Source organism: Zingiber officinale, chromosome 9A, assembly GCF_018446385.1.
Source record: "Zingiber officinale cultivar Zhangliang chromosome 9A, Zo_v1.1, whole genome shotgun sequence".
In the NCBI taxonomy this organism is placed as follows: Eukaryota; Viridiplantae; Streptophyta; class Magnoliopsida; order Zingiberales; family Zingiberaceae; genus Zingiber; species Zingiber officinale.
In genome coordinates this window covers 101,678,583-101,750,671 of record NC_056002.1, presented here as the reverse complement: position 1 = coordinate 101,750,671, position 72,089 = coordinate 101,678,583, and the positions used below count along the sequence as shown (strand labels likewise).

Below are 72,089 nucleotides of genomic sequence, written 5' to 3'. Positions count from 1 at the left end.
CTCGGAAAACCTAGAGGTTCCACTGTACAAAATTTTGTACAAAGGTCTTAACCTTTTCCTACCTACCATGTGTTCTTTTAAATTAAATTTTGGATTGCCTGCGGAACTTAACACGTTTGATCCAAAACTTAATCTATTCGTTCTTTTAGGTTTTGACTTGGGTCTCCTGCGGAACTTAACACGTTCGACCCAAATTGTCTTAAGTTATTAATTTCATTAAATATTAATTTCCATAATTGGTTCCCAGTACTGACGTGGCGAGGCACACGACCTTCTTGGATATGGGAGCAACCACCACCGACTAGACAAAACCTTTTATGGAAAGCTAATATTTAATTTCCTAAAATAACTTTAGGTTAACCGAAAAGAACAATCAAATCACAAGGAAAAATAAAACAAAAGAACACAACATCGAAAAACATATTCGAAATACTAGAATCGTAAGCCTCTTGTATTTGGTATTATTTCCAAAAATAACTAGTATGATGCGGAAAGAAAAATTACTAGTTATACCTTTTAGAAAAACCTCTTGATCTTCTACCGTATTCCTCTTCTAACCTCGGACGTTGTGTGGGCAACGATCTTCCGAGATGAGAAACCACCAATGAACCTTCTTCTCCTCCTAGCTAGGTTCGGCCAACACAAAGAAAGCTTCACCAAGGATGAAAGAAAAACACCAACCAAGCTCCAAGAGATGCTAGCTTTCTCTCCTTCTTCTTCTTCTTCTCCAAGTAGTATCCGGCCACCACAAGAGCTCCAAGGGGAGAGAGAGAGGTTCGGCCACCACAAGAGGAAGAGAGGGAGAGGATGATGATGGCCGGCCACACCAAGGAACAAAAGAGGGAGAGAAATAATAGAGGTTGTTACCCATGAAGGCACCCCTACCCCTTCTTTTATATTCCTTGGCTTTGGCAAATAAGAAAATTTATTTATAATAAAATTTCCTTAACTTTCCTTGACAACAATTAATTAAGAAAAAATTAAATAAATTTTCCTAATTAATTGTATGTGGCCGGCCACCTCATGTAGAGCAAATAAGATAATTTTAATCAACCATTAAAACTTCCTTATTTGTCTTTGGAAATTTTAAAAAAATAAAATTTCCTTTTAAAATCCCTTCATGGTTGATAAAAAGAAATTTCTATAATTTTAATTTTCAACATGTGAATAATTTTTCAAAGAGAAAAAAATAAAATATCTTTCCACATAATAAAAATTAAAATTAAAATTCTTTTTAATTTAATGGGGGTCGGCTACCCATGAACCAAGGCTTGGCCGACCCTAGCTTGAACCATAAGCTAGCTTGGCCGACCCCTTCTCATGGGTATGAAGGTGGGTATAGGTGGGTATAGTACTCTATAAATAAGAGGCTACGATAGGGACCGAGAGGAGGAATTGGTTTTGGTCTCCCGATAAAATTAAGCATCCCGTGTTCGCCCCGAACACACAACTTAATTTTATCAATAATAATTCATTCCACTAGAGAACTATTATTGAACTACCGCACCAATCCCAAATTACATTTTTAGGCTCCTTCTTATTATGAGTGTGTTAGTCTCCCTGTGTTTAAGATATCAGATGTCCACTAATTAAGTGAGTTACTGACAACTCATTTAATTAATATCTTAGTCCAAGAGTAGTACCACTTAACCTTATCGTCATGTCGGACTAAGTCCACCTGCAGGGTTTAACATGACAATCCTTATGAGCTCCTCTTGGGGACATTATCAACCTAGTATCTCTAGGACACAGTTTTCTTCTATAATCAACAACACACACTATAAGTGATATCATTTCCCAACTTATCGGGTTTATTGATTCATCGAACTAAATCTCACCCATTGATAAATTAAAGAAATAAATATCAAATATATGTGCTTGTTATTATATTAGGATTAAGAGCACACACTTCCATAATAACTGAGGTAGTTGTTCCTTTATAAAGTCAGTATAAAAGAAACAACCTCAAATGGTCATACTCAATACACTCTAAGTGTACTAGTGTAATTATATATTCAAGATAAACTAATTCCTAATTACACTACGACCTTCCAATGGTTTGTTCCTTTCCATTTTGGTCGTGAGCTACTGTTTATAATTTATAAGGTACTGATAACATCATCTTCTATATGTGACACCACATACTATGTTATCTACAATATAAATTAATTGAACAACTACAAACAAATGTAGATAAATTGACCAAATGTGATTCTTTATTTAACATAAATGTTTACAAAAGCTTAGGCTTTCAGTATACACTCCAACATGGGGTACGTATCTCATCAACAATTCATAGTTTACCTCCGATCGGCACTTAACATTTGCCTGTTTATCTACAGTACTGGGTGGCGAGTGTGGCCATGTGCCAGCTGCTCACTTTTGTGGAGGATGAGCTGAAGAAACTCAAGATCTAGGGTGGCGCCTCTTCCTCCCAGGGGTCATCGGTTGCCGAGTTAAATGTCGATCTGGAGAAGGCCCAGAAGCTCCTTGAAGCCGAGCAGAAGAAGTCCGCCGATCAGGAAGCCCGGCTGGGCTAGCTCAAGGCGCAGGTGAAAACTTATGATAAAAAGATCGAGTTGGCCATGATAAGGAAGAAACTGTTGGACCCCGTGGGTATTTTGATGTGATCAACCAAATTAGTTAGGTCCTGCTTTGTTATTTGATCCCTGTGTCTAAGTGTGCAGGAACTTAGGAGTGCAGGAAGTCGAGCGGAAGACGCAGCTAGCGAAAAGGACGACACGGGAAGGGAGACGACAGGCTCGGTGCGTCCGAAGGACGAGAGAGCTGCGGAAGAGTACACCGATGGGCGAGAAGAACGTGCGTGACGTTCGAGGGGCGTAAAGCCGAGACGGAAGTCTGCTCGAGGAAAGGGCCGAGAATTGGGTTCGAATGAGCTCTATTCTGGTTAACCGCAATCACCCAAGCTATCGGAGCATCGGAAGCCAAAAGGAAGTCAAAAGGAGCTGGTAAGCTAGCTGGAGGCATCTTCAATGAAGTGTTGAAGGTGTCTCCATAGCTTGCACTGTCTGAGGTGCCTCAGACAGCTTGGAGGCACCTTAGACCCTGTCCGAGGCACCTCCAAGGCTGCTTGAGGCGCCTCAGACCCAGCTAAAGTTGCCATTTGGACTGGGATAAAGTTTTATCCGATCAAACTATTGGAGGCGCCTTGAACCCCTGTTGGAGGCGCCTTGGACTCTCGAGATAGAGTTTCCAGGAGCTATATAAAGGCCCCTGGAGCTAGAAAATGGAATCAATCAAACAATCAACTCTGTATTCATTTCTGGTAATAGTTTTGAGCTTTTAGTGTGTAAAAGGCTTTTCCGCCTTCAGAGAAGGAGATCTTTCAAAGCTTTTTCTACTACCTTGGATTAACAACCTTCTTGGTTGTAACCAAGTAAATTACTGAGTCTTTTTCTTTATTTCTGTTAGTTTACTTTATTACTATTGCACTGTTTGAGTTGAAAGAATCGAGGAGGGTATACTTTTATTTTGCAGGCAATTCACCCCCCTCTTGTCAGCCCCGCTGCACCTACAAGTGATATCAGAGCCCAACCGCCTCAGAAGGACCTTTGATCTAGGGGGAGCTTTGGAGTAAGTGTTTGTAATTTTTTTTTTTTTTTTGCTTACTTATGCTCCTATTTCTTGTTAGAAATTTTCATAATTACTGTTATGTTTTACTTAACTTTGAACTATGTTGTCATAATCAAAAAGGGGGAGATTGTTGGTGCGAGAAGCATCCGACGATCGAACCTATGTTTTGATTATGTCAAAGGGTTCAAAGTTAAGGTGTTTTGTTTACAAATATGTTGAATGAGCGTTGCAGGAAAAGTCCTAAGTGTACTTAAGCAAAAGTCCTAGCTACGGCTAGGCAAGTGGAAAACCCTAGGGGCAGTAACCATAGGTCATAGGGGGTGGTAAACCTATGCGGAAAGCATTGGCGGGTCGAGGTCTTCAGGCAAAAATCCTAGGGGCGGTAACCCTACGTTGAAATCCTAGTGTCGCGAACCGGGTGGAAGACTGGACGGGTCGTGGACTGGACGTCCAGCATGAAGACCAGAAGACTTAGCACCGAGCAAAAGTCCAGTAGGTCTGGAGGACCGAACTGGCAAAATGTAAACTCTCCTAAGTGGAGTAGGTAAGAGCGCGTTCCCCGAAAGAGGGAACAGTAGACGTCGGTTCGACTTAGGATTTCTGGTCAGAAATCCGAAGTCAAAACCTGTAACGCCCGAAAACTCTCAAATAAATTTTAGAAATATTCTATTTTTTTCTGGAATTTTAGAATATTTTTATGGAATTTTTGGAGTAGCAAAAGTAGCAAAATTAAATAAAAATGTAAAATAGCCTAAGCAGGAATTGAACCTGCGACCTATTAGACCCTACAATTTATAGCATGACTTTAGTAACCAGGTGGCCCCAACAGGGGTGTGCTGAAAGAAGAGGAGAGAAATTGTATTTATGATTTAGTTGGGTCGTATTAATCACTTAATATAAATAGGGAATTTAAGTGAGGGTTTATTATTTTTGGATCGGCAACTCTTCCTCACCCTCACCCTCAATCGCTGCCCTCTCCCTCTTCCTCACCCTCTCGGCACACCAAGTCCCAAGGGACCTAGGGTTTCATCCCTAGGGTAGTAGGAGCACCTTCCGGCGACGACTCTAGTATGAGGACGCTCATCTCCGCGAAAAGAATGCGTAGACATAAGAAGATCGTCGAGGAGATCTTCGTCTTCGAAAACCTAGTGATCAGAATTGTAAGAAACTTAGCGCAAGAAGTAAGTAACCCCTCATCTGCAGTATAAGTAGTTAATTGTATGTTTTTATGTTTTTAGTTCAACCATATGCAGATTTTTTGGCACGTAGGGTGTATTTGACCCTCCTCGCAAGTTTAGGGTTTATTTGAGCACCTCTAGATGAGTCAGACATGTTTCCCTCTCCAGTTTTGGGGTTTTAGACGCTGTCGGGTGCCTAGAGGTGGTCCCCCAATAGAGAGGAGAGATAGAGCACACCAAGTGTTCGAAAAAATGACTAGTACAGCTAAATGCTACAGTAGGCATTTTAATAGCTCAATTAAATGTCATAGAAGCATTTTAAATAGCATGCTTAGTCTTGCTTCAGTTTATATGGGACTACGGTCCATTGGGTGGGCTCCCATAGTTGTCCCTAGGTTTAGATAACCTAGTTCTAGGTTCAGATAACCTAGTAAGAGCAAGATAAAATAAATCAGCTTATGAATCAGTATTTTACTTTTATCAGTGGCACTGTACTGGACTCTTAGTTGTCCTTGGGTTGGGCTCCCATAGTCGTCTCTAGGTTTAGATAACCTAATAAACCCTATTAGATTCGGAACTAGCTACCTCGGGCCTAGTAAGAGTAAGATAAGATAAATGAACTTATGAATCAGTATTTTACTTTTATCAGTGACACTGTACTGGACTCTTAGTTGTCCTTGGGTTGGGCTCTCATAGTCGTCCCTAGGTTTAGATAACCTAATAAACCCTATTAGATTCGGGACTAGCTACCTCGGGTCTAGTTAGGGATGCGCGCATAGCAAGTACAGTCGTCGGACCCATCAACAGCATGATTATTATTTTTATCTATTATGAAAATAGTTTTAAAAACTTCACAAATCAGTTATGTGAATACAGTTTAGATTCAGCACTAACCTAGCATCATTTTAGCTCAGCTTATGTATCAGTTCAGTTTTTTTTCTTATTGATACAACAAGATAGTTCTATGATCAGTATTTGATTGCCATGACTCATATATCAGTATGCCATGTTTTAGCATTTTCAGCATGAATATCAGCATGTGTTTCAAATAGCATCTTTTAAAAGCATGATTTCATCGAATGCATGTTTTTGTGAAGTAGATGGTTCTTACTAAGCTCCCAAGCTTATAGTTTCCTTTTCTTTATACTACAGATAAAGGTAAAGGGAAGATGGATTAGCGGAGGCTGGAGGGCAATGTGTCAAGATGTGTGTGAGAAGGAACTTGGAATAAAGACTCTTGGGGACTAGCAAGTTTAAAGAATTAGAATTTCTTATTTTCTTATTATTCCGCACCTTTAGAATGTTAAATGTCACGAATTGTGAAAGTATGCACCATGTTATGCCTAGACTACTAGTTATTTTGATGTTAGTTAATAAACTATGAACAATGACAGTAATAACATGCCTAGGAATCTTATGATGCTTTTAAGTTGATACATGTGCATTGTATATGGATTAGTGGTGAAATGCAGTAGAAATCAGAACTCCAATCGATCAGTCGATCGATTGGGAAGTGATTTTTCGCGTACAGAGAGTTGATGAATCGATCAGCGGATCAATTAGCCATGGATCGATCAACCGATCGATCGGAAAGTAATTTCCGCGAACAGAGAGCTTCTGAATCGATCAGCTGATCGATTGGCCGAGGCTGGATCGATCAGCCGATCGATTCAGAAATGATTTCCGTGCTCAAAAGCACGTTGGATCGATCAGTGGATCGATTGAAGCCCTTTCAATCGATCGAGTCTCAGCTTCAATCGATTGGGAAGTTTGATTTCAACTGGAAACGTCTGATTTCAGCTCCTTGATCAAATGGGATGTTTGGGTGCTACTAGCGGCATGTTTAGTTTGTATAAATGCTTAGTTTTAGTATGAGTATTGATACAAAACTCATGGTTCCACTCACCTGCTTAGTAATTGCCCAAGCATTCTAAATTTGATAGAAACATATATTAAATAACTTAGAATGGTAGCTTAGAATGGTGTTCTATTGTATGATATAGCATGGAAAGTTTAGATTCCCTTCTTTAGCATATGTACAACAATAAAAGTGTATTTTGAACATAAATTCTAGTTTTAATAGCAATTAGCAGAGTTTTTAATTTAGTTCAGCCTTTTACACATTAAACATCAGTGGTAGCCACAGAATAGTTTAGCAATCGTAACCTCCGACCTTACAGTTTAGTTAGTAGAAGGCGGGGCGTTACAGAACCGGACAGTCCAGAGACTGTCAAATACTATTTTTATTATGTTTATTATGTGCTAACTTTGTGTTGCAGGGTATTTTGGGACTAATGTATCTTGCAGGCACTAAAACACAAAGTTTGCCTCGGATGAACAGTATCTGAGGCGCCTCCATGGAGCTTGGAGGCGCCTCAGGTACAAAGGAGTAGAGCTTGTGCGTGGCAGAGCTGGAGGCGCCTCGGACTGAGCTAGAGGCACCTTGGACCGCAGATTGGAGGCGCCTTGGACTAGTATGGAGGCGCCTTCAAGTGGACCAGAGGAGAAGTTTTTAGCGCTGATCCACGCGGCTGACTCACCAGCATGGAAGCGCCTTGGAAGGGGTTTGAGGTGCCTCCAGCAGGCTTTATAAGGGGTCTCGAATAGCAGCCTTAGAACAACAATTCTCAAGTGATCTTACTACAATGTGCTGCTAACGAGACGCTCCGACTAAGCTACGACAAGTCCCTGACAACCCGGAGCTTCATTTTTTCTAAATTCTGTTGTCAGTATAGCTTTATTATTTCAGTTTTGTAATACTTAATCTGTACGTTGCGATTTGATAGTGAATTGCCCAAAGTAAACGCTCAACGAGCGTGAGCCTTGGAGTAGGAGTCACTTAAGGCTTTGACCCAAGTAAAAATACTTGGGTCATTTTATGTGTTTGTCTTTAATTTATTCCGCTGCTTAACTCTCGTCAAGTTTTCCGATTACGAAACGCGTGAAAGCCACGAGCGCTATTCACCCCCCCCTCTAGCGCTTTCGATCCAACAAGTTTAACTTCGCCGCTCGACGATTTATTGTGTCATTTGGCACAGAGTTCAAAATTTGAATTCTTTATTTTTGCACTGCATACAAGGAGCATAGGGATATAAAAATAAATTGATTATTACATCGGCGCACCTCTCACCCGGCTCGGTAAAGCTGGAGATGGTTTGCGCTCTACGGTCGCTCTAGTCGTCGTCCGTCCTCATCCTCCAAGTAGTAGGGGCCTGACCGGAATTTCTCCACGACCTTGAAGGGTCCGGCCCAGGGGGCCTCCAGCTTGGTGACATAGCCGACCGGCTTTACTTTCTTCCATACCAGATCCCTGACCTGGAATGACTTCGAGATCACCCTCCGATTGTAGTTCTGCTTCATCCTTTGACGGTAGGCCATTAACCGGATGACGGCTTTAACACACGATTCATCTACCAAGTCCAGCTCCAGCAGCCTTCGCTCGACGTTATCTTCATCATAATGCTGTAGCCGATCAGACTCAACTCTGACTTCGACGGGGACTACTACTTCACCACCATACACCAGGTGGAAAGGAGTAGCTCCGGTTGCCTCCTTGGGTGTCGTGTGGATCTCCCATAGCATGCTGGGGAGTTCATCTACCCAACTTCCTCCAACGTGGTTGAGCCGAGCACGTAGGATTCTAAGAATTTCATGGTTGGCGACCTCCACTTGCCTGTTGCTCTGAGGGTAGGCCACTGAGGTGAAGGCTTGCTGAATGTCATATCTTTCGCACCATTCTTTGAGTCTCTGACCGTCAAACTATCTTCCGTTATCTGAGACGAGTCGACGAGGGATGCCGAACCGATAGATGATGATCTGTCAAATGAACTTCATGACCATCTGCTCGGTTATTCTTGCTAGTGGCTTGACTTCTACCCATTTGGAGAAATAATCCATTGCGACGAGCAGAAACTTCCGTTGACCTGTTGCCATGGGGAATGATCCAACAATGTCCATACCCCACTGGTCGAACGGGCAAGAGACTGTGGGCACCTTCATCTCCTCGGGCGGCCGGTGTGAGAGGCTATGATACTTTTGGCAGGACAAACAGGTGGCCACCGTCCAGAGGGCATCCTCCTGGAGGGTTCGCCAGAAGTATCCGACCAACAGGATCTCCCTCGCTAGTGAGCGACATTCCAAATGTCCTCCGTATGATCATTGATGTACCTCATGTAGTATGTAGTCGGCGTCTTCCGACCCAACGCATTTAAGTAGAGGCCTAGAGAAGACCTTCTTGTAGAGCCGATCCTCGATTAGGGTGAACCGACCAGCCCTTTTCCTTAACAAGCGAGCCTCCTCCCAATCCGACAGTGTAGCTCCCAACCGCAAAAACTCCGTCAATGTCGACCTCCAATCATTTGGGAAAGTAAGTGATAACCATGATTTTGGCTATATTATCTTGATTCATAATGCATGTTTTTAATGATATTTTCATAACTTAAAGTCATATTTACTCTACATTTCATAATTTCATTTTATCTTGGACTTAATTATAAATTGGCCTATTATCATGGTATTTGATGCTAATATTTGTTTATTATTTTGTAGACATCAAAAGGGTCATGGACCTGATCAGATCAGGCCACATTTGGGCTCAAATCAAGGGCTAATCAAGTCGATCAAGCCTTGGAGTGTTTTGGACCATCCATTGAAAATCAGAGAGATCTGAGCCATCCGTCTAGGATCTGGTTCATCCAAGCTACGAGGAAGCACATCACAGCCGTAGATGAAGATCCAAGGGTTTTGATCCAGATCTGAGTTCATCCAGTCGTTGATCAAGCCCAGAAACAATCTAGACCGTCCGATCAGATGTGAAGATGATTTAAATGTTGAGAAGCTACAGTGCACAGACAGGCTCGGCTTTGCGATTTCCTCCACTGTAGCTTCTTCTTCTTCGCGCGACGACCGCAGCTCCCATTCCTTAAACCAGATCCGAGAGCTTGATTTTTTCACCGACGACGATCATCAGCTGCCGGCGTTCATCGTCCGGTGATCATAGAGTGATCGAGGGAGGTTTCCAGATCGCGATTTGGGTTCTGCTTCATCACCGCATACCCGATCGAGGGAGGTTCCAGATAGGCGGTATTCGCTTCCACCAGAGCTTCAAGGGAGGTTTCTGGGAGCTACTGATCCCTTTCCGATCTTCATTCCGCAGCAAGGCTGTGTCGACTTGGTCATTCGATCCGGTTTGCAAATTCACAGAATCCTTGCTCTTTTCTTCGGATGGTGAGATTACCAGTTGGATGCGAGTTTTGAGGGAGGTTTCCAAGAGCTGTGATCATTCTCTAGTAATAGTTGGAGGTTAGAGATTTGTTGTTGAATGCTTGATGGGAGGTTCCGATGGCATTTTTGTTTTTACAGTAGAGTAGAGGGATTTGAGTTTCGGAATTTTGGTTGTGGAATGCTATAGATTAGGGTTTTGCTTTCTTTGTTTTTGTCTATGAATTATACTTGAACTTGCTCAGATTTTCAGATCTGATAGATAGATTGTACTTAATTCTTGTTTGCATTTCTTACTTTAGTTCTTGTTTGAGTTTTCTTTCAAATCCCATTTCTAATGGTCTCACTTGCAATCCTGAACTTGTGGAACTTTTGCAAACTGAATCTTGATTGTCTACTTAATTAGTTTGCAATATTGTTTTGTTTTAGAATTAGACGTTTAGATTACAACAAGGTTGCTTAGTTTTCAATTCAAGAATTTAAATGAACCTTATGTGGAGATTGTGATGAAGTTTAATATCAGAAGTTTAATATGAGTTATTGACTGTTTACCTCTGTTCGATATTATTTCATTTGAGCTTTTGATGTCTAATTGTTGAACTAAACTGTGATAATGAATTGGATGCAAATCCGGTTTCTAAAAGTAGTTGAGTTTGAGTTCAATTACTACTGTAATTGTAGTTGAAGAAATTGATTCATTGACATACACACACATTCAATTGGAACTACTTCTAGAATTCACACACTCACTAGTTATCCTTGGAGAAAAATATGACTTGGGACTCCTTACTACACGTATTTTCTTTAGTTAATTGAGTTCCAATCTTTATTAATTTGGAGCGCCTCGTGACATGTGAAAAAGGCCGACACCAAATTTTGGCGTCGTTACCGGGGAGCAACTAACTAGTAGTGTGTGTTTATTTTAGATTGTGCAATGAGCATTGATTGATTTTATTGTTTGTATCTTTCTTGATTTGATTGCTTATTCTTTTTGTATTTTCATGTTTGTTTGTTCTTGAATTATTAAGTGCTTTTACTGTTCATATTTTCATGTGTATGAAACTTTATGCTTTTGAGTCTTCTAATTTTGAGTTCTAGTGTTGTAGTGAAGAACAGGAGATTTCTTTAGCATGGATCCATATTTTCAGAATTTTGGAGGTGAAATGGAGAATCAATATTTTCAGCCTGAGTGTCAATATTACCCATACATGGATCAACAAAATATGTATGAATCATTTTTAAATGGTTTTAATACTAATTGGGTGGATAATTCATGTTTCAGGTATGAAAGTGCACAAGGACAATTTGTTGAGTCATATTCAGTCTACCAGAATTCATGAGTTTCAAGAAGTTTCAACATATTCTATGCCAAATTCTTTTCAACAAAACGATCCTTAGATGGATGAGTCAATATGGAAACTCAGGGAGATTATGCAACAAATGAGTGAGCATCAAGAGCAACAATTTTCAAGGATACAGAACATACAAATTCAGTTAGATCAAATTACATCATCCATCAATCCATTGCAAGCACGAAATTCCAGTGGAGAGATGAAAAGTAGCGATTTTGTCAGGCCTGACCCTACTTCTATCACTTCACATGATTTTTCTAGTAATTTTTGTGATAATGATGTAATTATGCAAATTTCTGATCCTAATGATTTTGTTGTTGAAGATGTTGATAGTGATTTAGTTCTGAACATGTTTTTGAAGATGATTTAAGTGTAGGGGAATTCTTACTGGAAGCATTACTTCAAGGATCACCAAAATATGAGGATGAAAGTGTAGGGACTTGTGCTATGGAGCCAAACACCCAAGGATCACCACATGAAGATGTACATTCACCAGAACAAGAACTTGAGCATTCATTTGATGAAGAAGAGGTAACAAATCCCACTCTAGGTACCTTTCAAGATGACAAGGTGAGTATTTCTTGTGATTTATCAGAAAAATTCAATAGAGGTACCGTTCATTGATTTCATTAGGTGTGATTCATTTCTTGATAAATTTTCTACTCACACTAATGTTCTCCTATTTTCTTTTCATCCCATATGTGTGTGGGAGGTGTTTTCTTTTATTGATGTTGTAGGAGAACATAAGCTTCCGGAGTGGGTACTTAAACTAAATCGACTCACCGATTTTGTCGTGATTTGGGTATCAAATAATTTCACCGAACTCCTTTCTACACTAATGCAGTATAGGATGACTCGGATCGTCTCTCTCAAGGAATGTAAACAGTAGGATGATAGTCTTAGGATCAATTATTGTTGGCTTGGGTTTTCTAGACAAATTGGGATTTAAGAAATGACTTATGAACAAATAAAAGAAATAAGAACCAAAATTTATGCTACATTTGCAAATTCAATTCATGGAAAGTAACAAGAAAAGAATCTACTAATCTAAACTACTGCATTGAAAGAAACAATAACCAAGAATAGCCTATTACAACCATTAAGCAAACCTAAATTGTTTAGACATCAAGGACAGTACTCTTAACCGAAGGTTTCAAAGCAATAGCAAGGAAATTTGAATCAACTATGCATTGATCAACTACAACAAAACAACAATTCAATCAAAGATAAGGAAACTAATCAAACTAGGAAACCCTAGCTTGGATCTGATGTGTATCGGAGGAAGAACTCGGCGTTGAAGACAAACAAAGTAACTCAGATGGAAATGGATCAAGATCAGAGAAAAGGTAGAATCAAACACTTTCGATAGTTCAGATGGGTGTGGAACTTCAGAAAAGGAAGATCGCCGGCCGGAAGACAAAAGAATCGGCTGAAACCACAGAATCCTTCACCTTTCTGCTTCTTCTTTCTCGCACGAAATCGCGGCAGTGGTTTGAGATCAGATGATCATGGCATCGCCAGCTGCTTGTGAAAGACTACCGGAGGAAGGGAAGTGCCCTTGACCTCGCTTGCTCGCCGGCGGTGGAGTGGATCGGAATCGCCGGAGAAGGACCGCGCTTCCTCTGTTTTTGACGCGAGGACTGTAGCTAATTCACCATCCCTGTAGCTTCTCATTTCCCACTTAAATCAAATCTCAGATCTGTGATGAACGGCTGTAGTTTCCTCAGATCGATCCAACGGTGGAAATTGCTCCAAATCTGTTCCAAATCTTCAGATCTCGATCAATGGTTGTGATCTACTACCTATTGGCTTGGATGGACCAGATTCTTCACAGATGTCTTAGATCTACTCCGATCTTGGATGAACGGTCCATATTGCTTTAGAACTTGATCTCTTCAATTAACCCTAGATTTGAATCCAAACTTGGTCTGATCTGATCAAGTCCATGACCCTTTTGATCCTACAAAACATATAACAAAATATTAGCATCAAATACCTCAAATATGATATAATTTGTAATTAAGTCCACAAATGAATGCAATTCATGAAATATGATATAAATGTGGAATTAACACATGAGAAGATCAAATGATATGCTTATATGAATCAAAATATCAATACAAAATGATGGTTATCAATCCCATATGTGTGTGGGAGGTGTTTTCTTTTATTGATGTTGTAGGAGAACATAAGCTTCCGGAGTGGGTACTTAAACTAAACCGACTCAAACCTCCAGAAAGAATTTTGAAAGGAAAAATGAGTAATAAGAAGAATTTAAGTGGAACCACAATTACTCCACTATCGGGGTGACTTCTTCTTTTGAATCTTCTTCAACCACCGGGAATTAAAGGGGAGTTGGTTCCAATTTCATTTTCTTTTGCATTTTAATTCATGCTTTGTTAATAAATTCTTTTTATGCATTTCTTTAGTTTCATACTTTACATTTTGTTAGTATATAGCATTTTCATTTTGAATAAAATTCTCCATAAATTTTTCTAGTGATACTTTTAAGATGGTAAAAGTCTCTTAAATTTGATCATCAATTTTAGGTCATGTGACATGATTGAATGCTTTTCTTACATGATATTGGTTAATATGGTGATGGAGTGAGGTCCACTTTAAGCCTATATTTCATTATTTTCTCTTGTGTGGCATGCACTCATAGCAAATGAAACTCTAGAACTTGTTTTGCTTCTTTTCAAAATCACAATAGCATATGTATGCATGAAATGAAGGATATTTGTCATTCTTGTTCCCTCATAATTTCCAATTTCTTTCCTCACAATTTTCTTTAAACATTCTCATCTAGCATTTTAATTCCTAATTCTCCTTGCTTGTCATATTTCTTTTATTTCGTTGAAAGTTTTGGATTAATTGCTTGATGAGTTAGCTTGACTAGATGAACAAAGAATTAAGTGTGGGGGAGAATTGTATATGCTTGAGATTCTTGAGTTTTCTTACTTCAAATGGTTTAGAAATTCTGAAGTTGAAAATTCAAGTTGATGGATGCATTACTTGAAATTAAAGGATGTTGGACAGTTTCAAAGGAAATAATTTTCCTGAAATGTAAATCTGAGTTCTGGACTTTGAAATTGAAATCCTGTTTTGGTACCAATTCTATAAGCTGCAGATTTCTAATAAATGAGAAAATCATATTGCTTGCTGGTCAGAATTTGAATCTGATTGTGCTATTGACAATTTTAGTTGAAGTACATCATAATTCCAATTCTGAATTTAGTGTGCTGTGCTTATGTGCCATTGCTGAAGGATTTCTCTGAATAGCACTTTTGTAGAGCTGAACTTGGTTCCTGGAATCAGAGATTTAAATCTGAAATTCTACCGAATGCAGAATGAATTAAATCTATGAAATGCAGAATAAGCAAGTGTTGTTAGCTTGAAATGGTATCACTGTGAGTTTAAATTCTGGAGTTTTAAGAAGACCATTTAAGCTATTACTTGGATTTAAATTTTGAAACTACATAGCTTCAATGCACTGCTAATAATCGAAGGTTGTTGTATATGTTGTTTTAAGCATATATATATAGAAAAACTGTTAGTGCCAAATCTCCATTTTGATTTTGATTAGTTACCATTCGATTATGAGTTCCAGTCAATTTAGAGTTAAATGAAAACTTTCCTTAAGCTTAAATTCTTCATGACCTAAGCTGAATTCACCTCAAATTCAGAAAACTGAAACTGCAATCTGTGAACTTTTGGCAAATTCAGAATTCTTTATAAAGATCCAGATTTGCATCTAGTTGTGCTATATTGTGTGAGAGTTTTGCAAATGAATAGAATTGAGATTCAGTCTTGATTAAGGTCAAGTGCAAAAGAGAATGTAAATTAAAAGTAATTAAAGCAAGTGGACTTATACTGAATTTTTGTACAACAGATTTTTTTAAAAGGCTGAGAAGAGTTATTGTGAAATACTAGTAGTAGCTGAATATGCACATTCAATGTTGAATTTGAATGTTACTGCTATGTAACAATTCAGAAGTCTCCAATTCAGGAATCATTCAAAGATGTGGGATGCTAGATGTTTGATACCAAGCTGCAAATTTGAAAGAAGTCACTGATTTATTGTTCAGTAACAAATGCAGTTGCTGGCTTTTACTCGGAATTTGAATATTGCAGCAAGTGTTCAGTAACAATACAGGAGATGTGTAAGTTTGTGCCAAACTTTGAGTTATACCTTGAATTTGATTCTTTATTGATTCAGTGCTAAATGAGAGCTTCTTCCAAACTTAACTCTACATGATTTAAGTTAGAATTACTTTAAAACAAGCAAATGGAATCTAATTTCAGAAACTAAAATGCAGAAATCAGGAGTTGGAATCTGATTTCAGAATCTGTTCGATGAAGCTGTGATTTGATGTATCAATTTGGTTTTTGGTGTGCCGAGTTCTATGGAAGACTTTGATGACTTTAAGACAAGTCAAAGATGTTAAATTCCAGAATCAGTTTTAATTTTGAATCTGGAAACCAGAATTGCAGAAGTCAATAGTTGCTGTTGGTAATATTCAATTCAAAGAACAAAATAAATTTAAGCTATTCTAGAATTCAAAAGTTGTTGTTGAGTTGTGAATTCTAGAATTAAAGATACAAAAAGCTATGGTTGTTGTGCTGATTTTAATGAGTTCATTAACCAACAGCAAAGTATCAAGTTAATACTGCTTTGTGCCAGAGTTAATTGCAGACTGTTGTAAGCAGAATTTTAAGCAACTGTTTGAGAGGGGCTAATTTTTGAAATTGACTTTCTGGAACTTAAAATTGCTTCTTTAGAAATTGTTTCTGAATTTTTCCTGCTTGAAGGGGGCAGGACAACATTTGCAAAGCTCACACCAAATTGTCACTACTGGTTTCAGATGCTGTTGCTGAAAAAAGTTTCAAAAAAATAGGGTAGTCAGTTTTCAGAACCAGAATACAATTCCAGAATCAGAAACATGGAAAAGAATAAGAGAAGAAGAAAAGAACCTGGAGAATTTAAAGTGGTTTGAAGAGTGCCTTAATGATATGTTGCATTATCCGAGACGACCAACATTTTAAGTGTGGGGAGGGAACTCTTCTTCATAAGTTGAGTTAAGATTATTTGAGCTTTCAAGTGATAAAATTGAAGAGTTAAAGCAGAATTGAAGTAAAAAAAAAATTGACAAATCAAAAAGAGAGTATCAAGATTTTTGGATAGTCATCAAATTGAAGGAGAGGTTAGCTTGATACTTTGATTTGGTAACGATAAATGGTATTCATCTCTTTTCACATCAAAATGGTCAACTCATCAAGTATATTCCTCCAATACTCTCATTCTCTAATTTTCTTCATTAATGCCTTTTCTTTTAACATTCATTTTAAATTACTCTTGTAGCTTTCAATTCTTGTTGATTAAATCCTTTTGATTCATGTATGCTATGTTTATGGTGGTGGAGAATTAGAAAATAAGCAAGCTTTTGGTAGTGAAATGTTGTGAGTTGCATTGAGTGAGCTCCACATATATGTAATTTTGAGTGTGAGGGCTAGAATAGGTAAATGCCTTGTGATATTGCAACTTGCTTAATTTTTCAATTGGATTGAAACTACCATACCTACTTATTATTATTTGGATTGTATTCATGATTGTTTGTGATCTTTAGATGGTCTTCGTTAAATTCTTTTTACTATCTTCTATGTATTGCTAGGGGAATTTGTGTGGAGATGATTTTTAGTTTTATTGACTTGAACGAGACGTCCAAGATTAAGTGTGGGGGATTTGATAACCATAATTTTAGCTATATTATCTTGATTCATAATGCATGTTTTTAATGATATTTTCATAGCTTAAAGTCATATTTACTCTATATTTCATAATTTCATTTTATCTTGGACTTAATTGCAAATTAGCCTATTATCATGGTATTTGATGCTAATATTTGTTTATTATATTGTAGGCATCAAAAGGGTCATGGATCCGATCAGGTCAGGCCACATTTGGGCTCAAATCAAGGGCTAATCAAGTCGATCAAGCCTTGGAGTGTTTTGGACTATCCATTGAAGATCAGAGAGATCTGAGCCATCGAACTAGGATATGGTCCATCCAAGCTACGAGGAAGCACATCACAGCCGTAGATGAAGATCCAAGGGTTTTGATTCAGATCTGAGTTCATCCAGCCGTTAATCAAGCCCAGAAAAAATCTGGACCGTTCGATCAGATGTGAGGATGATTTAAATGTTGAGAAACTACAGTGCACAGACGGGCTCGGCTTCGCGATTTCCTCCACTGTAGCTTTTCCTTCTTCGCACGACGATCGCAGCTCCCATTTCTTAAATCAGATCCGAGAGCTTGATTTCTTCACCGACGACGATCATCAGCTGCCGACGTTCATCTTCTGGTGATCAGAGAGTGATCGAGGGAGGTTTCCAGATTGCGATTTGGGTTCTACTTCATCGCCGCATACCCGATCGAGGGAGGTTCCAGATCGACGTTATTCACTTCCACCAGAGCTTCAAGGGAGGTTTCCCGGAGCTACTGATCCCTTTCCGATCTTCATTCCGCAGCAAGGCTGTGTCGACTTGGCCATTCGATCCAGTTTGCAAATTCACAGAATCCTTGCTCTTTTCTTTGGATGGTGAGGTTACCAGTTGGATGCGAGTTTTGAGGGCGGTTTCCAAGAGCTGTGATCATTCTCTGGTAATAGTTGGAGGTTAGAGATTTGTTGTTGAATGCTTGATGGGAGGCTCTGATGTCATTTTTGTTTTTACCACTACAAGAAAAAAACCTAACAACAACAGTTTTTCACCGTTGTCGTAGCCCATTTTGAACTGTTGTTAAAGGCCGTGTTGTTAAAAGGGATGCCCAAAGACAACAGTTTTTAACCGTTGTCTTTGCAGGCAAAGACAACATTTTTACAACAGTGAAAAACTGTTGTCTTTTCTTTCAAAGACAACATTTTTTCACCGTTGTCTTTGAACGTCTACCTTTAATAACAGGGTCTTCAACAACAGTTTTAAACTATCTACGACAACGGTGAAAAACCGTTGTCTTTTTGAGATAAAAAATAAAAAAAATTAATACACAATTTTCTAATATTATAAATCATTCAAAATACTAAATTTCAAAATAAAATTTAATATACAAATTTTTAACATTCAAAAATAATATCTATAACATTCTGAAAAAATTTCATAAGCAACCAACAAAATTTCATAAGCAACCAACAAAATGATAACACTATTAAAACAAAGGTAGAACAATATAACACGAGATTTTCTACTTAGATGTCGGTGAAGAGCATGGATTGCAGCTCCTAGTGCTCCTTAATTTGTTAAAGTCTTTCCATTTTTTTAGCTTGTCGGCATTCTTCCCAATACTCTTGAGGACACCTATTCGAATAAAGATATATATTACAAATTAGAAACTAAACAGTAAGCGTGATTCTAATTGCACTGCATAAATGTTACATAACCATAAAAACCATTTGATATAGTCATCTAACAGAAGTGCAAAAAACGTTATCTATGTAACATAAATGGTAACCTCTTGAAACAATAGTAGGAATGGCTACAGTAATTACCTGAAACAACATAAATCGTTAGTTTTGAAGGCAGAGTAGAGAGATGTCATGCAACTTTTAGAAATCAATGCAACATAATCTTAAAGAATAACATTATAGCAGGATAAAGATGCTAAAAAGAGCAGTAGATTGAAACTAAAAAAACCACCAGAGTCTTTAATATGTACAAAACACCTTTTAGCTTCATGTTGAATACAAAGTGAACATAATCGAGTGAATCGAGATGCAAATATTGCAAATGTAAGTTAGAAAAAAAATTAAGAAATGATAAAGTAACTGTAATTTAATCTAACTTACGATTTAATTCTAGATTTAGAGAAGTAAGAAGTGTAAGCTTTTCTAGATCACCATGTATAGAAACTGAAATATTAATAGGGTCATTACTTGTCAACACATGATGTTCCTAAGAGGAAGAAATGGACTTTAGAAATAAGACCAAAGAACAAATACATTAACTGCAAGCATAGAATATGCGTGGGTGATTACATCAAAGGTAGACTATAAACATTTTTAATTAAGAAAATGAGGAAGGAAATGAATGGAGGAAATGAATGAGATTTTCTACTTAGATGTCGATGAAGAGGCAGCACTGCAGATATTGCAATACAACAAAAAGTAAATTCTTTTTTCTCAAACTAGTAAAGGAAAATAAAAGGACTAATGATCTAAAGTGTGAAGGTCTAATATGAGATTTAATGTTCACAGATTGTAACAATAACTTCACCTTGCTTGGTAGCTGAGGAGGGAAAGGAGTATATGGTTTCTTCTCCTTAGCCTTTACTTTCCTTTGAACATTCTTCCTTGATAGTGATCTTCAAAATTATATTAATTGTCAAGATGCATGCTATAAAACTATTCAAACAATCACTTAGATAAAGTATACTGATATAATTTCAAGCATTCTCCTTTTCCTCATTCATTAGATCCTTTGACATCTCTTACCATTGATTGAAATTCTTTCCAGGTAAGGATGATGCGGTGAACGAGATAAATGATGTTTAGGAAATGCCAATGACCTTCAACTGTGCATATACCAAGTGAAAACAAAAGGCCAACACAATCTATAGCAATGGAAGGGTTTAATGGTTGGGTTTTATTTACTTACTATATTGTTCTCAGGCTCCCTCAAGTAGAATCCTTGGGCAAATAAAGGGAAGATGTTGCAACCTAATAGAATGTAGACCATCAATGCATGCATCCCTAGCCATTCCATGACCAAGGTTGGCTTCCTGTAGCCATAGATGTCAACCAGCACATAAACCCCAGTGAACATGACCCCAGCAATCCCAGCAGTGATGCAGGTATAACTTGGTGTGTATAAAGCCTTGTTCATATGCATGCCTACACCAAGGATTACCAACTCCAATTGGTTGGGAATATCTGAGCAACAAAAAAATCAAATCGACATAATAGGAAGAAAGACAATGTCGTGGGTACCATAGAAGTCTAATGAAAAAGCTAATGCTAATAGACAAAAGGAAGCAATCATCCATTGCACAATCCTCTCCTTGTGATCCTGTAGTTTCCTCAACAGTGTGACGGATGCAAACAACACTAGTGACAAATTAAAGATCCAAGTTCCTGTACTTTACCTTAAAGTGTATGATGACGTGCCCGAATTGCAATCTAATCAAGCAGGTAACAATTGCCATCATAGAACTGCAACGCCAACTAGTTTACATTTAGCTTCACACACATGGTAAATATCACAGAGATACATATGTAACTTGTTAATTTTTGGAGGTATTTTAGAGATTTGGGGATATTAATCTAACAATATGTATTTACTGTTTGGTTGTTTGGTAGTTCCCACTTGCTCATAGACTTGACTCATTTCATGAATGGTTATGTTATTTGTGGCATTGTTATTTTGTTATTGCCATTAAGATGTTAAATAGGTCAAGTATAATATATACTTGTTTAAAGGAGACAATAAATTTTATAGTGTAGTTTGGGGATTTTAATTGATTAGAGTAAAAGTAATTCATTGCGGTTGAAGATAAAAGAAAACTTCAGTCATTAATTTGGAAATTACTTGGCTTAGAGGGCAATAGAGGGATAAGGGTCATATGATCAACTCCAAATAGTTGAGATGGTCATCACTATGCTGATGGAAATCATTGAAAATCAACGATAATATGAACAAAGGAGTTGAAAAAACTAGCAATAATAAGAACAGATTGATCAATGCAACAGTTGTAAATGTAAAAATTAGGGCTGGTTGCTTACCTTCGAAGCCCTAAGGCAACCTCACGCCGGCAATCGGATGGCTCTAGCTTGATCCCACGGCACCAGAACAAAAATTAGGGCACGGCTATACCTCAGACGCCGGCGACGATCCAGGGGAAATCGGAGCACAGGGAACCTACGCACTCCCTCGATCGATCAACGGCGTTGTCGATCTATCCTCAAGCCAAGGTGATGATGGCTTTGCGAAGGAAGGGAGAGCTCGGCAGTGTCGGCGTCGCGTGAGAGAGGAGAGGGAGGACTCGGCGACGGAAAAACCTAGGGCTCGGGTGGAAAGAGTTGAGAAGAAGAAGAGATCAGGATGATCCGGGCTTCGATCTCTAGCAAGCTCCGTCGACATGCTACCAGTCGACGTCGACGATCATCGGAGGTAGAACTCTGTTGCCCGTCGCCTTAGTGTTGTCCGCGAGAAAGAACAGAAAGAACAGAGGAAGAAGGGAAGAAAGGAAAAGGTTCGGGAGAGGTGAGGAACTCGGGTCGGGATCGGCGTTAGGGAGAAATAATAAGAAAAGGAATATAAATAATTAAACATTTCCTCATTTAAACGGGTATTCTAAACAGGTCTTATCCGTACCCGTAATTTTATCCCCTCAAAACACGTCGCATGACTCCGAAAAATTCTCAGAAAATTTCTAAAAATTCTGAAAAAAATTCTATAAGACTATTAATTAAATAACCCTATTTAATTAATTTTCCGATATCTCACAGATGAGCTCGACGTCGACAAGATCGGGAGAGGGGAAACTAGGGCACGGGAGAGGGGAAAGGGTGGCGGTGCGACTGCAATAGGAAACTAGGGCACGGGGAGAGGGGAAAGGGCAGCAGTGATTGGGAGTAACCGGCAGCACCCTCGACGGCTGGCGATGGCTGTGTCTTCGGGAATGTGAGGGCAGCGCCGGTTGCGTCGGAGGTCAACAATGAAGAGGAGATCGCAGAGACGGTGAGATCGGCAGGAGAAGAGGAGGAATGGGGAAAAAAATGAGATTGTTTAGATTTATATATGTAGGTTATTAAATAAATAAACTCCCACTTTATTGGTACTCGAAATAGACTTTCTCTAAGTTTAATCAATTTACCCTATTAAATGTGTCATACCGACTCCGTTTATATTCTAAAAAATTTCTAAAAATTTTCAAAAAATTCTACCTCCCAAGGAAGCGCCGAAAAGTCGATGCGCTAACACTTTAAAGGCAAAGCAGCGAGAGCGACGAGGAGCGTCTTTCGCGGAGGAGTCGTGAAGGAGGAGTCGGAGATAGGTTTTTGTTCGTTGAAGAGTCACAGAGAAGTGGGTTTTAGGTTTTTTTTCATGAAGTTAAAAAAATTATTATGTTTTTAGAATTCAACAACATTCAATAGACAACAGTTTAATAAAACTGTTGTATATTATCACATAAGCAACACTAAAAGACAATAGTTTTTTAAAACTGTTGTCTTTGACACACATTAGACAACAGTTTTTTGAAAACTGTTGTTATTTAAAAAATATTATTGTGAACAACAACAGTTTTCAATAAAACTGTTGTTAAATGGAAAAAAGACAATAATTTCTTGAAAAACTGTTGTCTATTAGGTGTGGTTAAATCCAAAATTTCTTGTAGTGTACAGCAGAGTAGAGGGATTTGAGTTCTGGGATTTTGGTTGTGGAATGCTATAGATTAAGGTTTTGCTTTCTTTGTTTTGTCTATGAATTATGCTTGAACTTGCTCAGATTTTCAGATCTGATAGATAGATTGTACTTAATTCTTGTTTGCATTTCTTACTTTAGTTCTTGTTTGAGTTTTCTTTCAAATCCCATTTCTAATGGTCTCACTTGCAATCCTGAACTTGTGGAACTTTTGCAAACTGAATCTTGATTGTCTACTTAATTAGTTTGCAATATTGTTTTGTTTTAGAATTAGACGTTTAGATTACAACAAGGTTACTTAGTTTTCAATTCAAGAATTTAAATGAACCTTATGTGGAGATTGTGATGAAGTTTAATCTGAGTTATTGACTGTTTACCTATGTTCGATATTATTTCGTTTGAGCTTTTGATGTCTAATTGTTGAACTAGACTGTGATAATGAATTGGATGCAAATTTGGTTTCTAAAAGTAGTTGAGTTTGAGTTCAATTACTATTGTAATTGTAGTTGAAGAAATTGATTTATTGACATACACACACATTCAATTGGAACTACTTCTAAAATTCACACACTCACTAGTTATTCTTGGAGAAAAATACGACTTGAGACTCCTTACTACACGTGTTTTCTTTAGTTAATTGAGTTCCAAACTTTATTAATTTGGAGCGCCTCGTGACATGTGAAAAAGGCTGACACGTGGACCCCCAACTGTTTGAGAGGGGCTAATTTTGGAAATTGACTTTCTAGAATTTAAAATTGCTTCTTTTGAAATTGATTCTAAATTTTTCCTGCTTGAAGGGGACAGGACAACATTTGCAAAGCTCACATCAAATTGTCACTGTTGGTTTCAGATGCTGGTTGCTGGAAAAAGTTTAAAATAAATAGGGTAGTCAGTTTTCAGAACTAGAATACAATTCCAGAATCAGAAACATGGAAAAGAATAAGAAAAGAAGAAAAGAAGCTGGAGAATTTAATGTGGTTAGAAGAGTGCCTTAATGATATGTTGCATTGTCCGAGGCGGCCAACATTTTAAGTGTGGGGGAGGGAACTCTTCTTCATAAGTTGAGTTAAGATTATTTGAGCTTTCAAGTGATGAAATTGAAGAGTTAAAGCAGAATTGAAGTAAAATTTTTTTTTGGCAAATCAAAAAGAGAGTATCAAGAGTAAAGATAGAGTATCAAAATTTTTGGATAGTCATCAAATTGAAGGAGAGGTTAGCTTGATACTTTGATTTGGTAACGATAAATGGTATTTATCTCTTTTCACATCAAAATGGTCAACTCATCAAGTATATTCCTCCAATACTCTCATTCTCTAATTTTCTTCATTAATGCCTTTTCTTTTGCTACTACATTCATTTTAAATTGCTCTTGTAGCTTTCAATTCTTGTTGAGGTTTCAATTCTTTCATCCGGTTTGCAAATTCACAAAATCCTTGCTCTTTTCTTTGGATGGTGAGGTTACCAGTTGGATGCGAGTTTTGAGGGAGGTTTCCAAGAGCTGTGATCATTCTCTGGTAATAGTTGGAGGTTAGAGATTTGTTGTTGAATGCTTGATGGGAGGTTCTGATTGCATTTCTGTTTTTACAGCAGAGTAGAGGGATTTGAGTTCCGGGATTTTGGTTGTGGAATGCTATAGATTAGGGTTTTGCTTTCTTTGTTTTTGTCTATGAATTATGCCTGAACTTGCTCAGATTTTCAGATCTGATAAATAGATTGTACTTAATTCTTGTTTGCATTTCTTACTTTAGTTCTTGTTTGAGTTTTCTTTCAAATCCCATTTCTAATGGTCTCACTTGCAATCCTGAACTTGTGGAACTTTTGCAAACTGAATCTTGATTGTCTACTTAATTAGTTTGCAATATTGTTTTGTTTTAGAATTAGACGTTTAGATTACAACAAGGTTGCTTAGTTTTCAATTCAAGAATTTAAATGAACCTTATGTGGAGATTGTGATGAAGTTTAATCTGAGTTATTGACTGTTTACCTCTGTTCGATATTATTTCGTTTGAGCTTTTGATGTCTAACTGTTGAACTAGATTGTGATAATGAATTGGATGCAAATTCGGTTTCTAAAAGTAGTTGAGTTTGAGTTCAATTACTACTGTAATTGTAGTTGAAGAAATTGATTCATTGACATACACACACAGTCAATTGGAACTACTTCAAGAATTCACACACTCACTAGTTATCCTTGGAGAAAAATATGACTTGGGACTCATTACTACACGTGTTTTCTTTAGTTAATTTAGTTCCAATCTTTATTAATTTGGAGCGTCTCGTGACATGTGAAAAAGGCTGACACCAGTAAGCCCCTCCATCCGATCAATATGAGTCATTAAAAATACCTGCTCGATCGGTTGTGCTATGACAATTGGCGATAATGAGCTGGCTAATTTGGCCAGCTCATTGGCTGCCTGGTTATCCGACCGGGGGATCTTTTGTATGACGACTTCTGAAAAGTTGAACTTTAATTTTTCGAAGGCTTCGGCGTAGAGCTTGAGTCGCGTGTTACTTATCTCGAATGTCCCAGTCAACTATTGAGGGACCGATTGAGAGTCCAAGTGGATGAAGACCATGAGGGATCCGACATGCCAGGCGGCTTGCAGCCCGGCTATGAGCGCCTCGTACTCGGCTTCATTATTCGTGGCTTTGTAATTCAGCCAAACAGACAACCGCATCCGCTCCTCTTGGGGCGAGATGAGCAATATGTCGACCCCGCTGCCCGACCGAGTGGATGAGACATCCACATATATCCTCCAAACGACTTCCGACTCAGGATTTTGCATCTCAGTAATAAAATCCGTCAAGGATTGTGCTTTGATGGACGTCCGGGGCTGATATTGGATGTCGAACTCGCTGAGTTCCATTGTCCATTTGATAAGCCGACCGGACGCCTCTGGATTGAGGAGAAATCTACCCAAGGGACTATTGGTCATTACGATGATGGAGTGAGCGAGAAAGTACAGGCGAAGCCTTCGAGCGGCCAGTACCAATGCATAAGCCAACTTCTCGAGATCGGTGTAGCGAGACTCAGTATCTTTCAATATATGAGTCAAGAAATACACTGGCTGCTCCTCGCCATTCTGCCTAACCAGTGCTGAGCCGACCGCTTGCTTGGTCGAGGATAGATAAATTCAGAGTGGGTTGCCGACAATTGACTTAGCTAGTACAGACAATGAGTTGAGGTATTCCTTAAGCTCTTCGAACACTCAGTCGCACCCCTGGTCCCATTGAAACTTGGTGGCTTGACGTAATATTTTGAAGAATGGTAAACTCTGATCGGATGATTTGGAGATGAACCGGGGCAGTGCTATTATTCGACCGGTGAGACACTGGGCTTCCTTCAAATTTCTTGGTGGCGGCATGTCTTGTAGCGCTTTTATTTTGCTAGGATTTACCTCAATGCCCCGCTCGGTGATGATGTAGCATAGGAATCACCCACTCTTCGTGTCGAACAGACACTTGTTAGGATTCAGTTTGATTCCGTATGTCCTGAGTGTCTGGCAGATCTCCTTGATATCTGCACATAGATCAGCTGCTCGGAGGGTTTTGATTAATATATCGTCGACGTATACCTCCATGTTAAGGCCGATTTGTCGTCTGAACACCTTATTCATCAGCCTTTGATAAGTAGCCCCGGTGTTCTTCAATCCAAATGACATGATATTGTAACAGTACGTTCCGTCGACCATAATGAAACTGACCTTTTCCTAATCTTCCCGGGCGAGTTGCACTTGGTGGTACTCTTGATATGCGTCCAGCATGCATATCAGCTCGCACCCAGTGGTGGAGTCGACCATCTGATCAATCCGAGGTAGTGGGTAGAAGTCCTTCGGGCATGCTTTGTTGAGGTCTCGGAAGTCGATGCAGACTTGCCACTTGTTGCCCGATTTTGAGACCAACACGACATTTGCGAGCCAACTTGGGAATTGAACTTCCTGTATGTGGCCAGCCTCCAGCAGATTCTCTATCTCTGCTCGGATGATAAGATTTTGTTCGGCGCTGAAGTCTCTCTTTTTCTGCTTTCTAGGTCGAGTGTCCGATCGGACGTGCAACTCATGCTGCGTGACGCTCGGGGAGATCCCGGGAAGCTCGTGCATCAACCACGCGAACACATCGTGGTTTTGCTGGAGACACGTGATCAGCTCCGCCTTCTACTCTGCCTCCAGATCAGACGCTATGAAGGTTGTTGTCTCCGCTCGACAGGGATGGACTTGCACTTCCTCTCTCTCCTCATAAACTAGTAGGCGGGTTTTCAGTGATGACGCTTACCTCTAGCCTGGGAGCCTTCCGAGCGGATCTAGTCTCTATCTTGACCATCTCTACATAGCAACGCCGAGCGGCTAGCTGGTTACCTTTGACTTCTCCAACTCGGTCGTCTACCGAGAACTTGATCTTTTGGTAGTAGGTTGAAACTACCGCTCGGAATTCATTGAGGGCCGGTTGGCCCAAGATGATGTTATAGGCTGAGGGGGCGTCTACCACAATGAAGTTTGTGGTTCTAGTCCTCCTGAGTGGCTCCTCTCCGAACAATATGACCAACTTAGTTTGGCTGATCGGCTGCACCTCGTTGCCAGTGAACCCATATAGTGGGGTCGTTATCGTCAGTAGCTCACCTCGGTCGATCTGGAGCCGATCGAAAGCCTTCTTGAAGATTACGTTTACCAAGCTCCCTGTGTCAACAAAAACTCGATGGATAGTATAGTTAGCGATTACCGCTCGGATGATGAGGGTGTCATCGTGAGGGACTTCCACTCCCTTGAGGTCCTGGGGTCCAAAGCTGATCTCAGACCCACTTGTCTTTTCTTGGTGGCAGCCTACTACATGTATCTCCAGTCGGCGAGCGTATGACTTCCTGGCTCGGTTAAAGTCACCGCTGGTCGGCCCACCGGCGATGATGTTTATTTCCCCCTGAGCGGTATTACTTTTGTTTTCCTCCTCCTGAGCGGATGACCTGTTCTGCTCGCGAGAGGTTAGGGGATGATCGACACTTTCCCTCTGCTGATGATGGTGTCTTTGCCCGGGTGATCTTCTTGCATCCTCTTGTCGTCCGACCGATTGATGCTCATGTCGTCGATTGGGTGAGGGAGATCGGCGATGATAGCCCCTTGGGGCTGGTCTGGTGATTGGCGTCAGACTGCGACAATCGCGTGTGTTGTGCGACGTCAACTGGTGGAAGGAGCAAAACATGAGTATCCATACCTTGCCTTTTGATGCCTTTGGCCGGTCGAAAGCCAGATGCTGCACGGCATGCACCCTCGTTTCCTGGTGACGTCGGCCTTCGGCTCTTGGCCCTTTCGGTGGTTGGTGGCCGCTCGGCGATCGCCGTTCGGTCGACACCGAGGGTTCGGCTGGTGCCTTCTTCCTTCTTGCCGCCTGGGCCTCCGCCACATTTATATACTCATTAGCCTTTTTGAGCATGTGGTCGTAGTCGCGGGACGACTTCCTGATGAGCGACAGGAAGAAGTCTCCCTTGACGAGCCCCTAGGTGAAGGCATTCATCATGGTCTCAGATGAGACCGAGAGGATATTCATAACTACCTGGTTGAATCGCTGGATGTACACCTGGAGAGCTTCTCTCGGTCCTTGCTTCAAAGAAAATAAACTGACGCTCGTTTTTTGGAAGCGCCTACTGCTCGCGAAGTGGTGTAGGAAGGCTGTTCAGAAATCCTTGAAGCTCCGTATTGATCCGTTCAGCAGCCTTCTGAACCAGCGTTGCGCTGAGCCGGAGAGTGTGGTGAGGAAGACCCGTCACTTCACCCTATCTGTGTATTGGTAAAGTGTAGTTGCATTATCGAACTTGCCCAAATGATCATCCAGATTGGTTGATCTGTTGTACTCTCCGATCGTCAACGGAGCATAGTGCCTCGGCAACGGGTCCCGCAATATTACTTCGGAGAATTGGCAATTGATCCGCTCGGGGGATGCGTCATCTCGCGACACTTTGCCTTTCCGGGCATCCCGAACGGGCGCTTCGTTTGAAGAAGAACCCCGCTCTTGATTCGCCTGCGCGATTTCCGAGGACATCTGGAATAGAGCCCGATGGAATGGTATCGGCGCGGGGGTGCTTCTCCTTGCGTGTCGGTCGACCCTCTATTTTGTCCCCAAATAGAGAGTTGCTCCAACCGGTCCTCCTACGCCGCTCGGCCTCTTGACGCTGACGTGGCCTGTTGCGCCAGCCGATCAACCAGCGCCTTCTGCTGTTGCTGCTAGACTATTTTGGTCGCTCGAGCTTGCACGAGCATATCAAGCTCCTCTTGAGTTAGCGTCACGGTGTGAAGTCGTCCAGCTTCTTCTATCTTCTCGGCTCGGATGCAGGTGCCTTCCCACAGACGACGCCAAATTTGATCATGTCCAAGAGTCGAGGCAATGGATGCTTGGGGGGCGTGTCGCTCCTGTTGACCATTGGTGGACTCCTAGCTGGAGGATCCTGCAATCACAGCAGTGTGAGTGCTGAGACAGGGAGGGGTTCCTCGGCGATGGCTCTCTGATGCTCAAGTCAGTCTCCAGCAATGTGTAAGCAAAGAAGCAGAGAAGCAGAGTAACAATGTAGCTACAGTAGAAATTATGCATATCTCCGTCGAAGCTTGAGACCCTTTATATAGAGCTCCGAGGGCATGCATGTACGCTCTCCAAGGCATGCATGTTTCTCAAATCTTTCCCTGAAAAGATATGTCAGGAAAGCGTCTCTGACACCATACCTCAATGACCCGAGCATATCTTTGACATAATAGTGGAAGCTTCCATCGTACGATCCTCTGCATGGCCATGCCACCAACTATGCTGTCTGTCAGTGGCACGAGTTTCCACAAGGATATCGGTTGATCCTTCTTTTATCTGTTAGTGGGTCGAGTGGGATGGCCATTCAGCCAACCCTCAGCTGCCCGGGTGGTTTGACCCTTGGGCTGAGCGGAGTGGCCGCTCGGCCCTCCTTCCACTATCCTAGTTCTGTTGTTGTGCTGAGCTATATCTGAGTGTGACTGCTCGGCTGCGATCCCATTTCACTGGTTCCGAGGTTCGATGTAAGTCCGAGCGAGTCGGTCACTCGGCCTATGCCTCGCCGACACATGGTTTTCTGAGCGTCGGAAGCTCGGTATACGATCGAGCTGTGGTAACATTGGGTTGATATCGGCTTGGCTATCCTTCACCCCGGTCAGACAACCCACTTGTCCGACCAGCCAGCGATGCAGGGGCGTTGACCGCCTAGACTTTGACTTCCATCGTGGCAACGACCCTCTGAGGGGTGGGCCCTTATCACCAGATCAATGTTAGTAAATAAATTTTTTATCAATATACTAAATTGATAAAAAAATAAAATGAACAAATAAGTAAGTATTATTAAACTCAATAATCAACCAAATAAATTTAAAATGTAAAACTATCAATTTAAAATAAGCATAAGCTTAAGGTCATAAATAAAATCAAGTCAAGCTTAAAATTTTTTTCAATGGTTTGGCTTATTTTAGACTCGTTGGATTTGATTGGTTATTTTATCAGATAAATTTGAATACCATAAAATTTGACTTGGCTAATTTATAGCCTTATAGGGCTAACCCTAGATTTTGAAGGGTCCGATGTAAAAAATAAATAAATAAATAAATCCTTTGTATTTATATAAAAATAATAATAAAATTGATACTATAAAATAATTTTATTAACAGAATAAGGATTTTATCATAATAAAAAGAGATCAAATAAACTAATTGAGTAATCTAAAATCATTTTTCATTTAATCATGCATCAAGCTAAATCAACATAGATCAAATAAGAAAACTCCACCTAAATTGAAGCCTCGAAGGGTCTAAGCGTGTGTGTAGTGTCAGTGGACATCAATGGTGACGCAACGATGCAACGACAACGACGTTAAAAATCACAATGTGGGAACTAGGAAGGTGGTTGTTGGTGGTTGTCAAAGTGGGCGAAAGCGAAGAGTTTGAACACTTTTACAAAAAAAAAAAATCTACAATCATTCTAGATTTTATAATTAGATATTTTTAAATTTAATTTTTTATTTAATAAATACTAATATTATTTTTACTAATATAAGTGAGGTCCTACCTAAGGTGGGGCCCTGTGTGCCGGCCCCACCATGACCACCCTAGGGTCGGTCATACTTATCGAGGTGGGCGGTATAGCATATATGAAACTGTAGTTGCTTTACATATGTAGTAACTACAGTTTTATAATTTCAATAACGTATAGCTGACATATTAAAAAATATTCACATTATAATATTTATGATTTTGTCATTGCTATAATTCATATTAAATCATGTTCACTTACCATTCACATTGTAATAACTATGAAATTGTAACTGCTGTACATGTTATAACAATTATAGTTTAGTAACTATTATAATATAGATTTGACCTACTTATTTAATATTCACGATGTACTTAGTACTTACTAGCTATGAAATTGTAATTGTTACAATGTATCTCCAGTTTTAAATTTAGACAAAAATATAAACGAAATATAACAATAAAAATAATGTAGTAAAAAATAGTTGGATAATTGTACCTTGATAGTATTAAGGTTAAATTGTCACCTCATTCAAGATGACCCTTCATTATTTAGAAGGGAGATAAATCATAGATAATTTTATCTAATAATAATAGCGTATGTAAAAAAGGATTAAGATAATCAACGAGATATATTATATACCCTTTGGAAATCGACCAGACCTTTTGATAGAAATATTCTGATATGAACCAAATGCTGATGCATATGAGGGCAAGGGATAGTTGTACCTGAGTTTCTGGGAGATGAGACATCCATTTATTAAACAAAAAAAATTGGGACGTCTTGTTTATGAGATCAGATCTTTTGTTCCAAAATTTTCATGTCTCCATGGTTCTTCATCGATCGAACGGTTATGATGTCCTCGTGACGTGCACTATATTTTTGAGATATGATCTTATCTGTTTGATCGACAAGGGGATACGAGGATATGGAAATCTTCGAAAAGATGATCTGATTTGTTTGTTTATTTAGAAGAAAATTTGACACATTTTGATTTTTTTTCTCGTTTGTTTTTTTAATACGCTTAAAAATTTAACCCTAGTGGGCCGCTCAAGCTCTTTGGGCTTCGACACCAATCAGCCAACTCTCGTTAACCTCTCGGTTCCTGCGACCCATCCCCTCTTGGCCACTTTGAATCCTCTTCCTGCAGCGGCGGTGCGGCTGAGGCGATCAAATTAGTAGCAGAAGTAAGCAATCTACTCTCTGCACTACCTTCAGCGATTTCGGTCGTTTGATTTTATTCAGGAGTTTTTTTTTTCTGTCATTCCTATGATTAGGGTTTTTGAATTTTATTCTTCTTCACTTACATTCACCGATTTGGATTCGGGGAAGAATGACCCTCTTTTAGAATGTGATTTTTGATTTTGTTTATTGACGATCTTGGGATCCATAGCGATGGCGAGGACGAAGAGGACGAAGAGGTCAAAGAAGAAGCCGGAGGCCACCTCCTCGGCTCCTCCACTGGCTTCGAAAAGTCTGAATAGGGCGAGGAAGAGGGCGAGGAAGAAGGTGAAGAAGTTGGGAGAAGGTGAGGATTCGGCTCTGCCTCCACAGCCAGAATCTGAGGCTAATTGTACTGATGCTACACCAGCTGTGACGCCGGGAGAAAATCCCGCTGATACTAACACTGGTACTGATGGTGCACCGGAGGATAACAAGCAGCAGCCTGCTGAGAAGAGTTCAGGGTTCATCTTCATGTGTAACTCCAGGACGAAGCCTGAGTGCTATCGGTACCGCGTGTTTGGATTGCCCCCGGGCAAGAAGGAGAGTGTGGAAAAGATAAAACCCGGGACCAAGCTCTTTCTTTATGATTTTGACTTGAAGGTTCTTTATGGTGTGTACCAGGCGGACTCTCAAGGAGCCTTGGACCTGGAACCCGATGCATTTGGAGGGAGATTTACAGCTCAGGTAACTCAAGTGCTGGATATTTCTTTTGTTATATATATGAAGGTGGTGATTGAGGTCTTATATGCCAGATAAATGTCAATCGCTTGAATGTTATCTTCTAGTTAGAAGATTGACATGCAAGTAACTCATTCAGATCTGTGTAGGCCTTCCACATGGTACCGGGAGTGCAATGAATATGACAAACTAAGTAGAGACCATAATTTTCCTTCGTTCTAGACTTACCATCCATGACATGTTGATCTATAGGGTGTTAAAGTCTCAAAACAAGTTTGTTCCGCTTCCTCAATGATATATGCTGGTTTACTTCCATCCTTCTCTTTTTCATCTTCATCCTTTGAAAATCGGCTTTATCTCATGGTATCTATAACTGACAAATTTTATATTGCACTTCGCCACATTTTAAAAGACGGTTTCAAATGGTCGGCCCATTGTGTAACACATAGTGATATGCATGGCATATGTGACCGACATCAGAAAAATATTAAAATAATAGTTAAATTGATATAACCATAAAAATGAAGAACATATACACCATATACACCCAATAAAGTATATTAGTCAATGAAAGTCATATACACCCAATAAAGTATATTAGTCAATGAAAGCAAGTTCATAATTGTTAATTGAGATAAAAAGAATTCATACACTTTATTGAAGAGCGAACCATATTTATATACAAACTATGAATCTATATTAGGAAATTATAATTAGGTATAATTAGGCTAATTGACAATTTGCCTAATTGACCGATATATTACCTAGATAATATGATAACTAATATATATACTTCCCCTCAAGTTGGAGTATAGATACTAATCATACCCAACTTATTAGAAATATAATTGACTTGAAGTCCATTTAAAGCTTTTGTGAAGATGATCCCGAGTTATTCCTTAGTCTTCACATATCTTGTAGAAATCAAACTTTGTTGAATTTTTTTACGAACAAAATGACAATCATTTTCAATGTGCTTAGTTCGCTCGGATTCAGTGTAATATGAAGAGCAACTTGGTTATCACACCACAGTTTTGCTAGTACTTAAATTTTAAGTCCTACTCTAGTCAAGAGTTGATATATCCACATTATCTCACACACAGATTATGCTATAGCCCTATATTACTCTGCACTGGATTGTGACAGAACGTTCTACTTCTTACTCTTCCATGAGACTAAATTTTCTCCAACAAAGATACAAAATCTTAAAGTAGATTTTTTATCCATTTTGAAACCTGCCCAATCTTCATCCGAAAAACATTCAATATGATCGTGCCCATGGTTTTTATATAATACCCTGTCCGGGTGCTCCCTTCAAGGAACACAAAATTTGTTCTAACGCCTAATGATGAATAGTTGGAGATGACATGAACCGACTGACAACACTAAACACCAGCTGCATATGCAATATCTGACGAGTTATGGTAAGGTAATTCAATTTTCCACCAACCTTCAATATCTCTCAGGATGTCCAAATAGTTCCCCATCTCCTATGAGGTTCATGCTGTGAATACAAAGCTTTGCACCCAATTTCCTTGTCTCAGTTAGCAAGTTGAGGACATATTTTCTCTGCGATAAAAATATACCTTTTTTATTCTTGGTAATCTCAACACCTAAGAAATACTTTAGCACCTCTAAGTCTTTCATATGAAATTGAGTATGAAAGATTTAAGAGATGAGATTCTCGTAGTATCACTTCCATCTGCTTCTTGTAGAACACAGAATGGTCAGATTTGTTTTTTATCCTACCAAATTTTTTAATAGTCTGACTAAATTTTTCAAACAAAGCACAAGGACTCTATTTCAAGCTTTTCGGAGACTCCTTGAGTAGCAAAACCATGGGTTGCTCCATATATACCTCTTCTTGAAGATCACCATGAATAAAAGTATTCTTGATATTAAGTTGATGCAAAGGCCAATTATGAGTAGTGGCTATTGAAATAAACAATCGAACATATGACAACTTTGCAACCGGAGAAAAGTATCAAAATAATCCACACTATAAGTCTGAGTACAGCCGTTAGCAACAAGATGAGTTTTTAATTCGGCAATGACTTTAACTGTGAATATCCATTTGCATCCAATAGCTCGTTTCCCTGAAGGTAGAGCGACCAAGTCCCAAGTGTCATTGTCATCTAAAGCATTTATCTCCTCTATCATCTCATCTTTCCAACCAGGATGAGATATGGCCTCACGGACAATTTTAGCAATAGAGATAAAGTCAAGTGGAAGATGACAAGTCATTATAAGAAACAAAAGTAGGATAAGTACACTAGTGTTTACCTTTGCGTAATGCAATAAGAAAATCATCGCTCGAGATTGGATCTAATGACGAAGTAGTAATAGGTGCAGAACATGAATCAAGACGTTGATGCCTGGAGTAGACTTGAATAATAGGAGGCATGACAGGAACCGATTTTGGGATTGGTGCAGAGGATGTGATAGAATACATCAACAAATCATCATCCTCCCGAGTCATAATAGGTGTAGTATTTTTTGTACGGAGAATGCGACTAAATACATCTTGTAGAGAGGACACCTCAGAATCAGAGAGAACTTGTGACTTAGCTGAATCAAATTCAAGAGATAGTGAGGAAGCTCATGATTACCATTGGCTCTCGTGGCATTGTTAAACCTTCACATTAGGGCTAAAGGACAACAACATATTAAGCTCTTCATATGTCTTCTTGAATGCCATAAAATAGTTGATCAGAGGCTGATCTTGTTTTTCCACGAGATAAAATGCTTTGCAAATCTTATACATGTGGGAGAGATTCCCTTTTCTAGAGTACAGAAATTTCAAGTAATCCATTAATTCTTTAACAGGTTCATAGTGATTTGATAAAACCAATTACTTTACTATCAATACAATTTCAAATCTAAAGGAACAAGCGAGCATCCTCTCTAAGCCATGTTTGCTTCGACTCATCTTGAGAAGGGTCATTAGCCAAATGACCATCTTTGCCAATACTTCGTAGGTAAAGATGAATAGTTTTACTCCGATCCAAATAGTTTGAACCATTTATAGTCCGTGACTTTAGACATCACATGCACCATATCCGTTACAATAGAAAGCTTATTTTCAGCCATAAGGTTTGTCCCAAAAGAAGTCAAATAAGAGACAAAGGGAGGAATAATTTTTTGTTTCTATCGAGAAAAAGACCAAGATGCAGCAGCTGCTTGAAGAGGAGAGCAGCAGCAGCTGCTTTTCTCTCTGCCGTGTTAAGGTTGGAGGCGACGGTGTGAGGCAGCCGCAAAGGAAGACTTCGAAAAGCGAGCGAGCGAGAGGCGGAAAGCGAGAGATTGCTGGAAACTGTTGAGGAAATTATTAAGGATTGGAATGCTGAGCTACAAGAGTGCACTACAAAATTCCAAAGGCAGGCTACATCAATAGCTGAATGGGATATGAGGATCAACGACAGCTTGAATTAATTGAAACACATCGAGGTTGACAAAGCTCCGGAGAGCATTGAAAGCGAGAGGTGAACAGTGACAGAAGACATAGGTGCTGCCCACGTCGAGGTAGCGATCAAAGGATCTACCTTGAGGATCAAGCTTCGTGCATTCCAAGCAGAGATGCAGAGGAAGGAAGAGCAGCAACTGGACAAAGGATGCCAAAGCGTGGTTGGAGGCAGGGAGAGGTGTGGCCATGGGGCCGCGAGATCGTCGGATCAGTTCGCTTAGAGAGCCATAGTGCGTGAGTTACCTTTTAGGGTTTCCCTCTCTTCGTTGTGTTTTGTATTCCCCCTCCTTGTCGATGGATCCAATGGATCCCGATGCTAGGAGTCAGGCGATGTTGTGCGTAGACAGGGTGTAGCACACCAACCCCTGTACGCAGAGGATGCGGCAGCGGAGAGAAGAGAACGAGAGGGTAGTAACGATGGTAATTTCAAATCCTAACACTCTGATACCATGTTAATTGAGATAAAAAGAGATCAAAAGGATTTATACATTTTATTGAAGAGAACCATATTTATATACAGACTAGGAATCTATATTAGGAAACTATAATTAGGTATAATTAGGCTAATTGACAATTTGCCTAATTGACCGATATATATATACATATACACACACACACACACATACGCCGTTGATACCCTGCACAATATGCATGGGCAACGCGTGTGGGCGCCTCCAATGATCGGAGGCATCTCTCCTTGTGAGAGACGCCCATGCGCGTCGTGCAGGGTAACACGGCGATTAACAAGTTATCTGTATATGCAGCAGATTCATGATTTAACTATGTAATAAAAACACATAGTACAATAAAGCAGATAAGTACACAAATAGAATAATATATACTCAATCAACCAAGTTATAAATAAACATATAAAATCCAAGGATGTAAAGCAAGAACAAGTTAAAAAAATGATTAAAAAAATAAGATAATCCCTTGTCGCGAGGAGGAAAAGTTCACTTCCTAGCAGTAGAAGAAGAGAAATCTGCGAACACTGCCTGAACCCAAATCTACAAAGAATTCCCCCAGGTCCGCCTAAGCCTGTTGATCATTCTACCTGGATCACTCTTTAAAAAAGCCACGTAAAGGGGTTTGCATATTAAGTATGTGATGTGGTTTCCTGTCAAAATCTTCAAAGCCGCCTAGGCTGCTTTTATGAACTGTGAACCTCAACATACAATTGGATCTCAACAATTCCAGCAAAGAGTAATGATTTGTCTAGTGAAACTTTAGATTATTCAGTTATCTTCATTTTTGTGGCTTTGAAATTAGAGGTGGGCAGGGATCAGGTTTAGTTTAAGAAAAACTTGGCCCTACCAGGTTGGATATGGGTTACTGTAAAAGGTTAGATCCGAAATTTGAAACTCTTGAATGTCAAAATAATCCAAACTGAAAAATTCAATTTGATCCAGGTTTCAGGTTATTCAGGGTTTTCATTTTTTTTTTGTTGTATTTTTTGTATTTTCTTTTGTATATGTTGAAAAATTCAATTTTAACTATTGCATGCATGCATGATAAATTTGTGCAATCAAGTTTCAACATTGAATAAGGAGAAATCTCTCAGGGCCAGCTCTTTTGTCAGGTTGCTTAAGGCCCAACAAGGCCCTTTACTGCAGTAAGTGTATGAACATTGCTTATTTGGACCCTGACTACATCACATATATTTCAATTATTGGGAATCACCAACATGGATCTTATCCTAACATTGAGTACTTTGTAAGACATAACTGAAGGAATAGACAATTTTTTTAGATCTTAGTTATTGTGTTCAGTAGACTTTTTGTATTCCTTTGTTATTATGTACAAATGGTAGAGCCAATGCTGCTACATTCCCCGTTGTTTTTCATGATTTAATGAATCAAAGTGTTATTGTGGCCTTATCCAAGTGTTCCAGTTCATATTTTGGTTCAATACTATTTTTTGCAATATGTATTTTAGTGTTTCGTGATTTTGTTTTGTTTTGTTTTGTGCTTTGGAACAATCATAATCTCCTAAAAGTGAAGCTTTGGAATTCCAGATTTTATGTGAAATTCAATATTGATACTGACATGAGTAGCACCTTGTAGTTGTCATAAGCTTTGTTTGTGATAAATTTGGAGAGTTGTTTTTTTTCATGTTCACAAGAGGTTAATTATTGAACTTGCGTTTGTTGATTTATACTATTTTTCAATTTTTAGGTGAAATTCAAGATTGATAGGGACTGCTTACCTCTTCCTGAAGCTACATTCAAACATGCCATTCAAGAGAACTATTTCTCCAAGGGCAAGTTTAGCCCAGAGCTTAATCCCAAGCAGGTTTCTGACAAGTTTCCTGTCTTGTATCTTTCTCAATGACACGGCCTAAGTACTTGATGATAACTTTGATGTCCTCTCTCAACTATAATGCAGGTACATGAATTGTTGTCATTATTCCGTTCTGTTCCTTCTCCACTTCCGCAGACACCTGCTTCTCAATATGTTCACAGACAGCGCTCCCCAACTCATCATTTACCTCCTCCGGAGCCTTACATGCCAAGCTACATGGCACATCCTACATCTCCTGAGCTGCGATACATTTCTCAAGTTTCTCCTGTCGGTGATCCTTATGCAAATGCTCCAGTAATTCCACAGAACCCTCAGCATCTCCCACTATCAACTAGGCCGACCTCTTTTCCATATTATAGGGCACTTCCCCCTAATCCATATTATCCTGCACCTCCAGTCAATGTATATTACCCGCCACCTCCAACTGAACCACGCTATCTGGGACATCAATCTCAGCCTCCATATCATGTTGCTGTGCCACTTTACTATCCAGAAAATGCTATTCCAAATGCACGGTAGGCAATTTAGAAACTGTATCCATGACGGTAAATGTGTATTACGGTTTCCAAATTTCCTGCCTCTCAACTGTGCTTTTAAGTTTTTCTTTGGAAACATTAACAATTGCGGCATTGCATTTTAACATCATACTTAAGAAATTGGTCAATAAATTCTTGAATTATAACATGTATGATCATGTCTGTATCCATTCACAACATGTAAATGGATCCCATGCAGTTCTTAAGCTGTTCTCTAATTAAGTTTATTGCCTTTCTCTTGCCACACTTTTGAACTTTTAGCTGCACCTGGCTGTTTAGAGTCTTGTCGAATGCTTCTTGGTCTGTTTTAGCAATTTGGCTATACTTTGTTTCTCTTTCTCATCATGGCATAGAAGTTTATCAGAGTTCGCACTTGGTATCAACATTTATTGTGTAATTTTCCAGTATTTGATATCAGCTTCACTTATTTTTTGTTTTGCATCAGAATTCGTTACAGGTTAGTACCCGAGATAATTCCAGATGATCGCCCTTCTACAAGAGAGGGAGAACTTGCTCCCCAGGCTGTTCACGGCAGTGAGCCCTACAACCCTGACCACGCTACCATTCCAGCAATACAGCAGCCTGGTCGCGAGTTTCCTACCGCACAAGGATCAGCCACTTTCCCTTCACTTTATTCATATGCAAGCGCTATACCTTGGCATCAGTGACTTTATCCTCGACTAATGCTTTCTATCGGATTCGCTTTCGTACGAAGCACTTGAATCCCGTTTTGTGTCTCCTTTGGAACAAACCAAGTGTACTAAACTAGTGAAATTAGTGATGTTTTTAGAACTACTCTAGTCGTAAGCAAATGTGACTTTATTACGATTTCTCCTGTGTTTTTTGCAAATAATCTTTACCCATGTCTCTACTACTTTTAAGTTTGTTTTTTGTTTTCCTTCTGGCTACAAGATGTTTCAGTTTGCCATGTTATTTCTGGTAGATGCTACTATGATTTAGCGTATCGATTCGATTATATAAATATCTGTAGTGAATTTCTTGCTTCACTCCGTTCAACTAAATTTACTTGCACCCTTTTTATGGTGCTCTTCGCAAGGGCTATTTATACTAAGATAAGTTGAGATGCTACATTTCAGCATGCCTAACTTGTCTCATCAGTCGCGATCCAAACCTTGTCTCGTCCTTTTGGCTCAACTAACTTGACTCGTTTGATCCGTCCAACGGAGACAAATAATGTCTACAGCATAGTTTTCCTTCACCATCGTCGATTCTTCTCATCCGTGCCATTTTCGAAAATAAGATTCAAAGAGTATTTAATTTGATAATATATAAACTTATAAAATGTTAATAACACTTAAAATATAGTTTGATGATATATATAATAAAATTTTGTCACTTCTCTGCATTCATTATTGTAAAAAATATATTTCTTTACCATTTGATCTTATTCATTATGAAAAATAATTTTAAGAAAAAATGAATGGGCGTTCATCATTTATGTTTTCATCAAATGAGTATCCTATTTTTTTTTAAAGTCAAATAAACGTTTTTCTACACCCTTTTAAAGTGCTCCGTTCAAACTACCTTTTCATTATTTGATCATTTCATCATGTAGAAGATATCATCTAATTTCTACCATAGTAATCTTATATTATTTTGATTTTCTGAATAATAACCTAATTAAAATAATATTTCAACTAGTAAATCAAATGATGGAGACTCCGTGACATTTTTTATATTTTAAATTAATATAATCTAATCATGACTGGGTGTATAGAAGCTAGCATGTAGCTTTTATAATGTGTAGCAGTTAGTGACTGACTTCTACAATAGTATTGAATTTAGGAGTATTTACGGGATAAGAGCCGCTCATTTGACTTTTTTTTTTTAGAAAAGGGGAGCTAATATGATGTTTTTGTTAATTTAGGGCGTCCTCTTAGTTTTTATCTGAATATTTATGTGTGCCCTTATTTTGGTGGGGTTGATTATATGTATGCTTCTAGGCTATTGAATTGTATCTTTTATATATCATTATTTATATCTAAATAAAATTTATTTTGTTTTATTATTGCTAATCAAATTTTCTTTGGTCTTCCTCATTATCGTCTAATCTGTATGATTTTGTCCGAAAGTCAGAGAGACGGATGCTGGATATGGCGCTCTTGCTGACCTCCGGTGGACTTCACTCTCGCTTGCAACACAAGCAGCGTTAGTGCCGAGCCAGGGAACGAGTCCCCGGCGATGACCCTTCGACGCTCAAGTCAATCTCCGGCGAAGCAAGAACTGTAGCGTAACAGTAGAAATCGCAAGAGAGGCATACCTCGGCTGATGCCTGGACCTTCCTTTATATAGAGCTTCTGTAGCATGTGTGCACGCTTCTTAAAGCAGACAAACTTTCCCTGAAAAAATATGTCAGTAAAGTGTCCCTGACACAGTACCTTAATGAGTCGAGCATATCTTTGAAGTGACAGTATAAGCTTCATTCGTACGATCCTCTATCTGACCATGGCGCCTGTCAGCGACACTAGTTCCCAAAAAGATGTCGAAGGATATCTCGCTGTGTCTGTTATTTGGCCGAACGGAATGGCCGCTCAGTCAGAATTTTGATATCCTTGCGTTATCTGCTGCCACGCCGAGCAGGATAACCGCTCGGCTGAAAGTCCACTATTGCGCCGAGCGGGGGAGTCGCTCGGCGGAAAGTCCACTGTCCGTGTCGTCCGCCGTCGGGTTGAGCGGGGTAGTTGCTTGGCCTAAAGCCCCCCGTCCACATGCTCGACGAGTATCTCATTGTCTGCGTGCCCAGCTGATGTCAAGCCTGCTGTTAGGCTGAGCGGGGGAGCCGCTCGACTCGGCTTTTACGCGTCCCTTGAGTGTCGGTTTTGATTACTCCCTGTACTCGAGATGATGGGTCGGTGCTCAACCCCCGATCTGCGTATAACTCGCCCGATCGGCCAACAACATCCACCCGTTGACCATCTTGACTTTGACCTCCACGCGACAGCATAGTGGGGCCCCGCCTAATCACCACATCGCAGGCCTTCCCTTCAAGTCTAGTCAAAGGAGGCCATAGTCCGACTGACTGGACCATTGTGTGAGCAGATTCCCTCACGCTCGGCATTCGTCGCTGTATGGGCTTTAAACGAGATGTGGCATTTCTCGCCTATCGACCTGTTGAAGTTTGTTGAACGTGCATAAGTGCACTCCTTCTATCTGATCGGCCTGACGGAGGTTTGCACTTGTTAAAAATTTTTCATGGAATGCCTCGGGCGAGCACGAGCTGCATTAACTACTGACCCGTGGTAGCATGCCATGTGTCACGCTCGCCGAAAATGCACACCTGACATGACAGACATTGATTGCGACATTTGACAATTTAAATTCGGCGACCGGATCTTGACCTAGGTTTCAGCAACCTAGATCTGACGGCTCCGGTTGGCCGAGCCCAGGGTATATGAACCCGCTGCGTCGCCGCCTTCTCTGCGCTTCCATTGCTTTGTGTTTCCAGCGACCCTTCTGTGCTTCTGCGCGATTTGCTCCGGCGGGTCCTCGCGTTTCTTTCCCATCACTTTTGCTTTCGAGCTTTCCGCTTTCCTCTGTTCTGGTGACCTTCTAGTGGTCGCTTTTCCTTGTTCGATTTGCCTTTCTTCCTCCTAGTCCCTTTTCCGCTTGTTTTTGTAATGGCTAGCTCCTCACAGTCGTCGACCTTCATCCCTAGGCTCTAGAACACCACCATGGAGTCCAGGTTCGATGAGGGCGACGCTGAGGGCCTTAGGAATGCTTTTGAAATTTCGCCTGACCACGAAATCATCCTGCTTCCTCGATCGATCGGCCAAATACCCCGCCGATTGGATGTATCTGCCTGTTCAGGGACCATTTCGCCGCTAGTCTGTGGTTCCTCATTCACCCCTTCATTCTCGCCATCTGTAAATACTTTCGCATTTCCCTTCCCCAACTTATGTCGGACTCTTTTCATTTGTTGTGCGGCGTCGTTGTCTTGTTCCAGCTGCACGGCATCCCTCTCATCCCTCAGGTCTTTCATTATTTTTACTATCTGAAGCAATCCGAACCGGGGACCTTCCTATTCTAGTCTCGGGTCGGCTTAGTGTTTTTTGATAAAATGTCAACTTTCAACAAACATTGAAAGGAGTATTTCTTCTTCCTGCGTCTTCCCGAGCGACCAGATTTTTTGACCCATTGGCAGCTCGAAGTGGCGCCTCAGCCCCCACTGAAGAGTTACAAGAGCCGATCGGACTCCTGAATGCTACGACGATGCTGGCCGATCAGAAGTATGACATCCACAAGTTGCTGTTTGAGGGTGTCCTCTACATCTTCGGTTTGACTCTGATCCACACCCGGCTGCCGACCAGCCAAGGTAAGAAACCTCTTTACCTCTTCTTTTGATGCTAACTAATTTTTCTTTTTCTTCTTCAACTAAAGTCATGATGTGAGAGCGGATGGCCGGCAAGGCGAAGCTTATGGGCACCGCGATCGAGGCGGTGACTACTGAACAGCTGGCGAGCCGAGGTCTACAACCGGTCGGCTCCCATGAAGATCCGCTCGGCCTAAGAGAGGAGGCGCCCGTGGTGGAGGGCGAAGGTGAGGCCAATCATGCGTCGAGCGGAGGAGCCACCCCGGGCTCACAGCCTCCGGCAGAGCAGCGCCCCATTATTCCCGTCGAGGAATCATCGGCCTCGGCCTCCTCTGACGTACCACTGACCAGGCGCAAGAGGTGCCGAGCGGAGCCATCTTCGCATTCTGCTACCTTGGGCGCATAGCCGGCCGAGAGAGTCGGAACTTCGACTTCGGCTCTGCTCCCAGAAACTATGGAGGCTTCATCGTCCGATCGGATGCCCTCCTTGGCTGAGCTACCGCAGGGGGCCGTCGCCGCATCACCCATGGCCTTCATGCCGCCACCACCGAAACCCCTGAAGGTTAAACGGTTCGGCATCTTACCAGCTTCCAGTCGGGAGGCCTCAGCTCACTCGGCCCCGAGCGATCGACGGTCTGTCATGAAGATCCTCCATCTGCCAACGGAAGACTATAGTGAGTCGAGCGCCCAGTCCTGGACCCCTGAGCACCAGATCATCATCCGGGGGCCGCTCGCCAAAGTCTGGGAGGATGCCCGAGCCCGTGCGGCGATACTACCTCCAGGCGCCCTCGCCAACAGTCACACCCAAATGACCACCGACATAAGTATTTTAATATAAATTCATGGCTTACCTCCGTTTGGCGCTAACCTTTTCCCGTTTATCTGCAGTACTAGGTGGAGAGCATGACAATGTGCCACAAGCTCGTATTCCTGGAGGATGGGTTCAAGAAGTTCAAAGTCTCGAGCGGCTCCTCCTCCTCTCAAGGGCCGCCTATTGGTTGGTCCTAGGAAGATCGTACCGGTTCCACTGTACAAAAATTTTGTACAAGTGTCGAACCTTTACTAAACAACCTATTGTGTTCTTTAGAAGTTAAATTAGGAATCGCAAACGGAACTTAACATTATTGATTCCAAATTTAACTTATCTGTTCTTAATGGTTTAGATTTGGATCGCAAGCAAAACTTAACACTATTGATCCAAATCAACCTATGCTATAAAGTTAATTAAATATTTTTTTCTAAAATCAGCTCCTATGTCAAACATGGCGAGGCACTAAGCCTTCTTGGGTATTGGATCATCCACCACTGCCTCGACAAAGCCTTTAATAGAAATTCAATATTTAATTTCCTAAAATAATATTAGGTTTAACCGAAAAGAACAATCGAATCACAAATTTGAAAAACAAAAAAAAATACAACTCGAATTACAAATTTGAAAAACTAGAATCTAATGTCACTTGTGTTTAGAATTCATACAAAGAAAAATAACTAGCATGATGCGGAAAATAATTACTAGTTATACCTTTTCTTTGTATGCTAATAACCTCGAGATCTTCTGCCGTATTCCTCGCCTCGCCTTGGACGTCGTGTGAGCGACGATCCTCCAAGATAAACACCACCCAAAGCCTTCTTCCTCCTCTAAAATCTGGCCACTGCCACCACCAAGGAACCAAAGAGAGCAAGGGGAAAGGGAAGGGAGAGAGGGCTAACCACAATAGAGAGCTCAACAAGAGAATAAGAATTGATAATACATGAGGCCTCCTCTCCCCTTCTTTTCTATTACTTGCCCAAGGCAAATAAGGAAAGACTTTTACAAAAATTAAAATCTTCCTCTTGTTTTTTCTTTTCCCCTTTTATTTTTTCCTTTTCCTTTCTCTTGATTAATTCAATCATTGATTTGATTGGCTGGCTCCTTGCTTGGGCACCAAGCAAGGGTGGCCGACCCCTTAAAAGGAAGAAAATAATTCTTGTAAAAATTTTATAAGCAAAGAAGGAAAGCTCTTATAAAATTTTACAAGCTCTCTTTTAATTACCTAAAGTGGATGTTAAAAAAGAAAAGTTTTAAAAATTAAAACTTCTCTTCTAAAATTTCCTTTTTAACATGGTTACAAAAATAGAAAGTTTCAAATTTAAAACTTCTCTTCCTTTTTTCTAAAAACCATGAGGATGGTTTAAAAAGGAAAGTTTTAAAACTTTTAAACTTTCTTTTAAACCATGTGGCCTAATTCAAATAAGGAAAGTTTTATAATTTTAAAATCTCTCTTTTAAATCTTATAATTTTCTAAAAAAGAAGATTTTAAAAATTCAAAACACCCCTCCTTATTTAGATCAACAGGACTTTTTCTTATTGTATTTGTTTTTGGTTTTCTTTTGGTCGTATTGTAGCCCCATAACATTTTTGATCAGCAGTGGTTTGTATGCGCATCTGCTTGATTCATTTTGCTTTCCAAATTACGGAGCTTCAAGTATTTTGGTACATTATCCCAAACGCGCCGTTCATCTGAAAATTTGGGGGCTTTTGGGAAACCCTCATTCGACAGCCCGCGTAGACCCGAGTTTATCGTTGCCACTTGACTATTTGATGAAGTCCTGGGTTTAATGTCGCCGCTCGACGATTCGAAGTAGACCCTCGTTTAACGTCGCCACTTAATGATTTGTCGGAGACTCGCGTTTAAGGTCGCCGCTCGACCATTGATGGAGACGAGGGTTTAGGGTCGTCGCTCTACTGTTGTTGGAGACACGCGTTTAACGTTGCCGCTCGACGATTGTTGGAGACATGCCTTTAACGTCGCCGCTTGACGGTTGTTGGAGACACGCGTTTAATGTCGTCGCTCGATGGTTGTTGGGGACACGTGTTTAACGTCGCCGCTCGATGGTTGTTGGAGACACGTGTTTTGTTGGAACCCCAAGGTGTTTTGATGTGATCAAACAAGTTAAGTTAGGTCATGTTTTGTTTAACCCTTGTATCTAAGTGTGCAGGAGCTTAGGAGCACAGGAAGTCAAGCAGAAGACGTGACTAGCAAGAAGGACGACACGGGGAGAGAGCCGACGGGCTCGGTGCATCCGAGGGACGAGGTGACTGCGGAAGAGTACACCGATGGACGAGAAGAACGTACGCGACGTTCGAGGGATGAGAAACCGGGAAGAAAGGCTGCTCGAGGAGAAGGCCGGAAGTTGGGCTCGGGTGAGCTCTATTACGGATGGCCGATATCACCCAAGCTAGCAGAGTCGGAGCAGAAGATCCGGACCGAGGCGAGCTGAACCGAAGCAGAGTCCCGGATGAAAAAGTCAACTGAAGTTGACTTTGGGTGTCCGGGCGCACGGAACAGTCCGAGTGCCCGGAACCCTTCCGGGCGCTTGGACAGAACTTTTATCCAAATCGCGGTCAAACCGTGATCCATGCAAAGGGGATAAAGTTTTATCCTTCCAAGGCATCCGAAACCCTTTGGGGCACCTCGAACAGTGCTATAAATGTACCACTAAGTTTCATAGTTAGAACAACTCACTTGTAATCCAGTTCTTTCAGTTCTACATTTTCTTTTGTGCTATCAACGTTGTAAAGAGGCTACTCCGCCCAAAGGAGATCGTCAGATAGTGCGCCATACTTTCCTTGGATTAACAATACTCTGATTGCAAATCAAGTAACTCTTTTGTGTTTGTTCTTTTTTTTTTGGTCTCTTTTTGTTTTAATTACAAGTGCTATTTATTTAGTTGGAAATCCGAGAAAGGTTAAATTTATTTTTCAGAGCAATTCACCCCTCCCCTCTTACCAGCCTCCAAAGGGACCAATACGTTTAACGTCACCACTCGACATTTGTTGGAGACACTCGATGGTTGATATACACTCGCACCCGAGTTTAAGGTCGTCGTTCGACCGTTGATGGAGATACCCTTGAAGACCCCTTTGCTTTTTATTCAAACTTTGCCCTGCGTTCGGCAAACACACAACAGATACAAAGTACAGGATTCACTTGCGCACCTATCATCCAACCCTGTAGGGTTGAAGATGGTTCGCGCTCCATGGCCTCTTGAGCCGCCTCCCCTCTTCATCCTTCAAATAATATGCGCCCGATTGGAACTTCTGCACGACCTTGAATGGTCCTGCCTATGGTGGCTTGAGTTTGGCGACGTCACCGACCGACTTCACTTTCTTCCAGACAAAGTTGCCGACCTGGAAGGACCTCAAGATCACTCACCGATTGTAATTCTGCTTCATTCGCTGTTGATACACCGTTAGCCGAACAACGACTTTTGCCCTTGCTTCATCCACCAAGTCGAGCTCCATCAACCTCCGTTCAACGTTCCCTCCGTCGTAGTGCTGCACCTGATTGGATTCAACCTCGACCTCCACGGGGACAACTACTTCGCTGTCGTATACTAACTGGAATGGGGTTACGCCGGTCTCCTCTTTCGGCGTCGTGCGGAGAGCCCATAGCACACTAGGGAGCTCGTCGACCCAGCTGCCTCCTATGTGATCGAGCCGAGTGTGCAAGACTCTGAGGATCTCCCGATTGACGACTTCCTCTTGCCCGTTGCCTTGAGGGTAGGCCATTGAGGTGAATGATTGCTGGATGTCGTAGCCTTCACACCACTCTTTGAGCTCCCGACCGATGAGCTGCCTTCCATTGTCGGATACGAGTCGGCGCAGGATTTCGAACCGACAAATAATGTTCTGCCAAATAAATTTGGTGACTATCCGCTCTGTGATTCTTGCCAATGGTTCGGTCTCTACCCACTTTGAGAAGTAGTCCACCGCCATCAGTAGAAACTTTCGCTGATCGATTGTCATAGGGAAAGGCCCAACGATGCCCATGCCCCATTGGTCGAATGGGCACGATACCGTGGACGCTTTCATCTCCTCGGTCAGTTGGTGCGGCATGTTGTGATACTTCTGGCAATACAGGCAAGTCGCCACCGTCCGAGCGACATCCTCATGGAGGGTCGGCCAGAAGTATCCAGCCAGAAGTATTTTTCGTGCTAATACGCGGCCACCCGGATGACCCCTACAAGATCCTTGGTGCACCTCCTTTAGGATATATTCGACATCCTCCGATCCGACATACCTGAGGAGGGGTTGGGAGAAAGCTTTCTTATAGAGTTGGTCGTCGATCAATGTGAACTGTCCGACTCTCTTCTTTATCAAGCGAGCATCTTCCAGGTCCGCAGGTGTAGTTCCCAAACGTAAAAACTCTGTCAGGGTCGTCTTCCAGTCGTTCGGGAAGGTGATTTCCTCCATACGATCGATGTTGGCTACTAGTGAGACTTACTCGATCGGCTGACCTATAACGGTTGACGTTAACAAACTGCTAGCTTTGCCAGCTCATCCGCCACTTGGTTCTCCGATCAGGGGATCTTCTGTATAACCACTTCTTGGAAGTTGGCCTTCAGCTTTTCGAAAGCCTCTGCATAGAGCTTTAGCCGTGCGTTGCTTATCTCAAAGGCCCCAGATAGTTGCTGGGCAGTGAGCTGGGAATCCGAATGAATGAGGACTTTATTCGCTCCCACCTGCTGAGCTGCTTGTAGGTCAGCTATCAATGCCTCATAATTTGTTTTGTTATTAGTAGCTCGGTAGTCTAGCCGGACGGATAGCTGCATCCAGTCTTCTCGAGGTGAGATGAGGATTAAGTCGATCTCGTTGTCCTGCCGAGTGGAGGAGCCGTTCACATATATCTTCCACATTGTTGTTGGCTCTTCATTATGGACTTCTGTGACGAAATCTGCCAAGGCTTGAGCCTTGATCGCCGACCGGGGTTGATACTGAATGTCGAACTCACTGAGCTCTGTTGTCCATTTAATCAACCACCCAGACGCCTCCGGATTGAGGAGGACTCTTCCCAAAGTACTGTTGGTCATCACTATTATCGAGTGCGCCAGGAAGTATGGGTGAAGTCTCCGCACGACGAGTATTAAGACATAAGTCAACTTTTCGAGACCAGTGTAACAGAACTCAACATCTTTTAATAGGTGGCTTAAAAAAATACATAGGTTGCTGTTCTGGGCCGTTCTGCCTGACAAGAGCTGACCCGACCACATGTTCATTAGATGACAAATAAATCTAGAGCGGCTCACCCGCGTCTGGCTTGGCTAATACAGGCAGGGAGTTCAAATACTCCTTCAGCTCCTCTAGCGCCTGGTCGCACTCAATGTCCCATTAGAATTTTGTAGCTCGACGCAGTATTTTGAAGAATGGCAGACTTCAATCGGACGACTTGGATATGAACCTGGACACGATCCGACCGATTAGCCTCTGAGCTTTCTTCAAATTCTGAGGCGGAGGCATGTTCTGCAAAGCTTGGACTTTGCTCGGATTGGCTTCAATGTCCCGTTTGGTGACGATATAGCCCAGGAAGCGACCACTCTTTGCGCCTAACTGTCACGCCCCGGAGGAGTCCCTGTCCGAAGAAATTCTGGCAGCACCTCCCCTGTACGGCAGACAATCTGAAACTTCCAACATCCACAATATACCTCAGCCACAGGCGGCTGGAATATACACACAACCACGCAGTTTATATGCAAATCAGCCCACTCGGCTGTACCAAAACCAAAATACAACGAAAAATTGACAGAAACCAAATACAAACCAAAACACAAATTGCTAGCCGGCTAGGCTTACACAACCAACAACCAATACAAAATACCACATAACAACATCAACGCTCCAGAAGCAAAACCGGAGTACAGAGCTAAACTCACTGATACATAAAACAAATAAAACATAAAGGGAAACTGTAAGTCTTCTGATGTGACGTGGGGACCAGCAGACAGGATACTCCAAGCGACTTCATAAACAACCTGGTACCTGAAAAATATAGTGTGCATGGGGGGTGAGTTCAACAACTCAGCGAATACCAATAGATATGACTAGTAAGATATATCTAACAGCAATAAACATGAAATACAACTTCCTAATCATATATAGGAAAATGCAAAACTGAAAGGTAACTGAGGAAGCTGTACTCACTAGGAAATCCTATCCAGAACAAAAGGTCATCAAACCGAGAGTGTCATAAATCTTGTATGCATGTCAAACAGATGCATCCAACCAAATGCAGCAAATAAATGCAGCAAGCACAAGCAATAAATGCATCAATGTGTATGATGCCAATGACATGTCCTGGTCACCCCTACTCTCCAGTCAGCCGTCTCACACATGATGGTAAGACCGAGTGGGTAGGGCTATGACAACCGTGCACTCTGCCATCACTGCTCCTAATGAGTGACCAAGTGGGCGGGATGCTGTCGGAGTACACCTATCCTCCTACCCCAAATTATAAATGGGGGAGCTCAATGCTCTCATCTCCCGGTACACAATGATGGGGAGGGATCTCTGTCCTGCTACAACGCTGCGTCACACTAACCCATGAGTGGACTAACGGAGCCTTTGACAGAGCACCTGCTGCAACAGACCCTGCATGAATATACCACTAACCCATGAGTGGTCGTGTATGCAGATACATGTAACTGGCGATGTGCTCAACAATAATGAAGCTGACAATCGCACAACATGCAATCATGCGAATGGTGCATGACACTAAGCATGACAATATCCTGAACCAAATCCACACACACATATATATATATAAATGTGTACCCTAGTACCAGTAAGTCAAATCCACAGATCTAGGATATACATGTCCTCTATGGCAAAACAACCTAGGTCCTGAATATATCCGCCTCCATAAAATATGTACCAACAATATACATAGATCAAAGCAAAAGGGTTTAGGTACACAGATCAGATATGATACAAAAATATAGGTACACATGTCAGATAATAAAAATCCAGAATCTAGTCCTAAACTCAATAAAGCATGGTATGTCACTTACTCTAGGAATTAAGGTACTCATGGCAATAATCACGAGGTATAAACATGGATACATAACAAACGATAAAACAGAACATGCTATGAGTATCAAATCATGACATACCAAAGACAAACATGATAATTGTATGTAGCTATAAAATACTATGCATATCCAATTGACAATATCATAAAAGATAAGTCAAGAGGTAGCCGCCTCCATTAGGAAGGTCCAATCCAATCCAAATCCAACGTCGAGATGCTCGTCTCGCATCAAAGTCCTGTGATATCAATGTGTATATTTTTATTTAGCTACAATCCAAAGAAATGGATAAATAAAATCCTTAAGGCTAAATTAGGGTAAACCCTAATCAACCTAACCATCCAGTATAATTCACCTACAACAAAATAATCATACCTAACCAATATCAAGTTCAAAATATGAACTATAATTTATCATATATCAAAACGTACCTAAATCACTCCATAATAAATTATATATATGTAACAATTTATATCTAAAACAACATGTATCAAGAACGTGCCAACTCAACCACACTCCAAACCCTTACCTTAGGGTTGCTGGACCAAAGATTCTGCTGGAGACAGAGGTTGCTGCTCAAGAAGGAAACTCCACCGCTTGTCCAAGCAAGAATCAAGAACTGAGATCAACCACAGGAATCAAACCATAACCCTAATTCCACACCTCATATCTTACCTCCAAAATCAACAAGACTCGGCTGGACCTGGTGGCCGGCGGTAGTGTGGTACAGAGACAGCGACACCAGGAAACTAGGGCAGAGGAGAAGAGAGGAAAGGGAGGCTCGGCAGAACCCAGGGCAGCAACTCACACAAGTGCGAGGCTCGGCTAGGGCAGAAGAAAGGGTCGGCTCTCAGCGGTGTGCGGAGGTGGAGAGGCTAGGGCAGAGAGGGACGACGGTCGGCGCTAGGGCTCGGGTGCCGGCACAGAGAATCGGCCGAGAGGAGTCAGTGGCGTCGAGTGCGGCTCAGGAGGAAGTGAGGAAGAGGGCTAAGGTGTGCGGCTCGGGAGGAAGTGAGGAAGAGAAGGAGGAGGAAACCGCTCGGCAGTTAGGGCTCGGAGGAGGGCGTCGGACGAGCTCGGCGCCAGAAGGCTTGACACAGAGGTGGAAACGGCGATGAGGAGAAAACAAATAAAAATAATAATAATAATAAAACAATTCCTCACTTAAATGGTGTAGCCAAAACAGGCTTTCCCGGGGCCCCATTTTTATACCCGTAAACTCGTCCATACGAGCTCCAAAAAATTCTCAAAAAATTTCTAAAAATTTCAGAAAATTCTCTTATCATTATTCGTAAATTTTCGGTATTTTACACTAATAGACACTTGCTTGAGTTCAGCTTTATTCCATATGCCCTCAGCGCCCGGCAGGTTTCGTTGATATCTACTCATAGGTCAGTAACTCAGAGGGATTTGATGAGTATGTTGTCGACGTATACCTCCATATTACAGTCAATCTGTCGTCGGAACACTTTATTCATTAGCTTCTGTTAGGTGGCTCCGACGTTCTTTAGTCCGAACGACATTACGTTATAGCAGTATGTTCCGTCGACCGTAATGAAGCTGACATTCTCTTGATCTTCGTGAGCTAGTGGCACTTGATGATATCCTTGATATGTGTCGAGCATGCAGATAAGCTCGCAGCCCGCCGTCGAGTCCACCATTTGATCTATCTTGGACAGTGGATAGAAGTCCTTCGGGCATGCCTTGTTAAGGTCGCGGAAGTCGATGCAGACTTGCCACTTGTTGCCCCGCTTAGAGACTAGCACAACATTGGCTAGCCAGCTTGGGAATTGGACTTCCCTGATATGGCTTGCCTCCAATAGATTCTCTATCTCTGCCCAGATTATCACGTTCTGTTTTGCGCTGAAATCTCTTTTTCTTTGTTTGACCGGCCGAGCGTCTGGTCGGATGTGCAGCTCATGCTGGGCCACGCTTGGGGCGATGCCGGGCAACTCATGTGTCGACCAAGTGAACACATCATGATTCTGCTTGAGGCAGGCAATCAGCTTTGCCTTCCTCTTTTCTTCCAGGTTGGCAGCAACGAAGGTCATAGTTTTCGACCGGCTCAGGTAAATCTGAATCTCCTCTTTTTCTTCATATAATAAAGTGGGAGGTTTTTCAGTGATAGCATTTACCACTAGCCGTGGAGTCTTTCGAGCAACCTTAGCCTCGATCTTGACCATTTCTACATAGCAGCGCCGAGCAGCCAATTGGTTACCTTTGACCTCGTCCACCTGATCGTCCACTGGGAATTTCACCTTCTGGCAGTAGGTCGAGACTACTTCCCGGAACTCGTTGAGAGTCGGTCATCCTAAGATGACGTTGTAAGCCCACAACGCATCCACTACTATAAAGTTAGTAGTCCGGGTCCTTCTCAACGACTCTTCTTCTAGTGAGATGGACAATCTTGATTGGTCGATCGACAAAACCTCATTGCTAGTGAATCTGTAAAGCGGGGTTGCCATGGGAAGCAACTCGCTTCGATCGATCTGCAGCTAATCGAATGCCTTCTTAAAAATGATGTTCATCGAACTCCCCGTGTCGACGAAGATCCGGTGAATGGTGTAGTTGACGATCATCACTCGGATGATCAACATATAATCATGAGGGATTTCGACCCCCTTGATAACCATGATTTTGCTATATTATTTTGATTTATAATGTATGTTTTTGATGTTCTATTCATAGCTTAAATTCACATTTACATTACGTTTCATAAATTGCAGTTGATCTTGTACTTAATTGCAAATTGACTTATTATCATGGCATTTGATGCTAATGTTTGATTATTATTTTGTAGGTATCAAAAGGGTCATGGACCCGATCATATCAGACCATATTTGGGCTCAAATCTAGGGCTAAACAAGATGATCAAGCCTTGGAGCGATTTGGACCGTCCATTGAAGATCGAAGAGATCTGAGCCATTCGTCAAGAATCTGGTCCATCCAAGTTAAGAGGAAGCATATCACAACCGTTGATGAAGATCCAGAGGTTTTGATCCAGATCTGAGATGTTCTAGCTGTTGATTGAGCCCTGAATTAATCTGGACCGTTCGATCAATTTTGAGGTTGATTTAAATCATTTGAGAAGCTACAGTGCTTCCCGAGCTTAGCGTGTTCATGACATTGCTACTGTTCACCATCTTCTTCTCCGCGACGCCGCAGCTCCCATTCCAAAATTCCAGATCCAAGAGCAGCGTTCTTCACCGACGGCGATCTCGAGCTGCCGACGTTCATCTTCCGAGATCAAAGAGTGGTAGAGGGAGGTTTCTCAGCCGCGACTTGGGTTCTGTTCATCGTCGCGCTCCTGATTGAGGGAGTTTTTCTTGATCAGCGATCTTCAAATTTAACAGAGCTTCGAGGGAGGTTTCTTGGAGTTTCTGACCCTTTTCCGATCTTCATTCCGCAGCTAAGCTAAGTAGATCTGATCAATCGAATTAGTTTTGCAAATTCACAGAATCTTTTCTCTGTTCTTCGGTTGATGAGATTATCAGACGAGTGTGAGCTGCAAGGGAGGTTTCTTGGAGCTATGAGCGTTCCCTGATGATAGTTGGAAGCTTGGTTGATTGTTCATTGGATGTTTGAGGGGAGGTTTCCGAGAACAACTCTGTTCCAGCAGAGAGGAGAGGTTGAGTTTGGGATTTGGGATGTGGAATGTTTTTTAGGTTTTGTTTCCCTTTCATTTCTGATTCACTTGCTCAGATCTTATGATCTGATAGTTAGATTGCATGTTTGATTCCTAGTTTGCATTTACTATTCCATTTTCTACAAGTTCATACTAGTTTCAAGTTATAGCTTTAGCAAAACTCCTGTTTAATTCATTGTATGAGTTGTAACTGTGATCGTGCTTGAGTGTTGAATGAATCTATGAGTTCTTTTCATTGTAAATCTATGTGATGAAAAGTTAATTGTGGGTATGATCGGATAAATTGTTGATTATGGAATTTGCTTCAATGATACTTAATCATGATGTTTGGTTGAGATGAAGTGGAACATGTTTAGATGAGATTAACTTTTTTTTGATTTTATTCTTGATTTAACTAGTGTACTATTGTGAATTAGATAAATTGAATGAGGAATTTGATTAAATGAAAGTGTTGAATCTATCTAGTTGATGTACGAATTCAATTTTGAATCAATTCTAAAGCATTCACACACTCCCTAGTTATTCTTGGAAAAATACGACTTGAGACTCCTTACTACACGTGTTTTCTTAGTTAGTTGAGTTCCTAATCTTTATTAATTTGGGATGCCACGTGACATGCAAATTGGCAAACACCAAAATTTTGGCGCCGTTGCCGGAGAAATTACTAGTAGTGTGTGTTTATTTTGGGATTGTGCATTGATTGGTTTACTTTGTTAGCATCTTCCTTGATTTGATTGCTATTCTTTTTTTTATATTCATGTTGGCTATTCTTGAATTGTTAAGTGCTTTAATTTTCATTAATTCATTGTGTTTGAAACTTATGCTCTTGACTCTTCTAATTTTGAGTGCTAGTGTTGTGTGGTAAGAACAGGAGATTTCTTTAGCATGAATTCATATTTTCAGAATTTTGGAGGTGGGATAGAGAGTCAGTAATTTCAGCCTGAGTATCAATTTTACCCAAACATGGATCAACAAAATAGGTATGAATCATTTTATAATATTTTTAATGCTAATTGGGTGAATAATTCATGTTTCAGGTATGAAAGTGCATAAGGACAATTTTTTGAGCCATATCCAGCCTACTAGAATTCATATGGGTGTCAAGAGGTTTCAACATCTTTTAAGCCACATCCTTATCAACAGACCGAACCTTAAATTGAAGAGTCAACATGGAAGGTCATGAAGATTATGCAACAAATGAGTGAGCATCAAGAGCAATAATTCTCAAGAATTCAAAACATACAGAATCAATTGGATCAAATCGCATCATCCATTATTCAGTTACAAACACAAAGCGCCAGTGAGGAGGTGGATTGTGGAGATCTTGTCAGGCCTGACACTGTATCTACTGTTGGTTGCTACTCAGAAAACCTAGAGGTTCCACTGTACAAAAATTTTGTACAAAGGTCTGAACCTTTTTCCTAGCTACCATGTGTTCTTTTAAATTAAATTTTGGATCGCCTGCGGAACTTAACACGTTTGATCCAAAACTTAATCTATTTGTTCTTTTAGGTTTTAACTTGGATCTCCTGCGGAACTTAACACGTTCGACCCAAGTCTCCTTAAGTTATTAATTCCATTAAATACTAATTTCCATAAAAGGTTCCCAGTACTGACGTGGCGAGGCACATGGCCTTCTTGGATATGGGAGCAACCACCACCGACTAGACAAAACCTTTAATAGAAAGCTAATATTTAATTTCCTAAAATAACTTTAGGTTAACCAAAGAGAACAATCAAATCACAAGGAAAAGAAAGAAAACAAAAGAACACAACATCGAAAAACATATTCGAAATACTAGATCATAAGCCTCTTGTATTTGGTATTATTTCCATAAATAACTAGCATGATGCGGAAATAAAATTATTAATTATACCTTGTAGAAAACCTCTTGATCTTCTACCGTATTCCTCTTCTAACCTCGGACGTTGTGTGGGCAACGATCTACCAAGATGAGAAACCACCAACCACCTTCTTCTCCTCCAAGCAAGGTTCGCCACAAAGGAAGAACTTTACCAAAGAAGAAAATCAAAATACTAACCAAGCTCCAAGAGATGCTAACTTTCTCTCCTCTTCTTCTTCTTCTCCAAGTAGTATCCGCCACCACAAGAACTCCAGAGATGAAGTATTCGGCCACCACAAGAGGAAGAGAGGGAGAGGGTAATGGCCGGCCACAACACCAAGGAAAAAGGGAGAGAAAACAATAGAGGTTGTGTCCCATGAAGGCACCCTCACCCCTTCTTTTATATTCCTTGGCCTAGGCAAATTAAGAAATTTAATTACAATAAATTTTCCTTAATTTCCTTGACTTGATTTAATTGAGAGAAATAAAATAAAATTTCCCAAATCAATTTCAAGTGGCCGGCCACATCATTGGAAAACAAAAGAGGACAAGTTTTAATCAACAATTAAAACTTCCTAATTTGTTTCCGGAAATTTTAAAAAATAAAATTTCTCTTTAAAATCTCTTCATGGTTAATAAAAGGAAATATCTATAATTTTAATTTTATTAACATGTGAATAATTTTAAAGAGAAAATAAAACATCTCTCCAATCTACAAATAAGGAAAGAGATCTAATATCTTTCTTTAATCTTTTGTAAATCTTTTACAAGAGAGATATTTTAATTCTAATTCTCTTTAAATTATATCTTCCACATTATAAAAATTAAAATTAAATTTCTTTTTTAATTTATTTTGGCCGGCCAGCTTGGGTTCAAGCTAGGGCCGGCCACCCAATATATACCTAGGCCGGCCCTAGCTTGGTTCCCAAGCTAGCTTGGCCGGCCCTTAGTGGGTATAGAAGGTGGGTATAGGTGGGTATAGAACTCTATAAATAAGAGGCTACGATAGGGACCGAGAGGAGGAATTGGTTTTGGTCTCCCGATAAAATTAAGCATCCCGTGTTCGCCTCGAACACACAACTTAATTTTATCAATGATAATTCATTCCACTAGAGAACTATCATTGAACTATCGCACCAATCCCAAATTACATTTTGGTCTCCTTCTTATTATGAGTGTGTTAGTCTCCCGTGTTTAAGATATCGAATGTCCACTAATTAAGTGAGTTCTTGACAACTCATTTAATTAATATCTAAGTCCAAGAGTAGTACCACTCAACCTTATTGTCATGTCGGACTAAGTCCACCTGCAGGGTTTAACATGACAATCTTTATGAGCTCCTCTTGAGGACATTATCAACCTAGTATCTCTAGGACACAGTTTTCTTCTATAATCAACAACACACACTATAAGTGATACCATTTCCCAACTTATCGGGTTTATTGATTCAACGAACTAAATCTCACCCATTGATAAATTAAAGAAATAAATATCAAATATATGTGCTTGTTATTATATTAGGATTAAGAGCACACACTTCCATAATAACTGAGGTCTTTGTTCCTTTATAAAGTCAGTATAAAAGAAACGACCTCAAATGGTCCTACTCAATACACTCTGAGTGTACTAGTGTAATTATATAGTCAAGATAAACTAATACCTAATTACACTACGACCTTCTAATGGTTTGTTCCTTTTCCATTTTGGTCGTGAGCTACTGTTTATAATTTATAAGGTACTGATAACATCATCTTCTGTATGTGACACCACATACTATGTTATCTACAATATAAATTAAATGAACAACTACAAACAAATGTAGACAATTAGACCAAATGTGATTCTTTATTCATAATAAATGTTTACAAAGCTTAGGCTTTCAGTATACATTCCAACATCTACTACTTCACTAGATTCTTTATGTACTTTTTATTGTTGTGATGATGTAGTTAAACATAATTTTGATTCTACTGACGTTGTTGCTTTAGATGTTGGAAATGATGCAGGTATTGATGTTGAAGATAATTTAAGTGTAGGGGATTGCTTTCTGGAAGCATTACCTCAAGAATCACCAAGAATAGAGGATGTGAGTGTAGAGACTTGTGCTATGGAGCCAAGTACCCACGAATCATTACATGAAGTTGTACATTCACCAGAACCAGAACCAGAACTTGAGCCATTACTTGATGATAAAGAGGTAACAATCACCAATCCGGGTGTCTTTCAACATGATAAGGTGAGTGTTTTTTATAATTTATCAAAAAATTTTATAGAGGTATCAATTGTTGACTTTATTAGATGTGATTCATTTCTTGAAATATCTTTTACCCACACTAATGTTCTCCTATTTTCTTTTTATCCCACATGTGTTTGGGAGGGATTGTCTTTTAATGATGTTGTAGGAGAATATAAGCTTCCTAAGTGGATGCTTGAACTGAACCACCTCCGACCTCCAGAAAAAGTTTTCAAAGGAAAAATAGAAAATAAAAAGAAGTTGATTGCAACCAAGGATACTCCACTTCTGGCATGACTTCTTCTTCATAATCTTCTTCACCCGTCGGGAATTAAAGGGGAGTGGGTTTCTAATTTTGCTTTCTTTTGCATTTTAATTCATGCTTTGTTAATAAATTCTTGTTATGCATTTCCTTAGTTTCATACTTTACAATTGCATTTTACTTTCATACATTGCATTTTTGTTTAGTATACATAGCTTGCCATTTTTAATAAAAGTCTCCATGAAATTTTTCTAAGTAATATTTTTAAGATGGTAATTTTTTTTTTTTAAATTTGACCATCAATTTTAGGTCATTTGACATGATTGAATGCTCTACTTACTTGATATTGGTTAGTTTGGTGGTGGATTCCATTTTGATTAATTGAGCTTGATTGCATGAAAATTACCTAGAGAGGACCACTTTAAGCCTAATCTCTATTTTTATTTTTGTGTGGCATGCACTTACAACAATTGAAACTCTAGAACTTGCTTTGCTTCTTTTCAAAGTCACAATAACATATGTATGCATGAAGATAAAGGATATTTTCCCCCTCATTATTTCCCATTTCTCTCTCACAATTTTCTTAAAACATTTTCCTCTAGCATTTTAACCTTTGATTACCTTTTCTTTGCTCTATTTCATTGAGGGTTTTGGTTGACTATCTTGATGAGTTAGATTGTTCGATGATGGACAAAAGTTTAAGTGTGGGGGAGGTGTATGTATTCTTTACAATTTAGAAATGGATCAAGGTTTGGAAAATGGTTGAGCAAGGGCTGATTTGAGGAGGTGTTTAAGTTATAAGTTCTGGAAGATTTTGTTTTGAATGAATGACTCTTAGTATTCTGTGCTTAACTTAACTATCATCAGAGTTTGATCATGTCAAGAGCAAGATCTAATTGTTTTGAATTTTGAGATTTGATACTTAGTTGATACATTCCAAATTCTAGAAGTTATATGTTGGAAGACGGTTTTGTAAATGCTAAAATCTGATGCTGACCAGGAGTTTTGCTATTTAGAGAATATGGTTATCAGTAATGGAAGCTGAATGAATGCTAATGAAGGATTGCATCTGAACATTGCTGGTGTCAATGAAAAGATTTGTTTAGGTTAGGAAATGTGAATCTACAGAAAGATAAGAAATGCAGCTTAGATCTACATGTGCTGAAATTAAGAACTTACAGATGTTGTACCAGAAATCAGTGAAGAAAATCAGAGAAGCTGGAACAAAAGAAGTTCAAGAAGTTAGAATTTTAAGAGAGATAGAAGAATAAAAAGAGAAGAGAATGAAGAAAGGAAGAGAAAAAACAAGAGGAGAATTTTGAGAGTAGTAAATTCTGAAGTTTAGAGTTGGGAGCAAAATTCGAGGTTGGTTCGCTGAAAAAGGAATTTACAGTAGCATTGAGATTGAAGTGTAGAAGCTAGTATCACTGAATTTTGTTAATCAGTTGGTAAGGAGATGATGAGTTTTGAATTTCAATGTTGTGTAGCTATGGATGCTACATAAGCTTCATTTGAACAAACAACAACAGATACATCATTAAAAAATTTTGTTCTTGATTGATTATTGAACTTGATCCGAGTAAAAATTGTGGGATGTATGTGCCAATCTGATTTGAAACAAAAAGAGTTCCTAGAAACTGGAACTGATTTCCTAGAGCTTGAATTTCTGAAATTGCTCTTTTGATTTTTTTTGGAATCAGAGTTCTTTAATTGAATTTAGAAGCTAAGTGCAGAACAGGAATTGCAGGAATGAACAAGCCTCTGCAACCCTTGCTGTAGAGAAAGAAACAAGAACTAATTACATTCAAGGTCTAGAACTAATTAAATCGAGCTGAGAAAGAATGTACCAAATTCTGGATTCGTTCATAAGAAGGAAGGGCAGTGACAACAACTATAAATAGATCAGATTTCTGAAATTGCTGTTGCTAAATTACTTTTGCTTTGACACCAAGTCTAGGAAATGTTCAGAAATTTGGAATTCAGAAATTCTAAAATTCTTGATATTGTTAAAGCTGAATTGAGGAATTTATTAAATTCTGTAATTTGGTATCCGAAATGTGTTTATGGCAAATCTCTTGTTATCTCTTATCAGCAACAACTTCGAGTTTGAATCCTGTTAGCCTAGTATCAAATACAAATTTGTCTAAGCTGAATTCTAAATGTGCAGTTATAGAATTCTGGATTGCAGGTTTTTAGAGGTGGAATTTAAGCTCTCAACAAGTCAGAAACATTTGGGAGGATTTAATAACTTGACTTACTACTGCTTGATCCCTGAATTTCAGTAGGAAGACATGTCTATTAAATGTTCAATTGTGGAACGTTGAAATATGGTTGCTGGAGTTTATTCTAAAGGTTGAAATTTTGAGTTCAAAAAGTAAATTAGCTACTGTCCTTTAATTTCAGCATAATGCAGCAACATATAAATGAAACAGAAATACATCAACACTACATTGGGCGAAAACAAAAATGCTAATGGAAAATAATGTGTCTGAACAGAAATGCAGTAGTGTTCGATATAGTGAGAATCTTGAAGAACTAAGCTGCCTAAAACAGTGAAGTGTTGATTTCCTGGTGAATCTGGACTATGGAGATGGTGTTACCTACTTCCTATTCTTATGCAAGAACGAAATCAAATATTGCTGTAAAGAAAACTAGCTATTAGTGAATGTTGTATCTACTTAATTGTTGGTTCCACTAAATTTTTGAGTTGTGTAAGAATTCAGAATCAGCTACACTTCAGAGCTGAATTCACTGTAATGTTCAGTAATAGAGAGTTAAATATCAGAATTTTCAGGATTTTGTGATCTGATCAAGTTACTGAAACTTAAGAAGATCTAGCAACTTCTTTTAGCTGAACTCAAGCTACTGTAATGTTCAGAAAACACTTCAGTTTTTGAATCAGAATGGCACAACAAGGTTACTGAACTTGGAATGTTAATGCTTTAAGAAGGAAGTAAAGCATGGTGGAATCTGATTATTGCAGGAATTCATAGGTGGAGATTTAGTATTGGTGGAGTTTTATTAGCATTTGGAAGTTGAGAATTTATCTGAGTTACAAGTTTTTGAACTGAATTACAAGTTTCAGGATCTAACCATGCATTCTGAAATTTATCAGGAAGTTGTTAGTTTTTGATTATTAATTGATGATTCTTTTCAAGTCTTTTGTGTGCAAAATTTTGAGGCTGTAAGGAATCAAAATGCTGTTATTATACTTGGAAAACATCTTGACGAAATTGAAATGTTGGATATTTTTGAAGCTGGAAACTGAGTATTCAGTTTCTGAGTTTTCAGGAACAATCTATTGAAAACACAAGGGAGGGGACTGTTGAATTATTCAGCAGTGAGGAATATGCCCCTGGAAATTGAACAAAAGCCTCAGATGGATGCTACATACTTTTAAAAGGAATCAAATTCTTACATTTTGAGTTTGATGTATCAATGGTGTGCCAAACTTGGTTGTGGAATTTTGGTTAGGAAGAAGCCAATGAGAAAAGGAAGAAGAGTAATACTGGAATATGTTACAAGGGTGTGATGCTGAATTAAAAGGAATAAGATTCTCAACTTAGGGCAAATGATAGCTGTGCCAAATGATTCTCTGAAAGTTTCAGTTGATAGCTGCAAAGTAGTGAGAAAGAATTGGATGTTGGATGTGGAGTTCTAGATAGGAAATTGATATAGGAAATGGTTGTTGTTTCTGAAACTCTATTCTGAAATCTGCTGTTGATTTTAGAATTCAGAATTGAGCTTCATATGATTTTTGGAATTAATTCATTAAATAGATTAGTTTTGGCTCAGAGTTTTCTTTGCTAGTGTTGGGAAAATTACTAAAGGGAAATCTAATGGTTTTCAGTTAAGAAAAAAAGTGAAAACATTGCTGCAGGTTTCAGATGTTGTTGCTGGGAAAAGTTCCAAATAACAGGAAAGTTTCAGTGACTGCTGAAAACTGAAGAAGTTGCTGCATTCAAATCCTTATGAACGGAATTTCAAGGAACTGAGGATGCTTTGAATGAAAGTTCTGTACAATAGAGGCTGAAAGTGTACAGAATTTCAAGGTTCTGAAAATTTTAATTTCTTGGTTTCAATGATATTCACATTATAGGCATATTGATTTGGTTATAGTTGGTTGAATCAAGTGGTTGTAAACAGAACAAGAACTTAAATTGAATCTAATTGGATTCCTCTGATGAACTGTAGAAGTGCTGAATTTTGCAGAATTACAGAAACATTCACCAAGTGCATGATTAGTGCAAAACCTATATGCTGTTAAATCCAGAATTCAATGCTAAATGAGATTTCTTAATCAGTGAAGAGCTTATGCTGAATCTGAATGTTGTATTATGAAATCTTTATAACTTGAGTTGGAATTCAAGAGCTCCAACCAAATTTATTGCAATCTTCCATAACAACACTCTAAGAGATAGAGCAGAAGAAAAGAAAATCTGCAGAATGAAGGAAGACAAAGAAAGTGACCAGGAAAGTATTAAGTCATTTTATACATGTTGTGTTTCATTGTCCGAGACGGCCAATATTTCAAGTGTGGGGGAGGAAATTCTTCTTCATAAATTGATGTGAGATTATTTGGGTTTTCAAGTGCTGAAATTGAGTGTAAAAATAGTAAAAAACTGGCAAATCAAGAGTGTATCAATTGTGAAGATAGAGTATCAAGATTTTTGGATAGCCATCATATTAAAGGAGAGGTTTGCTTGAGCTTTTGAATTGGTAACGACAAATGATATTCATTTCTTTATACATGAAAATGGTCAACTCATCAAGTATATTCTTCCAATACTCTCATCTTCTCATTTTCTTCATTGAATTCTTTTCTTTTGCCTATTCCATTCACTTCTATTATTTTTTTATTCTATTTCAATTCTTGTTGATAAAATCTTATTGATTCATGTTTGCTATGTTTTATAGTGGTGGATAATTAGAAAATAAACAAGCTTATGGTAGTGAAATGTTGTGAGTGACATTGAATGAGCTCCACATATATGCATTTTTGAGTGTGAGAGTAGAATAGGTAAATACCTTGTGAGATTGCAACTTACTTAATTTTTTAATTGGATTGAAACTACCATATCTACTGATTATTATTTGGATTGTATTCATGATTGTTTGTGATCTTTAGATGGTCGTAGTTAAATTCATTTTACTATCTTCTAGGTGTTGCAAGGGAAACCTCATTGCCAGTGAATCCGTAAAGCGGGGTTGCCATGGGCAACAACTCGCTTCGATCGATCTGTAGCTGATCAAATGCCTTCTTAAAAATGATGTTCATCGAACTCCCCGTGTCGACGAAGGTCCGGTGAATGGTGTAGTTGATGATCACCGCTCGGATAATCAACGTATCATCATGAGGGATTTCGACCCCCTCCAGATCACTGGGGCCGAAGCTGATCTGAGGCCCTTCGGCCTTCTCCTTGCTGCTCCCTAAGGCATGGATCTCCAACCGTCGAGCGTATGATTTTCTGGCCTGGTTGGAGTCGCCGCCGGTTGGCCCTTTAGCGATCATGCCTATCTCTCCCCGAGAAGCATTGCTTTTGTTTTCCTCTTCCCGGGCAGACGACCTATTTCGCTCGGCCGGGATCCTGGAGGGATCGATTTCCTCCCTCCTCTGATGGTGATGGCGCTCGGGCTTCCTTCTTTCTTCCTCTCGCCGGCTGGCCAATCGGTGCCGATCTCGTCTATCAGAGGGCGGGGAATGACGGTGATATCCTCTGAGGGCCGGTCGGCTGATGATCGATGTCAGTCCTCAGCAATCTCGCGTATTGTGCGTCGCCGACTAGTGGAATGAACAAAACATAGGCGTCTATACGTTTCCCTTCGATGCTTTAGGCCGACCAGACGCCACATGCTGTATGACATGTGTCCTGGCCTCTTGGTGCGGCCGTGCTCCTTCACCCCTCGGCCCCTTGGGCGGCAGATGGCTGTTAGCCGGTCGGTGCTCGGTCGGCGCCGAATGCTCGGTCTGCATCGAATGCTCAGTCGACGCCGAATGCTCGGTCGACACCTCCTTTATTCTGGCTGCCTGGGCCTCTTCCACGTTGATGCATTCGTTGATCTTCTTTAGCTTGTGGTCGAAGTCCCGGGGTGACTTCCTAATGAGTGATCAAAAGAAGTCCCCTTCGGCGAGTCCTTGGGTGAAGATATTTAGCATGGTCTCGGATGAGACCGAGGGGATGACCATAACCACTTGGTTGAAGCACTGGATGTACTCTTGGAGCGCTTCCTTGGGCCCTTGTTTTAGGGCAAAGAGGCTAACACTCGTTTTCTGGTAGCGTTGGCTGTTGGCGAAGTGGTGTTGGAAGGCGGCTCAGAAGTCTTTGAAACTTCGTATCGAGTTGTCCGGTAGTCTTCTGAGCCAGCGCTGTGCCGATCCAGAGAGAGTCGTGAGAAAGACTCTGCACTTTACTCGGTCCGTGTACTAGTGAGCCGTAGCCTCATTGTCGAACTGATCCAGATGATCATCAGGGTCGGTCAATCCGTTGTACGTCCTGATCGCCAACGGGGTGTAGTGTCTAGGCAGATGGTCTTGTAAGATCTCCTCCGAGAACTGCCTATTGATCCGCTAGGGAGACATGGAGCTTCGGGGTGCTTTTCCTTTCCACACGTCCCGAATGGGCACATCGTCAGAAGATGCTCCCCGCTCTTGATGCGCTTGGGCTATCTCCGAGGGGGTTTGGAACAGAGCTCGATGGAAGAGGATTGACGCGGGCGACACTTCCCCTTGGGTGCCGGTCGGCCTTTGGTTCTACCCCCATACAAAGAGTTGGTCCGCTCAGTCTTCTGGACCTGCTCGCCTATCGACTGCCGATGTTACGGGCTGTGGTGCTGGCTGATCGGCTAGCGTTTGTTGTTGTTGTTGCTCTATTATTTTTGCTGCTCGTGCTTGCACAAGCATCTCCAGCTCCTCTTGAGTGAGCGTCACGGTGGTTAGTCCTCCAACGCCTTCCATCTCCTCGACTCAGATTCAGGTGACGTTCCCAGAAACGACGCCAAATATGATCCTATCCGAAAGTCGGAGAGACGGATGCTGGGGATGTGTCGCTTTTGTTGACCTCCGGTGGACTTCACTCTCGCCTGCAACACAAGCAGCGTCAGTGCCGAGCCAGGGAAGGGGTCCCGGCGATGGCCCTTCAACGCTCAAGTCAGTCTTCGGCGAAACAAGAAGTAAGAACTGTAGCGTAACAGAAGAAATCGCGAGAGAGACATACCTCCGCCGATACCTAGACTCCCTTTTATATAGGGCTCCTGTAGCGTGTGTGCACACTTTCCCAAGCTTTCCCTGAAAAGACATGTCAAGAAAGTGTCCCTGACACAGTACATTAACAGGCTGAGCATATATCTGAAGTGACAATAGAAGATTCCGCCGTACGATTCTCTATTTGACCATGCCATATGTCGGCGGCACTAGCTCCCAAAAGGATGTCAAAGGATATCCCACTGTGTCTGTTGTTTGTCCGAGTGGAATGATTGCTCGGCCAGAATTCTGGTATCCTTGCGTTATCTGTTGCCAAGCCGAGCAGGATAACCGCTTGGCTGAAAGTTTACTATCGCGCTGAGCGGGGGAGCCGCTCGACGAAAAGTCCACTGTCCGTGTCGTCCGCCGTCGGGTCGAGCGGGGTAGACGCTCGGCCTGAAGCCCCTCGTCCACATGCTCAGCGAGTATCTCATTGTCTGCGTGCCCAACTGATGTCAAACTTACTATTAGGCTGTAACGCCCGCCGCTCCTGCTAGTAGGGTGCGGGGTTACGTACTTAACCATATCTATTTGCGGAAGCATATATGCATATTAAAATTTCTTTCGAAAATAAAACACTTAAGAATATCTTGAAGTCATACGGACAATAACATAACACACTTAGTCCATGTTAACATAACCAAATAACTTAAGCAGGTCTTCATTTGCCTTAACCGAGCCACCACCACACACATCTCCTTGCCTCTCCTGCAGCTCCCTTAGGTCATCCATTCTTTGCCCTTATCTGTGGTACAAGGAAAGTAAGCTATAAGCACACAGGCTTAGTAAGATCCTTTCCTACTCACAAAATCCATATATCAATACATAAACACATAAGCATACAACCATAAAAATATGATCATCTAACATCATAAGGGCATAGCATGTCATATCATAAATCATAAGGAACATCATGCTATATCATATCATAAATCAAAATATCATAAGAGCATAGCATGTCATCTCGTAAATCATATCATATCAGCTCATAAATAACATCATGCTATATTATATCATAAATCCAAATATCATAAGAGCATAGCATGTCATATCGTAAATCATACCATATCAGCTCATAAATAACATCATGCTATATCATATCATAAATCATCATGTCCTATAAATCATAAATCGTATCATGCAAGATGTCTTTTAAAACATATGTCATGTCATATGCAAGATGTTTTAAAACATAGCATATAGTACTTTAACCTAATATCATCATGAGGGCCCGACTTGTACCACATACATACATAAATGCGCGCAATCCCTAGGACAGGGTAGCTAGCCCCGAACCTACTAGGGATCTAGGTCCGTTCATAGTCCGTCGACCTAGGGGCGTACTAAGGAGCCCATCCCTTTACTAGACCCGTTCATAGTCCGTCGGCTTAGGGGCGCTTATGGAGCCCACCATTGGTACAAGCCATACAAAGTAAAATATCATATCATGGTTCACATCTTATCTTATCATATCATGAGGAGTAAAGCATGCATATTTGGGCACACAACACATGCATGGATCATAAACATACATAATGAGCATGTCATTTGCCATATCATAAAGCATGTAAATTTGGGCACACAGCGCATGCATGGATCATAAGCATACATAATGAACATGTCATTTATCATATCATAAAACATGCATATTTGGGCACACAGCACATGCATGGATCATAAGCATACATAATGAACATGTCATTTATCATATCATAAAACATGCATAATTGGGCACAAAGCACATGCATGGATCATAAGCATACATAATGAACATGTCATCTTTCATATCATAAAACATGCATCTTTGGGCACATAGCACATCATAAAAGGCACAATCATGCATAGCATCAGTAAATAACATTTCCTAATTCATAATGCATCATGTGAGGCATATCTAAGCTTTTAAACTCATAATGGCCGAACCACTCATAAGGAGAAAACCAAGCTATAGGCAACATGCAAGTGTGAACACCTAGCTAAATTCATATCATATTATCAAGAGGTACATGAGCATGCTAGGTTAACTTTTTAGCTTCTCTAAATCCTAATTTGGTTCTTGGCCGAAACATACATGAAGAGAAGGTAAGTTTTTTTAACAACATGTAAACATAAACACCTAGCTAAATTGATATCATATCATCAAGAGGTACATGAGCATGCTAGGTTAACTTTTTAGCTTCTCTAAGCCCTAGTTTGGTTCTTGGCCGAACCTTACATGAAGGGAAATTAAGCTTTAAACAACATGTAAACATAAACACCTAGCTAAATTCATATCATATTATCAAGAGATACATGAGCATGCTAGGTTAACTTTTTAGCTTCTCTAAGCCCTAGTTTTGTTCTTGGCCGAAACATACATGAAGGGAAAACTAGGTTTTAAATCAATATATAAGCATAATCACCTAGCTAAATTCATATAATATTATTAAGAGATACATGAGCATGCTAGGTTAACTTTTTAGCTTCTCTAAGACCTAGTTTTGTTTTTGGCCGAAACATACATGAAGGGAAAACTAGGTTTTAAATCAACATATAAGCATAATCACCTAGCTAAATTCATATCATATTATTAAGAGATACATGAGCATGCTAGGTTAACTTTTTAGCTTCTCTAAGCCCTAGTTTTGTTCTTGGCCGAAACATACATGAAGGGAAAACTAGGTTTTAAATCAACATATAAGCATAATCACCTAGCTAAATTCATATCATATTATTAAGAGATACATGAGCATTCTAGGTTAACTTTTTAGCTTCTTTAAGCCCTAGTTTTGTTTTTGGCCGAAACATACATGAAGGGAAAACTAGGTTTTAAATCAACATATAAGCATAATCACCTAGCTAGATTCATATCATATTATTAAGAGATACATGAGCATGCTAGGTTAACTTTTTAGCTTCTCTAAGCCCTAGTTTTGTTTTTGGCTGAAACATACATGAAGGGAAAACTAGGTTTTAAATCAACATATAAGCATAACCACCTAGCTAAATTCATATCATATTATTAAGAGATACATGAGCATGCTAGGTTAAATTTTTAGCTTCTCTAAGCCCTAGTTTTGTTCTTGGCCGAAACATACATGAAGGGAAAACTAGGTTTTAAATCAACATATAAGCATAATCACCTAGCTAAATTCATATCATATTATTAAGAGATACATGAGCATGCTAAGTTAACTTTTTAGCTTCTCTAAGCCCTATTTTTGTTCTTGGCCGAAACATACATGAAGGGAAAAGCTAACTTTAAGCAACATTCAAGCATAAGAAAAACCAACCCAATCCCTTAACATAGCATACATATCATAAGGATGTAGTAAACATGGTTAGTTTAGGTCTTAAGCTTTCCTAGGTCCTTCATCTATACTTGGCCGAAAGTTCATGTTTAAAAATCTAGGTTTTAAGTCAACATACAATATGAGAACATTAACTAGCTTCTTATACTAGGGTACTTATCATAAGAACATAATGAACATGCTTTATTTAGATCTTGATCTACCCAAATCTTTCTTTTTATTTTATACTTGGCCGAAAGTTCCAACTTGTGACCCTAGGTTTTAAGCATTCTACTCCTATGTAAAAACAAAAGCAACTTGTATCACAGGTGAGGGGATACTTACATCCTTTCGCTTGTGGTTTTTCTTAAGGAAAGATACTCTAGGTGAAGAGGAAGAAGAGAGCTTCTTCTTCTAGCACTCCCTTTGATTTCTCTTGCTTGGAAGGGGTAGACCTTGAAGGCTCTTTCTTGTAAATTAGTTTTCTTGGAGAGGAACCTTAGCTTAGCTTTTGGAAATGAGGAGAGGGAGAGCTTTTGGTTTCGGTTGAGAATGAAGAAGGAGAGGGAAGGAGGAAGAAGAAGAAAGGATTAATCACTTGTCTTTTCTTCTTTCCATCCTATTTATTTCCTATGTAATGAACATACCTTCATTCATCCCCCTTAGCCCTCCTATTTTCTTCACTCTTTTAATTCCACGAAAATAGAGGGAAGGAGGGAAGCAAGCAACTTGTCTTTTGCTTGCTTCTTCTCTTAACCAAGAGGAAGAGAAAGTAAGCTACTTGGTTTTCTCTTGTTCCTTTACTTAACGATCCTCTCACCTTTAACTAATATTTCTATTCTTTTCTATTCACATATCATTCATTACTCTAGTGGTTCCATGCACCCATTTAACTCTATCATTTGTGGGAGTTTCAAGGTTCAATCCTTGACCTCACCTCTTTTTATTTTGGTTTCTATTTTTCCATTTTTCTCTTTCTTTCTTTTATTCTTATATTTTAAAGAAAAAATACTCCTAGGTATAGCTTAGCATTTCGTGGGTGTTACAGTACCCCATACCTCATAGAAAGTTCGTCCTTGAACTTAAAATAGCTACATCAGGTGGCACTGGACTTTCTGCTGAGTGCATCGGCCACTTTGTTCGCCTTTCCTGGATGATAAAAGATCTCGCAGTCATAGTCCTTGACTAGATCGAGCCATCTACGTTGTCTCATGTTCAGATACTTTTGAGTGAAGAAATATTTCAGACTCTGGTGGTTGGTATAAATCTTACACTGAACACCATACAAATAGTGTCTCCAAGTTTTGAGAGCAAACACCACGGCTGCTAGTTCTAGATCATGAGTGGGGTAATTCTTTTCATGCTCTTTGAGTTGTCTAGAGGCGTAGGCAATGACCTTGCCATCTTTCATGAGTACCGCTCCCAATCCTAATTTGGAAGCGTCGCTGTACATATCGAAACTTTTGTTACTTTCCGGAAGAGTAAGGATTGGAGCACTGGTCAATCTCCTTTTTAATTCCGTGAAACTTTTCTCGCAGTCATCCGTCCATTCATACTTTTTGTTCTTCTTGGTGAGGGCTGTCATAGGGGTTGCAATTTTAGAGAAGTCCTCTACAAACTTTCTGTAGTAACCTGCCAGCCCGAGAAAACTTCTGATTTCACTGACATTCTTTGGCCTGTTCCAGTTACTTACAGCTTCGATCTTGTTTGGATCTACCATTACTCCGTCCTTGGAGATGACGTGACCCAAGAATGATACTCGATCAAGCCAAAACTCGCATTTAGAAAACTTTGCATATAGTTGTTTCTCTTGAAGAATCTGTAGTACCATATTCAGGTGTTCAGCATGTTCTTCTTGGGTCCTCGAATAGATGAGAATATCGTCAATGAAGACGATCACAAATTTATTGAGATATGCCGTAAACACCCAATTCATCAGATCCATAAATATAGTAGGAGCTGTCACTCCGAAGGGAATGACTATGAACTCGTAGTGTCCGTATCTTGTTCGAAATGCCGTCTTCGGTATATCATCCTGTTTCACTTTCACTTGATGATAGCCAGACCTTAGGTCAATCTTAGAAAAGACGGTTGCACCCCTCAATTGGTCGAACAGGTCATCGATCCGTGGAAGGGGGTACCTGTTCTTGATTGTCACATTATTCAGTGCTCGGTAGTCTATACACATTCGCATAGACCCATTCTTCTTTTTCACGAACAGTACTGGGGCTCCCCATGGAGAGTGACTTGGGCGACTAAATCCCTTGTCCAGCAACTCTAGTAGTTGTCCTTGAAGTTCCTTTAACTCAGCAGGCGCCATCCGATAAGGTGCTTTAGAGATCGGCTTAGTACCGGGAATCAATTAGATCTCGAATTCTATTTCTCTGTCGGGGGCTAACCCTGGTAATTCATCTGGAAATACTTTCGGATAATTACAT

General features: G+C 40.2%; 1 protein-coding gene and 1 long non-coding RNA gene across 7 annotated transcripts; one reads left to right on the top strand and one right to left on the bottom strand.

Moving 5' to 3' along the window:
• Positions 1 to 18,634: 18,634 nt before the first annotated feature.
• Positions 18,635 to 21,618, bottom strand: LOC122021752. Of its 6 annotated transcripts, XR_006122634.1 has the most exons (5): positions 21,118 to 21,618; positions 20,481 to 20,547; positions 19,613 to 20,404; positions 18,852 to 18,888; positions 18,646 to 18,697 (listed from the first exon to the last, which is right to left on the bottom strand). It is a non-coding gene; the product is annotated as an uncharacterized LOC122021752 (long non-coding RNA). The 6 variants fall into 6 exon arrangements; XR_006122632.1 differs by lacking the exon at positions 18,852 to 18,888 and having other exon boundaries at positions 18,635 to 18,697; XR_006122631.1 differs by having other exon boundaries at positions 18,659 to 18,697; positions 18,852 to 20,404.
• Positions 21,619 to 31,834: 10,216 nt separating this feature from the next.
• LOC122020117 (adhesive plaque matrix protein-like) lies at positions 31,835 to 39,856 on the top strand. The gene is made up of 5 exons (XM_042577880.1): positions 31,835 to 31,968; positions 32,175 to 32,689; positions 38,321 to 38,437; positions 38,531 to 38,961; positions 39,428 to 39,856. Exons 2-5 carry the CDS (start codon positions 32,177 to 32,179, stop codon positions 39,648 to 39,650), a joined length of 1,284 nt encoding a protein of 427 aa, XP_042433814.1. The 5' UTR covers positions 31,835 to 31,968; positions 32,175 to 32,176; the 3' UTR covers positions 39,651 to 39,856.
• The last annotated feature ends 32,233 nt before the right edge of the window (positions 39,857 to 72,089 follow it).

What these genes read in the sequence shown, in the direction of transcription:
- LOC122020117 (XM_042577880.1), top strand. Translation starts at nt 32,177, where the DNA reads ATGGCGAGGACGAAGAGGACGAAGAGGTCAAAGAAGAAGCCGGAGGCC. An exon ending in GAGGGAGATTTACAGCTCAG is followed by an intron (nt 32,690 to 38,320) that starts GTAACTCAAGTG and finishes TTCAATTTTTAG; the next exon opens with GTGAAATTCAAGATTGATAG. An exon ending in CAGAGCTTAATCCCAAGCAG is followed by an intron (nt 38,438 to 38,530) that starts GTTTCTGACAAG and finishes ACTATAATGCAG; the next exon opens with GTACATGAATTGTTGTCATT.